Genomic DNA, 69500 nt, shown 5'->3' on the forward strand with positions numbered 1-69500 from the left:
AAGAAGCGATCCCCGCGGATTGTGCAAGAATTGAAAATGGGCGTAAGAGCGGAGGCAGCGAGAAGAGAAGTACACGTACCGCGAGAGGAGAGCGGCACAAAGAAAAACCTGCGTTTACGAACTACCCATGGCTCGTACGCACCAGCTGTAAATTACCACGTGTCCGAGCGTAATGCTCACCTTTACTATTCCTGGGATGACGAAGTGCCCCGGTCTTGGGCACCCTCGCATGGGAACCGACACATGGATGCGTTCGGAAATAGTATAATAACAGTACACGCGAGAGAGCGGTAAATCAGGAAACCGAACGAGACCGTGAATCTCCATTATCCGTTGTGCGATCCGCAATAGAAAAAAAATTCTCGTGCGATTTTTCTGGACTCGTTCGTAGTCGAAACGTTGCTTCCCTTCTTACGCGTGCTCGGCCGGAAGAGAGCGTGCTCGCGCTTGTCCGAGCGTGCTCCGACGTCGCCGATCATTCTTATTCGAAATCAGCGAGCACGTCATCGACGCTTCTATTCGATGCTGCTACCGTTTATTACGGCTTCGTTACTGGCTTTTTCCCTCTCTTTTTCTCTCTTCGTCTCTCAGAGCAGTCATTTGGCTTCGGCACATTACGTACCAGCCGATGACATTAATGATCCTCGCAGAATTACGAGTGTGTGCCTGCGTAGCACACTGTTCTATGTGAAAAGCCGACGCGCGTTCGCGGGATGCTCGGTAAGTGGCTGTTCGCCGAGGATCGCCGACGCTCTTTCTTCGTCCTCGTCTTGCCTTCGCCGCGTTTTCTACGAGTCCGCAGGCCCTTTTACAGCTTCATCGAAATCTCGCTCCGGCGCACACGCTACCTCGTTCTCTGCGAATCCCGCGGTGTGTGCGTAGGGAGAATTCTATTGAGTGCTCACCTACGCGCGTGTCGGATCCCATGAAACAGCGAAGCGAGCAATATTCCGTGCTGCGTGCGGCGTGAATGCCCCTTGTCTGAAACGCATCCCCATGCAATTACCAACCCCCTATTTGGAAAGGAAAGAAAAGCTTCCCGCGCTCAAGGGGGGGATAACGATATCGAGAACCGGCGCACCGTTTTGGAGAACGCAAGAATTGCGAAGAATAATATAATTTGCGCAGAGTTAACGAGCCAACTTGCGCCACGCATCCTGCCACGAATCATGCGTATCCCAGTACATCTTATGCGTTTGGTCACGCATTCGCCGTTTTACTGTTGTCCCTGTGTGTGTCGCGTCCATGGCGCATAATAAAATTGCGGACACCCTCTCGAATATAATTAGCGCGTTGGACCGATGGCGTTTTGCAGCGACGGCGATTTTACGCGGCAACATTTTTTCTGTCAACGTTAAATCGGTCTGAGGCGCTGGAGAAAGGGGGTTGACGACGAAGGGTGGCGAGGAGACGGGAGGCTTCAAGACGAAAACGATCCAGGAGATCGCGAGTTTCGTGAATCCGGATCCGACGGTCGAATTCGATCCTGCATCTCGCGTGTCGGGACACGCTTCGCTCAAGTGTGCTCCTCTTCTCTTTCTTTTTCTCCTTCACCCCTTCATGTTCTTCGTCAGTCTAACGCTTTTTCTCTCTACTCGTATAATTTTTCTCTCTTTCCCTCTCTGGCACTCTCCATTCCTCTCGCGCGCATCTTTCGTCGTTCTTGGCGTCTCGTTCACTCAACGAAAACAAAAGGAACAACTGGACCAGCTCCGAGGGGAGAGAAGGAGGAGGAGAACGAAGGGCAAGCAAGGAGAGGGAGTAAAAAGAGAAACGCATCTCGAGGCGAGGAGATACCGAGCGTAGCCGGAGAAACGAAGACAGAAGCGGAGAAGCAAAGAAGAAACGGAGAGGGAGGAAGGGGGAGGACATAGCAAGAGAAAAAGGAGAAGCAGCGCGAGGAGCAACAAGAGTAGCCGTGACGTTGTGCAAAGCGAACAAACCAAAGCAGGGGCCTGAAGGGGAAAAAGACGAGGAGATCGGCCCTTCGGGGTGATGCAGAAGGGAATCGGGGAGTGCACGAAGAAGAGGCGAGGATGGATGGAGGGAAGAGATGGCAGGGATGTAAGATGAAAGCCATCATGCCTCGCTCACGATTCGTGTTATTAACAAAGCGACAGAACCTCTTGTAAATCGATTAACAAAAAACACGTATAAGGATAAAATATTGCATAACTGTTTATAGAACTGAGAATAACCCCCAAAAAGTTAAACTCAGATTTCGTTTCCAAACATAATTGAGGACAATTGTTACGCGAAATGGACGCACAGAGTGCATATGATAAGAAAAATTTATTAATTTTCTAAAAATTAATACATTTCAAAAACGCCAAGTGAGAGAGAAGTTCGTGAATGACTTTGATGTTGTATCGTCAACCGGTGAATCTTCGTGCCGTTGCAGCACAGTAAACGGGTTCAAACGCGACTTTTGAAAAAGAGAAGACGTGTTTCGCAACGAAGATGTCCCAATCAGAAGTAAAAAGCAGCCGCGTAATTGATCTCACGGTACTCGAATCTGGGTTAAATCCATAAGGCCAAAGAACGGCGTGTTTATCTTGAAGTTTGTATGACAACGACATGAATTTAAAATATCTTTTTTAATCATAATACAGTAATTAATATATTTTACTATCAATTTCTTGTTACTTCCAAATTAAAAACAGTAATGAAAGTATTGTTCTCAATTAATTTTCCTACAATAGAAAATGATTATGTTAGTTCTAATCGATGATTATACATTTCAAGACGCAAATACATTATAATATTAAAATCATCGTTTATTTGCAATTAACGTTTCATCGCTGCAGTAGGTTCATAGACTTTCGAATAACATGAATCATTCGTAAAACTCTTCAAATCTTATTCTTTCTTTCTTTTCTTTTTCTCTCTTTTTTATTAAATTTCAAATATGTATCCCGAATAACAAGAACGCTTCTCCGTTTAACATGTTTTTCATTTAAACCTTTGAATTAATTATTGAATCATAAATACAAAATGATCGACATTATAAATTTCGTTCAAGATAAACGCTTTGTTCTGCTATCGCGTTTAATAGATCCCACGCAATCATTAACACATAATGACACACAGAACGTAACGCAACATGACGAAGGCAGCGGTCGATACGTCCCTGGACCAACGAAGAGCACGAGAGAGGTGAAGAAGAGGGAAGAAGAGAGGAAGAAAAAGGCAGAGCTGGCAAAAGAGGCAAAACTGCGCGCATGCTGTGTTACTCTCCCTTCCTCGCTCTCGCTCTCATCTTATCCATGCGTCCATCCTGTTCTCTCTCTTTCTCTTTCTTCTCGTCGTATACTGTGCTCTCGGCGTCGCCTCTACCGTACGGTGCAGTAATGTACAGTACGGTAAGACATAGTACGAGATAGCGCGCTCGCCGCGCAACACTTTTCCCTTCTCATGCCGTGGTGCGCGAGCACGGTCATAGCAATGGGACGAAGCACTTCGCGGTATCTTTCCGGAACTTGGATCTCCGGGATCTCGCGTGACAATCCACGCTGCAAAATTTACCTCGAACGAAAAACAAAAAGAAAGAAAGAACGGTAGTGTTTCATTCAGTTGCACGCTCAAATATAAGCGCGACATTTAATCCCGCGCATTAAACACGCATTTTATGGCCAGAGTCATCCTTTGTTCTCTTATTCTCCTTGCAGCTACGATTTCTGCTATTCTAATTCGCTGATATTTGAGAGGACATGTCGAGATACGTTAGGATACTGAATAAACGTTCAAGAAAATCCAATATTGGATCCTCTTGAGTCAGATACCAAGTTGCTTCGTGAGTCGTGCCGTTTCCTCGATCAATTCCATTACTATGGTATGTCCTGTGTGTTTCGCTACGGCGACATTCTGCATAGGGCAGGTAGAATGATGCGTCGAGTAAAGCTGATAACCAGCGGATGTCAAGGTCCCTCCACAGCAAGAGCCGAGGCTGCTTTGTCAACGATTCGCGCGCACATTTACTAATCTATGCCAATCTATGTGCCGACACCTGCAGACACGAGACTAATTCTCCATCTGCTAGACGTTCGCGTTAATCAAAGTCCCATTAGGAGCATCGCGAGATACCAGCCGAGAGAACGGGGCAATTTTTTACTTAACCGCCCGCTAAGACTTATTTATCGCGCACGTCACGCTGCTACTTGGGTTAACGATTGCAAGAGCAGAATCGCAAGAGAACAAGCGCTTCGCGGCTGCAACCAGAAGACAGGATCGAGAAAGAGTGAAAATAATTTATAATTTCTGGAACAATTTAGTTTTTGAAAATAATTTCTAGGAGAATCAAGATACCGTCAATTCTCAAAAAGATCCCGCATTCGTGCCACAATTTTGGTCGCGGGGTTTTTCGCGTATCTGACGTATAATCGCCTCATGGTAATTCTTCGTAATCCAGATAATAACAATGACAAATTTATTTTGCGCAACGAGAAATATATGTTTGCAGCGCGTGCGCGCACTGCACCTCCGGAGATTTATTTCATAATCCAAGCGTGGCCCCCGCGCCTCCCTTGATTCTCTCGTCCGTAGGTAATATGAAATATGATAATTGGCGTCACCGTAGGGATCGGAACGGTTGATTTAAATTGCCTAATTGTAAGTTCCTCCCGTTCCACGTCTTCTGGGTAGAGCTGATCAGTAGTTGTGTTCTCCGCGGTAGCAGCCGCACGTAATAGCATTCGGAAGACATGGGCAAAAAGGAAGGAGAGGAGCACGAGAGGTGGAGAACGAGGGAGAAAGATGGACGAGAAAAAAAGGGGGAAGAAGAGAAGGATGCAGAAAAAGAAGATCGAAGAAAAAAAGTCGCACGAGGGAAGAGCGCGAGAAGCTTATGACTTGGAAGGAGCGAGAGCGGGACATCGGGAGAGATTAAAATCGTCGAATCTTCCTCCTGCGCCGTACCCTCGCTCAACGAGACGACACCCTCGCTCCCTGACTGATTGGCAAATTATTCACCTACTGTATTTAGATAAGGGAATTTAGTTAGAAAATGGTTCTTCCCGAAGAATTGCGTTTTTAGTAAATTTTTCCTTAAGCATAAATCAACCGGCTTTATTGTTTCTATGAAATAAAATATTTTGTGTAAATTTTATTTGTATTAAATTTTAAATGTATATCTCCCAAGCATGCTGATTCAACTTAAAAATTAAAGAACTCATAATCCCCGGCCGTAAACTGTAACTTAACGTTTCTGTCCGCGAAACAAAATCTTCTCGAAGCTTATCTGCAACTTTACAGCGCAGTAGCGGATGAAAATATCTTAAAACGTTCTACCAAGACATTACTTAATTCGCTTCACGTTTTAAGCATACGTGGGAGAGATATCCCGCTTTTAAAATAATGTACGATCATAAAGGAGCTTTATGGAGCCGAATCGGGATTAGCTCTAGCTCTTGGAGGAACCTTACATATGAGCACCCTCAGCCACGATCGTGCACAAACTGCGGCGATCGCTGCGCAAATCGTTGCACGGGATGATTTGACGTAATCGCCTTTTACCGCGAAAGGTTTCGAGGCTACCGCAGCACGCTTGTGTCCCGCCACCAATCTCTCTCTTTCTCTCTCTCTCTTGCGGTGTTCTTTTACTTTATTTCCCCATGCTTTCTCTCCCGAGCCCGTCCTCGCATTCGTCCCACCGCTCGCCCCCGAGGTCGCTTGCATTGCTCGCTTTTTCTCGCGCCGTTCGCGCCTTCGTCTATAAAAATATGTTTTGCCGGGCGAAAAAGTATTTCGTGCCTTGGAATATTCCAGTCAGGATTATACCAGGCGTACCCTTTGACGAAGGTCTTTCAACAGAAAGACTAATAATTCTTTAATTCATATAATAGTTTGAATTTTATTTTCATTACTTGCTCTTGGTACGTTTATTATTTTCTTCTGCTTGCATCAGTAATTCGAGTAAAATTACTACAAAAAGAAAACAATACTATATACAATAGCGACAGTAAGAACACGATATTCTTATCAAAATTTTTCTAATATCATATCGCATGAGGGATTGTTTCATACTCGCACTCCTTAATAAAACTGAATAAAACTGCGCGTCCTCGCCGCGCTGCAGCACGTCCGCAGCGTATCCGGACGGCTTCTAAAGTTGAAGAACCACGCTCGTTCGATTCAATTCACCGTATCCTGGAAAGATCCCGCTTCCATCGTAAAACCTTCAGGGACACTTTAACTGCGCGGTCGTATACAAGACGAGGGATCTCTCCAGCGTCTCGGATTCGTGATTTACACGTCGTAAAGGCAAGACGAGCAAGACCTGTGTGGCGTCTCTCTCGCGAGGAGACATTCACGTGCGCGTGTATACGCGTCCAACCGTGAGGCTTCGATAGCAACCCCATGCAAGAACTTCAGACAAACAGTATGCCGGAACAGAGTGACGTCACTTGTGCACACACTCTTGTACAAAAGCTTGCGCAAGTTTGCATTTTCGATCGTATTCAGTGAAGAAGTTGGAAGTTGCCCGAAAAAGTGATTAACATTTAAAGAGGAAATTTATATAACGACCCGTGCAGTAAAGTTACGGAGCCGATTGTACCTTCCGCTGCCAATCAAATCGACCCGTTAAATCGATTATATCGCTTGACAACGCTTGACGTAGGAAATAGCGACGTTTCTGGGCGAAAGAACCCTGACAAATAATGGGGGATTCGAAGTCACACACCGAAGAGAGAAGCAGAGGCAAGGAGAGAAAAAGAGAACACCAGAGAATCTCTTTCTCTCTCTCTCCTCCCTTTTCTCTTCCTATCTCGCTCTGTCTCTCTTTCGCACACTTGCTCGAGCCGTGTACCAGAGATTTATTGGCGTGCGGATTTGCATTTTAAATATGCGAAGTGGCGCGGGATGTTATAAGCTGCCTGAAAAGAATATTCCTCCGCCCTTACCGCCGCCACTATTATCTCTCCCCCGAGTATTTTTTACATCTTAAAGATGGGTGTACCATGCGCCCCCCTACACGAAATAAAAGTCTCAGAATCGTAATGATTTCTTATTGTTCTAAGAAGAGTAGAAGGAATATAACTCTTTCTCCGCGCAGCAACATCATTTTTCGTCGTACGGAATAAATTATCTCGTAGCGTAACGTCAAATGTAACGTCTCTCCGGACGTTCAGATGTACGACATTTTCATTTCTCGTATGATACTTTTTTCCACGGAAATCGCGAGCGATATATCAACGACGTGCAATACATGCTGAAACGTGCGTAAATTATTTTTGGAATGACTCGGATGACTTTTAGTAACGTTGATAATCCTGCCGAGAGTCGACAAGCAGTTGCGGTCCATTAATGCCGTTGGCATTAATTCAAAAATAAAAAGAAACCGATAATCCTGTGCGATGAGGCACATAATGCCCGAGGCATATGCCTCGTGCTCGGACGGGCGCGATTATCCGACATAGCTGAGGCGATTTCTAACTGATCGTTTGATCCATTTTTTGAGAAATCTTCACCGATTAAACTCTTGGATATGTCCGATAAAAAGAAAGAACGAAGCAAAATGCGGCGCGATTATTACAGATTATATCTACAACATAATTATTTCTTCCAAGTTCTTCTTCTCTTCTTATTCTTCATGCATTTCTTTTTTGACAATACGTGCGAAAATATGATTAAGTCTGGCTCCGGAATTACAGCGAGCACTTAAAGATAGCCACATTGTCGCGGCTTTGATTATAAGAAGGATGTAATACGATTCCTTAGCAACAACAGTGTCGTCGAAGGTAAACCTAGAAGTCAGCGTCCTGTACACTTGCAGTGTCGGATAACGAGATACCACGATGACGAAGATTCTTCGGTGGACCTAGCCAGGCTATGAGTGTAAAAATAAATCGGAACGCCTTTTCTTACGCAGAGATACTTCCAAGTGTTTTCCGTATTAATAAAATCACTAGAACTTTTTTATTAGCAATTTAAAAAATAATTCCGAGACGATTACGTTACATATTCTCTACAGGATAATTTATAAAATTTGCAAAATTTATTCTTAGTCTCTTCATGCACATCTTGTCGATTATCGATGGTATCAAACGCGATTACCAATGATGCGAGTAATACGATTGCATATCTACTACTCGAATATGAATTTAAAGATTACTTTGAGGCGATACTCTCTTCCTCCTGGCTTCATGCCAAAGACACGAGATCAAAATTGAATCCCGCGGAATTATCATCCCGTATAATCACACGAATATTCACACATACGCGTGTGTATGTGAGGCTGAAGCGTGCTACGGATGCCACTTACGATCGTTGCAGGTTTAAGGGGAATATCGCTGTAATTTACCTACGTTGTACTGTACGCAAACCAGTTATAAATTATCGTCACGATGCCACGGATAATCTGGTCACTGGTGCAGCGTATATTTTGATGCCATTACCATAGACGCTCACGCGACGTTGACTTAGAATGATCAAAGATTTGCGCGTTACTGCAAGACTCTGGAAACATCGCGGTCTTAATTTCACGGATTTCGCAATTTATTATTAATATTTTCGTTAATTTAATATCAACACGTGTAACTTTGTACGAGCTCAGGACATAACTACGATATTAATTGGCAATGAAGTTGACGTCGTACGAGGCGAATGCGGGCAATTTAATGGAGCGGCATACGAAAATTAGTACTGAAATATTCATGAAATACCAGGGGACGCACGATCTTCCGGAAAAGTACTTCTTTTTTTGTGGAATGATCAACAAAGTTGCACGAACGCAGGGCGGCGCTTCATGCAAATTTTGGGGACGATCGTATCGCGTTTTCGGGAAAATACAATGGCCCTGATCACGCAATCTCGGCGTTTACTGCGTTTGCTGCGCGACTGCTCATTAATCAGGAAGGGCTCTTCGAGCTTGGCGATTATCGTGATTGCCGGTATGAACGGCCCGGTTGAAAAGAAACTGCCGCCTCAAGGCTGATGTACGTGCGTTTAATGCACGTACCAAGACATGGTACGAGGCACGTATCACAGGTACAATGTGTCACGATGAAATACTCTGTTTGACGGTACCACTGGAAAAATCGTGCTAATAAATATACCAAGATGCATACTGCGATCGGCATTAAAATAATTGGAGCGCTTTTGATACTGCTAATACTTTAAAACATTTTTATTTCTTTAATTACACATTTATTTCTTTATAAAGCAAGATTAAGACTCTGGCGCCGATTATATATACTTATATCACGTGAAAAGGCACCAAAGAGTTCTTGAAGTTCCGTCAAAGCGTGAACGCCGCGAAGAATGTGTTTCGAACATCGCTTAATTCTCACGGCGTAAATCACGTGGACGATAAACAAATGATTCGTTGCAGCGGCCAGGTGTCCCGACTGCGCGTACAGCGCAGTCTTCTGTAATGAATTTACTATAGTCTCGATGCGGTTAACCCCCTTGATTATACGTAGGCGCGTGTGTCCGACTCGGAGCTCATAACTTACAATCAGAACCGCAGCTGCGGAGACGAGAATTATAATTGCTTCAATAAACCAGGAAACTCTGATGGAGCGAATCCTTCATTACCGCTTTTATCGCTTCCCGCAGTTCGCCCTTATTCTTTGTGCCACTAACGAAGTTGGCGGCGCCAACTTGGAGCAACATATTAGCCATTAAATAATCATAAGGAGGAAACATTTTACTTGTTTGTGATAACGGATCCGTCTTTGTGACATAAATGCAGAGAAAATTAGATTACAATTTACATATTAAAGATTAGCTTATATGTATGCTGAGTCTCTCTCTCTCTCTCTCTCTCCTCTCTCTCTCTCTCTCTCTCTCTCGTAACGCTATATCATCAGCTTCATAAGATTTTCATAGCTGTCTTAAGATTTTGAAGTGTTCATCGAATCCGGTTTTCGCTCTTCTTGGTACGCGGATTATCGAGATATGTAGATACGATAAATTTGATTTTACTGCAGAAATCTCGCTTATCTCTGACAAAAATAGAAATATAAGGCTCCCATAGCAAGACCATAACGCGTGTCTTTTCTGCGGCGTACATAGTTATCTTTAAAGCCAATCCTGCGGCGGTTTCTTGCTCGAGTTCCGGCGTCTTGTAGGGGCTCGCTTTTCTTGGGCGTGCTGCGGCCGTGACTGCTTAAAGTCAGGTTTCTACATCTCGACGGCGGCAATTTCTACAACTACGTTACTCCTCGGCAATTACGTGTTCTTACCCAAGGCCCCGATATTGCTCTCCTCTTCTCTTCTCTTCTCTCAGGCTCATCGCTAGGAGAGTGGAAAGGCACTTGCCCTCGCGGAGCAAACGCGAGGGATACCTACACAACTGATTGATAAGCAACACGCCGCGCTGTTCATGCCGCTCTACGTCTAAAAATCTCAATAATGCCTATTATTATTATTATCTTCATGGACAACAATTTATCATAATAATATGTAATTAAATACCATAAAAGAGGAAAGTAGATAATTACAGAAAAGATAATTACAGAATAGTAATGTAACATTATTGACAATAACAAATCAGCAAGCATACGATATAATTACATGTGCAAGATATTTTTGCTGAAAAACTATACATCTAAAATATTAAAAAAATGAAGAAACCTGAAAGTAAAGACATTGTTCTTAGACAAAGGGTGCCTTTGTTCCTCGTCATTACGCGCAGTCACGAATTTCCCCGTTGGTACTTGATCGACACCAGCAACATTGTAGACACGAGCAGGTACTAAGAACCAAGCGCGTGATGATGCAGGTCATTTCCCGGTCATTGACCGCTCGTAGGGTTGCATCGGACAAAAACCATTCCCTCCGTAATCCCGACCGTGCCACAAAGTGGCTATTCCTGTTGGACGTGAAAAGTTTTGTCCATGTCGTACACGACTTCCCACCAAACATGTGATTGCCTAGACCAACTTATCGACTCAAAATATTTTATTTTCTCACGTTAAAACTGCTGCTTTTTCAGTTGCTTTTTCTTCACCATATTTAGTCCCATTTTGAAATTGATCTGCATACGGAAATATGTTTCTTCTCACGCGAGAATCTTGAAAAATAAGAAAATTATATTTTAATCTTGCATAATTAAATGTTACGCCGCAACGTGTAAAATATAAGCGCACTACGTGATATATCTCGTCAAGTGACATTATTTAATTTATTTAAAATCACGTTAAAAATGGAGTTCAAGACACATGCAACATTGTGATCTTGAAAATTTCCCGTGGTCAGTAATTCTTCCGGTAGCGATTAGTTCGATTTACGAGCCATGTGGGATGATCGCCGGTGGAAGTTCTTACAGGAATTTCCGTGACGTTCCAAGAACCGTGATGGTGTCGGCTTCTTTAAATCCATGCGTCCACTTCTATGACAAGAAAATTATTCGTCGGTATAAAATCGGGAGCGGTCTCCGAACCGACGCGCCGTCATGCGTAAACCTTTCGGACCGCGTTCCTCATAATTACGCAATTAAAGATGCTTCGATTCACCAATGGAATTCCGCTTGTCACATTGGTGTGGTGACGGAGATGATTCCGCTTTAGAGATCGTCTTATTTTTCCACGTTGTTAAACAGGAATTCCAAGTGAAACCGGTGAAACGATACTAATCGTCCGCCGCGTTAAAAATCGGGCTCGTTCGTTTTGCAATTCACGACTTTAATTTCGTATCGGAGTAAGAGGCATCACGGAGGATCGCAGATACGATCCAGCGACTAGCGGAGCGAATCGAGAGAGGAGGAAACCTTAGCGGGGCCTTGGACCGAAATTACTTCGAGGAATGCAATCTCCTAACCTCGCGCAACTCTCGGAAGAAACTACAATTCAACGTGCGCGCCGCAAGAGAGCCCGGAATTCTTGGGTTAATAAAATCATCGGTGAAGACACGAGGGAAAGAGAAAGAGAGATCAAATATTCAGGGCTTTCTGTTCCGGCACTCTTCTAGTGGTCCTTCTCTTATATTATTTTATTATTTTTACTTGTTCATATATTTTACATTTTCACTTCAAAATCGCTATGGCCTTGATTGAGCAAAAATCGATATTCTCGACGAAAACATCTTCGACTGCTAGTAGAAAGTGGATGTTGTCCGCACTCTTACCAAGCTGGTTGTTTACTATTTTATTTATATTAATTCCTTACTGAAATCACACGGAGAATATCCATCAGCATAATGAAAGACGCAGAAGATTCGAATTGAAATATTGGTAGCTAGTAGAAGGAAACAAAATTAGCGGGCAGATCCTGTAATAAATTTGGAATTGGATAAATCGAATCTTTTAAAGTCCAATGGTTAATTTTTTTGCTCGGTACCATAAACTTCCTGATTTTGTTTTGGCGGAAAACGGATGGCTCATGCTAAGCCGATAAGAGGAAGCTTGATAACGAGTCCGCACGTACATACACGGCCAGATTAAGCCTTATCGATGTTTGTATGAGCACAATGAAGACCAGTAAATGTCGCCTCATCTTATAAAACGTTTATGATAAAAATAGGTGCTTATACATTCAATAACATCTCGCTTTATTCGAAAAAGCTTAATAGTTAACGAAACGCGAAAAGAATCCACATTTGCAAGAACTTTACATTATTCCTGATTTTTTATTGCGTAGAAAATTATGAGGAAAGAACGTTTAAAGCGCGATTATGATGATTATGGTATCTGCGAGCATTCTTCCGGAGAGAGGGAGGAGAACATCCATCGTGGGAGTCTCACAACGACAAAAGTCATCGAACAACGTGCAAATGGCGGGGGAACAACGCAGGCAAGAGGCTCTCCTCCCTTTCGACCAACGCTATTACGGCCGCGAGGAGCAGCAACCCGGGTCAATGTCCCTTTCGTAAACAGATCGCTTACGCTCAAGGCCGGCCAGCGTAGTACGCGATACACACACTTTGGTTTTTCGTATTCGTTCCTGTATGCGTACGGCTAAAACTTGCCTGGCATGGTCCCTGGCCTGATATTCTTCCTCGCATCGCGTAAAGTTAAGGCGTCAAGCACGAGTTTAATGTATCCCAGACTTCAACTGGTATCCAGACGCTTGCGGATGCTGCACGGAAGAGTGGAGTAAGTGGAAAACCAAGGTGCAAGTATAACGCTTAACGTATGGAAACGTTCTTCTCTTGAGAAGACTGAGAGGATGTTAACGCATAATTTATATTTAATTAAAGATCTCGGAAAATTCACTCTCACAGAATTCGACTTATAATGCGGATTAACGCGAGTGACTTTCGTGCGATATCCTTACCGCGATGTCCTGAAATATTTCACTAAATAAAAGGATAAGCAGCGGAGGCGCTGTTGACGTTGTGATTTTACACCTGCTTATACGGTGAACATCGTTCCAATTGCGCGGCAAATAAAATGATCGCGTAACGATAACAAGGGAATTAATATCACGACGCCCGTTAATTAATAGCGCCTGGCTGATTCTGAAAAGACGCTGTGATGCTGCTCTTTGCGTGCTTGAGGCTCTCTCGCGATGCACGCGTGACTTTTCGCGTAGATTACGAAAATGCCGCGTCAGCGGCTTAGCATCGGAAAGCGGCGGATGCACAAGCGCGGCGATTCCAAGCGCGCGTCGGATCTCCATGATAAACGCGCCGTATAAAACGCAGGTCGCTAATGATAACCATTACTTGATTACTTCGCCGGCTGTCAGAGGAGGCCATTTGCGCGTTTAACTCGACGAGGGGGATCCGTGCGAGCGCGAGTTTTATCGCGGCTCGCCGATTACGAAGATACGTGAGCGTCGTGAGTTGTTAACGTCAAGTCGGTCCGACTTGCGTTTACGACGACGTTAACAACAAGGGATTTGGGATAATTGTATGCGAAGCCCGCGGAAGTGCGTTCCTCCGCGTTTCTCCGCCGACTCTTCTTGCGTTGCGAACGAAACGATCATCCGCGCCGGGATCATTGTTCGGCTTCTCAAACAAAATTGAGACTCGTGGAGCTCATCGAGCGGTGTGCAACGTATGCACTGCGGTTCCTGGAAGGTCCGCATCCAAATTGCATTCGCATTCATCTTGCCGGCAATAAATTTCTTCGCGGGGAAAGCGACTGCATATCGTTACAGGCGGCCGCTCGGTATTTCGTATTCATCGTGAGAGACGGAAGTACGTTATTATTAAGGCTGCGCTGCGTCGACAAAGTAATGCCGGGTTGGTAAATCATTTCGACGACGGTCACATGTCGATGTGTTTTAATGAACGTGTCTGTGCAACCGGTCTTGCGCTTGGGTCGCACTGCCGGATAGAAGTACGCGAAGAACTGTCGGTCCTCTTGGTCGAAGAAGTCGTTCTTCGTTCGCCAAAAGCATTTGCCTCGCCGATTATGAGAGCGGAGGGCAAAGCTAATTGTATCGTCGGCTAATGATGTATGTAGACTTTAATGATTGCTATGTTCAAGATTTGCGAGTCCACTCGATCGCCAACGTGGCCCACGAAGCCCGGAGCAATAAGCTCTTATTACTAGTAATGACCGAACGGAATTGTGGTTTAATCGCGTCGATTATATGAATATGGATCCTTCTTCGAGGATATATACCGGACCCTCCGCCTCTTGCAACGCGGGTCATGATGGCATCAGTCGCGTGATTCAGTCAGCGACAGAGGACTCGGCGAAGTATCAATCCGCAGTTTTTCATCTTCGTTATCCGGTATCTCTTCTCCCTCTTCGCCTGGATCGTGCGGAGCATGTTGTTATCCTGCGGTGCTGCGGCTCTACGGCTCCTTTTATTGGCCGCTTATCTCCGACCGATGATGAATCACCGCGGCCAACAACGACGTTGTTGCGCGCACGAGGGAGAGAAAGAGAGGAAGCTGGGGAGGAGGAAGATGGCCGGAAAGCGCAGAGAGGATCGCAGTGACGCGGTGCACGCGCATGCACGTGTGTAAGTGCAGCGTACGTGTGTATGAGCGTACGCTCGTGAAATGGTCGAGCTGCAACGAGAGATAGAGGAGGGAAAGAGGAAGACTGGGGAAGAAGGAGAGAGGAAAAAGAGAAAGAGACGGGAAAGAAGCAGGGAAAGAGAGAAAGCGAGGGAAGAAGAGGAGAAGCAGTGGGAGAGGGACGCGCAAGCATGGTGTTGACCGGGCTTTGAACCCTGGTCCCTCTGGAGTACTACGTCGTAGTACGGAGCTCGTTCGGATTAGTTGGTCCTCTGTCTTTTCTTCTTGCCTTGCTGCACTATGAACTGCCCGCCTCTCCTTTCCTGCATCCTCCGTTTCATATCGCGTCACCAATTTTTTTCCTCTCTCGTTCTCTCTTCGAGAAAACAACGAGGAAATTGATTAAAAATCAGGATTTATTAAATTAATCAAATTGTAAAATATTATCTCATCGTTTGATCAATTTTGATCAGTTTTGGATCCAGTCTATTAAGTTTGAAAACCACGTAATGCCTCTATCACGCATAAACGATTTCATATTACGTGTAGAAGAGAAGGTAGCCTTCTCTCTGCGATTGCAATTCTTCGATATGGTGTGATTCGGCTTCTTGCGAAATTTCCATTTGCTGAAAAATACAAATCTTCGTGTAGGCATAAACTTTTATAGCATGTGCGCAGCTGCGCTCGATCGCGGGAGCACCTTGTATTTCCTCTCATAAACTAGCTCCAGTATCATCCCGAGGAAGACGCATAATGCATCTGCGCCGAGTCTTTCCCGACGATCTCCCGCAGCCTCCGGCGCGATCATTCGCTCGAGCGAGTCGAGTACGTACCCTTCGCCTCCGTCCCGCCGCGCCGTTCGCTCCGCGTTCTCCCGCGGCGGGATAGATCATTCTCCCAGCGTGGAAAGGTACTTCCCCCTCACTTATCTATCGCGGGTACATTGAACCCCCTCTTCTCCCGCGGGCATCCGATGAAAGCGCAAAAAGTGCTTATCGCGCCGATCGGATGGGACTACCACGCTCGTTCGCTCGCTTGCTTGCTTGCTTGCTTGCTTGCTTGCTCGCTCGCTCGCTCGCTCATCCGTTGAAGCAATTTCTGCCGAGTCACGGGCGCACGTCGCGCGATGCACGCACCGCGATGCACCGCAGCACGGCTGTGTGTGCGTGTTTTGCAGCGGTTCGGTCCCAGGCTGGCTCCTCGTCTTCCGCGCATCTACGAGGAGAGAAGGAATGAAAACGAAGGGAAGACAGAGGAGAAGAAAGAGAGGGAGAAAGAGAGCTTGAACCGCAGCAACCAACTACCGCTCTTCTGCTCTTACCTTGAAGAGGCCGACGGTAGGGGATGGGATGCATCTCCCGTGAGCAGGCGTGACGGGGGGACGGTACGTGCAGGGGGGTACACGCGGACGGACAGCGGCAGGGAAGGTGGAGGACCGTTGCACTGACCGGGCTTTGAACCCGCTATGTAGTAAACAACAGGTACGTTGCACCCGTACCGCAATTTGTAAGAGCCCGAGAGCGTGAGGAACACTCCGTTTCTCCTTCTCACCCTTTCTCCCTTTCGATCTTTCTTTCTGCCTCTTTCTCTTTCTCTCTCTTTCTTTCCTCCGGGAAGTCGCGGTCCGAAAATAATGCCGAAAACAACTTGAAGTAACGGCCCGCGAAATCCTCCCAGCTCTCCACCCTCCCCACGTTTCCCGCGCCCCTTCGGTTTCTCGCTTCCTGCCGGATTCGGGCGAATCGAAAATGGGTCCAGATCGCCCGCCGGCGGCTCCCGGATGCGGAGAGTATTGCGGGATCGGTATCGCCGTGCGAAGTGAAGTTCATCGGGTTCTTCATGAGGTCCGGAAAGTCCACGCGCGCGCGTATATGTGTGTGTGTGTCGGAGACTCGCTGAATTAATATTTTCAGATCTGACTCTGACTTCAGCTCGCGGCTACTTCTTTCATTAGTATTCACGAAGTGGAAGTGGAACTGCTTCTTGTTTTGAAAAAAACAGTATTCCTCAGATCTTCATGATTGAAATTTAGATATCGATTTCCGTGAAATGTATAGTTTTGTCACAAGTTTTGTGACTCATTCGCTTTGATGTTTTTCCCGATGTCTCATAGCTTCTGTGCTCATCTACCAGGAAGCGGGCTATCGTTGCTAAACGCGGTCAAACGATATCTACGTGCGACCAGGACAGCAACTTCCGGTCTGTGAGACAATCGAACTTCGGTGATCATGGCTCTCTCTTTTGCGAGATGCGATAATAATATGAAGATATAATTTGAATTGAATCTTCTTTGACTGTTGCGAGACATGTAGTCAATAATGAAGGTAATAATTTTTCGAAATTCATTGAGCACCGCTTTTGAACATTTCGATGAGAGTCCTCTCTGTAGGTGTACGAAACTAGTTCGTGAAGAAACGCTGACATTACGTGCCAAACTAATCAAGGAACTCTGTCGGTCGTTTTATCATGACGACGCAGCGCTGATTTCGATACTGAGAATCCATAGCTTGTGGTTAATTACGTATCCACTAATTAATTTCGTAATTCAATACGTTTCACGATTAAATATCGTCAACTGTTTTAAAAATGTTTCGATCAACAGAAGATTCTGATAATCCAGCTGCAAGAACAAAGCCAGTTACCGACACATTTAGTTCGACCATTCACCACAGTAGGCGCGAATGTTGCTGAAAGACTTCATTTCCCCCCCTCCCTCTCTCTCTGTTTCGTTCACATAATGAGGAAGTTTATTGAATTAATAAAAAGCGAATAAATTTGAAGTACAAATGCGGACAAAAAAATTCATTTTAATTTCTAAAATTCTAAACTGTAATATCTGAAGCTTAGCTTACGATTTATTTTCGAATGTTTTCTCCGTTGAGCTCTTCAGAAGTACCAGTTTTATTCAGAAAATACAGATAATCTATTTATTAACTATTATCAATATAAGTAATCGACGTTGTATCTAAATGCGCATCATCTTGCCTTTCTCCCGTAAAATGCAACAAAATTACCAGTTGGAGCGCCTTTAAGGAAACCGGAAGATCCAAATTACCAGTCAAGGTTCTTTCGAGGACTTTCTAGACCTTAGCAACAGGCAATTGCAGACCAACAATTGCAGCTATGTTCGTTGGACATTGTTGCGATCTGGTTAGACATTTTCAAATCAGCAGGCAATCCGATGATGACTGTCGCTGCGTCATTTGAGCTTTCACCTCGTTTTAATCCCACGTTACACATTTCGCACAATAAATCGGAAGTCCCCTGCAAATGCTGCGTTTATCGAAGATGCGATTCGCTTCAGTGTGACGGACGCGGGTAAATTTAATGTGCTTGTATAATTTGTTTCGTTTCGAGCACGTAAGTCACTGGATGCGGTAATGACGAGTCATCATCGTGGCGACAAGTAAAAAGGATCACTCCGACCACCCATTTATTTCCCCAGGACGGGAGATGCAGCTGAGTGCACGCTGCAATTTCCGCACATTTTTGCGAATGCCCACTGTCGAACCAGTTTACGCATCGATTCCCGCAATGAAGATTCGGCAACGGAATTTCCATTTCCGGTAGAACCTAGCGATTTATAAGCGCGCGCGCGCATGCGTGTACTTATTACATCGATTTGGCGTGCATTTTATACAAATTTCTTACAACTATAATTTTAATGCGAAAAATTAAAAAATACTTTATTAAAATCTGGATAGGAAGAAATATAGTTTTGTACGATTTTTGGCAACGCATGCGGTATATTTCGCGATCTCGGTGCCAATTCTGACGATTGTATTCTCATTGAGAGAAAGTAAATTCAGAGAACCCGTCTGATTCATTCAAGAATCGATGGCGACACGCGAGCGTACCGTCTAAAAATATTGCCAGTGGGCCGAGGTGCGCCTAGCAACAGAGATTGCATAGAAGCATAACTACAGCGTGAACGAGCGTGTTTCTACGTCGCACCGCAACGAGGACACGGGATGCGAAAAGAAGAACCGCAGAGATAGATGCCGCGGTATCCTCAACCACAATTTCGACAATTAACCGTCTTCTGCATTGTCTCTCGACTCTCATTAAAATCTGGTTACATTGAAGTACTGACAATGAGCCTCGAATTCGTTTTTTTTTTTTTCGAGAAATTGCTTAAACTTCAAAATTTAAATTAAATTTACATAGCGGTCGTTCGCAATCCGCACAGGTCTCGATGGCATAATTTGGTATGCAAAAGATAAGTGATATCTTTTTCACGTCTACGAACGTCTAAAACGACAATATCCAAAATACCTGCAATTATTAGTTCAAACTGACTACGAAATCTGCGTGTCGACAAATTATTATTATTATTACCACGATGTTACTATCGAATATAATATAATAATATGTAGTACGATATTGAGCAATGTAACGATATAATAAACCGTCGAAAAATCGCGCGGCAATTCGCCGATTGACATGCAAATGGATCGTCCAATTAGGATGGCGCACGATGGTACCGCGGATATTTCGTATGCAACGTGTCGGAACTTTTCGCACCAACGACCTCCAGTCAGTTCGTGTTAATTTACTTGCAAATTCGGCGGCGCGCGTGGTGCAGCTTTACTTTGCTTGCACCTTACTATACGACGCTCATGCTTAGCGACCTCCGGACGTAGATAAACGGCCGTCCTTTCGTAAATGAAACGTGTTCGAACGTGCTAATTGCACCCATGACACGACTACAATATATCATCGTAATTGATGTAAACGGCGGACAGATAGCCTTCTTATTGTTCGACCTGCGAACCACTCGCGTCAAAAAGCCGCTCCGTGACGTTACGCAAATCGCTTCGAGTCACGTAAAAACGATTCTGCAAATATACTTAGCCCGAGAAATACGATAAACGGCGAACGATAGATGTAAAATTTCGCAACCGGCAGCCTTGGGCGCGAGAAAAGTGACGTGTCGCGTTAACGCACAATCCGTCATTTTTCACGGTTCATGTGATACCATGTTGTGTGTGGATCGGCGTTGTTAGCTCCGGACATCCCGCGCGCCTCGTCCGACGAATTCGACCGTTACAACCGCAAAATTGATCCCCGCCGGTGATTAAAGGGAAAGGGACGTGAAGGTGAAACAAAATCAGTTACCAGGGAAGCTTCGCGAGCACCTGTCCGGACTATCGGGAACAAGTTCTCTTATATACACTTCCAGTGCGAGTATCTTCAGCGTCATACCACGCAACTGCACCTGCCACGATTTTCCTTGATCGCCAGATTCGATGAATTTGTACGAATTTGCGGTGCAGCTGAGGTCGAACGCCATGCCCCTATTGATTTCCACAATTTTTCTGTCGCCAAAATCGAAATGTTCATTTCTGTTGGTTCTTAAAATGCTCGTAACAAGCAGTGGAAGTGAATTGAATGCAGCGAGTGTGTACATATACGCTAATCCGTAACAAAGAATGTAAGGACATTGTAATCTTTAAACGTTTTTGGATGTCAACGGAAAGGATGCGTCAACGGGAAAAAAAAATAAAAACCTTTTATAGATAATCTTTTTTTAATAAACAATAGGGACACAATTTTCACTTACGTTAGTTAGTTAGTTTTTTAGACTCTCTTATATATAGTTACTCTCTTACGGTTTATATAATTATACATAATATATATAATATATATTGTCGTTACACATACAAAATTTTATGTCGCCGAGTATCGAATGAAAATGAGGCATGATTCACTGGGTTCTTTCTTTGCTTCCTTCTTCTCTCATTTCATCTTACATTCTGCAAAACACACGCTCGCATACAGACACACATACACACATCACACGCACACGACGCATCTGGTACTACGAATTGTCGAATTTCATCCGTGATTTCCAATTGTCGCCAAAAATCGAACTAAAATTTCAATTTCAAATTGAAATAATCTTTAATCATACAACCTAATTATCATAGATAAGAAGTACACGCTAAGTTATTTTACTGAGATCATACTAATACATCACAGGGTTACATAGACGTAAGATTTTTCTATTTTTGCTACTTTTTTCCGAGTTTTCTCCACGGCAGGCACCATGCATCGCGACTTTCTCAGATCTCACGAGATTCCAAAATTTCTGGATCTTTTTTTCCGTTTTAATCCGGCAGTGGTACACGAGATCTTTTCGCCATTTTATTCAATTTGAATGTACAATTAAGGCAATGGAGAGAGCAATTGTTTCGTAGACACCGTGAGAGTGGAGAAATGAAACTAACCAGGTTCACCACTACGAAGTATCCTCGCCCATTTTTAGTGATGAAAGCTCATCATATCCTTACAACCGTACAATCGTACCACTGGCGAATTAAATACGCTTTTTTTTCAACGATTGTGCTGCATCGAAATCACGAGGTGCCAGATCTGTCACGAACACGCGATTCGCACGAGCAAACTCAATGATCGTCCAACTAATTCAGTTGTCGCAGAAACTTTATGAAATTTTTCTTTCACACAGAGAAAAATTTTGATATATCTTCAAGCTCTTGATTTCCATCTTTTGATGCAAATCTCTTTCTTATGCTCGATGTTACTAGCAAGCTTGAAAAAATAGCTTGTAACCACCAGTCGTATTTTTGGATTATAATCTCAAAAAGGAAAAATATCAGAGGGAGCAAGTTATGATGGGGTATTTTACGAGGACCACTTCTCAACGAGGTATTAATAAACAGAAAGACATGTATGATAAACAGCTACCATTATAAAACTCGATTAAAAATATACAATTAGATAATATTACGCTAATATTACGCTTTATCGATTTATTCTCGCGACGAAGCAAACACTCGCTTCACAATTTGCACTGAAATCGTCCTGCAAAACGCTCAATTCGCTTAGTCTCGATAGAAAGTCCGTCATAGGAAATCGTTCTCTTTCGTAATCGACGATTACGAAAATGCAACTTCTCTAAAATTAGCAACATAAAATTTTATTTTTGTTATATGTAGTTTTTTTAATTTATATACTATCATGAAAGAAACATTTATTTCTTTGAGGTAGTATATACACATACTGTTGTATTAGGATGACTAACAAAAAGTTAATGCCAATGTAATTAATTTAGCATTCTTGTTGGAGATATCGTCGGGATTTGCAAATGTTTTTTTGTTACCGCAATGTTCAAGGTTTTAAGATTAGAGGAAGTTAAATTCTAAAAAGGTTATTATTTAGTCTGTGTTTAATGAAACTTAATTGTTCAGTCATAAATTTTTATATAGATTATTACGTAATTTTATTCGAATCAAATTATAAAACAATGGATAATTGTTTAAATCAGTTTTCAAGTAAATATCGGAACAATTTATTCGGAAAACATAAGACTTTCAATATTTCCTTCAAGAAAGTTCGGAATCTGGATTCGTACGGTAAAAAAGGGAATAATATGAAAAAGTAGATCAAAGTACGTTTTCTCCGTAAAAGTTGCAGACTTTACGACAATCACGTGTCTCTCACACTATTATCTGCCGGAAACAAACGCGATATGAGATGAAGAAGGGAAAAGGAGAAAGGATATGATGGACTTCTTTTTTTCAAAGGTAAAGAAGAAAAAATCGCGGGATGATTTGGCATCGGCTGTACTTTCTTAAAATCGTACAGGAGATCAATGCTTAAACTTGGGTAACAAACTACAGCTAGATCATCTCTTCTTCCTTGAAGCTGGTCGTATCGGATGGCCACGAAATCGCAACTGTTCTTTCGCGTAAACATTTTCGTAAAACACCGAGTTCCAAACATGAATCTGCGAAATTTTACAATTTTCAAAATTCGAGGCAACTTTGATATCGCGCGCGTTTCAAGGATGCGATGTCGAAACTGGCGCAATATTTATTAGAAAGACTCGATAAAAATTTTAAAACCTCCACGAATAATCGAGCAAGGAAGACTCTCGTCGCCGAGTACTCGGGGAGACTTGAACGTTGCAGTCGCGAGTCCCAAAAATCCGACCAGCTCAAGCATCTCTTCCCGACTAAATCCAATGAATACGCGCGATATACTCTGATCTATAACTTAGAATCTAATTATTTAATCCCTATGAATAGCCTAAACTTACGCGTGTATTTCGTATAGCTCTCTTCCCTTCTTTCCTATCTCTCTTTCTAATAACGTGTTTGTGTAACGACATGATTTAAACATTTTTCTATGAATGCTCCATGAAACAAACAAAGAATATATTACATTAATTAATTTGGACACAAGTCATTATTTTATCTACAATCTAATTTTTATATATATATATATTCTCCTTATAGTCTTACTTATTCTGTCTATCCTAATACAAAAGACGTGACATGTATCATAAAAAAATAGCGACGAGAGTGTCGTACCTTCTCTTCCTCCGCGAAGCATCTTTCCTCTCGCCCTCTTTCTATCTCATCGGTCTCCCTCGCGTCTCGCGTCTTTTCTCGGTTATTGCTATTATTGCCGCTCGCAATCTTCACGATATTGCAGAGCGGTATCACGAACGAAGATATACGTGATGGAGAACGACGCAACTTCCTTCATCTTTCCCATTTTTTTTTTCATTTTTTTTCTTTTTCAATTCATCTGTCTCGATCTGTTTCGCCTGCGCTCGTGGAGGATAAAACTATGTGAATGGCACAGCCAACGCGGACCTCGCGCCTTCCGTCTCGGAGTCCTAGGCCCTCTTCTCTCTTCCCGGCGGTTGCTGCTCTTGACGGTACAGTTTCCCACTTCCGGTACTATCTCATATCGTGCACGAACGAGGTGGAAGAAGACGGCGAGGCCGTCTTGAACAAGAAAGCTGAAGGCTTTAGCTGCGTATTTGACCCGCGTTGCGGGCGATCTTCTCCGGCGGCTCTATCATGCTCTTTGTGGTGCCGTTCAACCCACGTTTACGACTCTTCATGTAGTCTGGAACAGACAATGGGAAAAATACGTCTTTACATAAATCGATGTGACAAGCTCGTTGAAGAGATAGCTAAAAATAGAATGTTAAATCAATCATGAAAAAAAATTCACCACTAATATCAGATCAATTCTCTGCAGCGCGCATGACATTTTAGTCGCACGTAGTGTCAAGAAAATTATTGTTGCAATAAATAATAAAAGAATTAATTTACAATAAATTCGTAATTGAAATAATCTTGTCATGAAGCGTTATCATGCATGTAATTAATAATGTGATTAATGCATAATTTATTGTGATACGATTATTTTTACCAGTACATATTGCACGCAGAATGAGTTAGTGTACTCCGAAAGGCATCTGGCGAATAACGCGAGCACATACAGCGCGACTTATCTTCGATTCCGATTTTTTATAATCGCATGCAATGCCACACTTGACCTCATGCACAATCCGGCTTACTAACGACCGTATGCATGCGAAATCTTTCCTCCGATAACCTTGGGAATATAATATCGACGCACCATACTCGCTAATTATATCAGCGGAAGATAAGAATGCGAGGTCGCGATTTTATGTTATTTTTATTACTCCTTCGAAGGCAGTTGCAATTGCCGAACAGACAAATATTTTCGTTAATCGCGGCACGGAGCAATAAATTACGTTCGTGCATAGAAAATGTTTCGGGGACGATCGGGTGCTTAAAAGATTAATAGATATTTAATTTAAATCTGCAGAATATAAAATTTCACAATTTATACAAAATTATGTAGAAATTCGTATGGATCGTGTATGAAATAAAATAAACGAAAATATGACTTCGTTGAAGCCAGCTTGCTGATCGTGACTCATAAATCGACGCGCTAATCGAACCCCAAAGGCACAAAGGTACCCCCGAACCCCTTTGTAATACCATTTGGCGAAGTTTCCACGAATGAAATTGGGCGCATCTGTCCAATTTTCTAGTCCACCCCTCTCTGTTTTCGTGGGGTCGTTTGCTAAGCCACGTGGCAAAAATTACGAAAATCACACGAACATCTACGTTTTACCCCTATTTTTCCCTTATCGCAAAATCATTCATCGTTTATATGCTACTATCTGCAATATACTTCATTTTTAGTGCATCATACGTGTAGTTTCATCGCGTTCTTTTTGAAAGAACTTTTAGAGAGGGAGAGAAACCTTCTAATTAATAAATAAATTTGGAAAACGCGTTGAATTTTTTACGATTCAGAACTCCCAAAATATGGCCAAATCGACTACCAACGGCCAACGAAAGATTTATCAAAGATATTCTTTCGCACGATGCTTCACCCCTAATTTAAATACTCGGGGCGAGACATGCGGGTGCAGATCCTGATTTTAAATGCCGACCCCTTCAACCGACAACGATTCGTCTGCCGCCCCTGGGGTTCGCAGGGAGACAGGGGCGCGCGATTGCGTGCACAGCTGATGCCCCCACACGTGCAACACTCGACGAACACGCGTCACGCGGGGCATAAAGAACCCGATGCGGGGGTCGCAGCAGAGGAAAGGCATGGGGGTGCACTCGGGGGCCAGCAACCCCATATGGATTACAACAGCTGACCGCGCGGCTCATTAATAAAGTACGTTAGGAATATCGTTCGGCGCCCCCATAACAGTACCCGTAAAGCAAAGTACGTTACACTCGTTACTTCCCCGAGTGGAGAAGGTACAAAAAAGAAGGGTGGGAGAATTGAGCACAGTACAGATAGGAAACTCGATTGGTTTCCCATCCACTCCGCACGTGCGTACAGGGTGTCCCGGAAGTCGCGCACTTCCTTTCGGATAGATAGCAAAAGACGAATCAAGAAAATTGGCGATTGCTTAAACAACAGAAATATTCGCATAAAGAGCTGATTTGTTACTAATTCGGACGAGTTTGGATTCAAATCAAGCTTCACCGACTTTAGATCGATGTTTCATAGAATATCTTTCATAGAAAAAGAAAAGATAAAATAAAACTTGCTCTCGCGTTGCGTTACGGGTGCAACCAGCGAACGACCGCACGTTCTTCTACTTGCAGCAAGTCATGCAGTTTCGTTTTCCACGCGTAGCAGTAAAAATATAAACAAAGGCGTCGCGTGCTACGGCGAATCGTGAAACGTGTTTACACGGGTATACATGCGTGCGCGACATATGACGAGTCACGTCCCGAAATAGTCGCGTCGCGTGGGTAGTGCGTATGGCGACGACCAACAAATAGGAGAGGGGAAAAAAAAGAAAAGAAAAGGAAGAACTAAGCCACGGATTTATAACGTCGACAAGATGGCTGTTGCAACGCGCACGAACGCGAAAACGAGAGACGTCGTCGTCGAGACGATGCTTTGAAAGCACGAAACACGACTCTCATCAATAATTCAGGACGGCTATAAAGTTTTCTATTCACGTGCGCGTCGTCGACGCCGTTATTACGTTTAATAAAGTGATAAAGCTTCAAGGGGACGAACACAGTAATTACACGTAGCAATTACGCACGGCAAGTAATACAATCAGCAATTGCATATATCTGTCGCCGCTCTGCTCTTCCTCTTTTACCAAGACGGCCGGCATCGATGCTTATCTCTTAATTACATTATGTCACTCGACTGACTCAATCTCCTCTCACCTTCGCACAGCCGATTAATCGTTATCGTACAAATTTCCAAACAAAACGCGACGATTAAGTCGAATTCTGCATTACGAATCATTGTTGATACACATCGGGCCGCGCACGAATACAAAGCAAGACATACGAGGCAGACTGATAATTTCTGCGCGCGAAAATAGATAAACACGGTGCAGGAGTGCAACTTCTCTTTTTTTCTCTTCCCCCTTCGAGCAGACTTCCTCGCAAATATTATTGCAGGTGGATCCCTTTATCGCGTCTCTCTCGATAAATCGTCAGGCGAGTGTTTTGTAAGCTACACGCGAGACGAACGTGGATGCATAAAAATTTCCAGCTCGCAGCTCGCGCTAAACTCGGCTGGATCGCAAGATTAGGCTTTGGACCACTGTTAACGTAAACACATTTCGTGCAATGCAATATTATTATTGTATCACCGTCTGTGCGGCACGGATCAACGAGCGATTTCGCTTATCGAGTTGAGGAATATTTGCGGACTGAGGGAAAAAAAAAAGAAGAAAGTGTTTATTGGCAATGGCTCTTTTTGACTCTTTATCACGGTGCGTGATAATGCAGTTTCAATAATCCGCGTCTCGTCTCCTATCAATAAAATAAATTTCTCGTTGGTGCGCGTCACCGAAGGGGGCAAGAAATCATCATATACGCGCCACACAGAGCCACTTACATTCTCAGCATTATATTCGCGTGAAAGTGGCCAGTAGAAAGCGGCGCGTCGATAACATTTCGAAATATGCGGGCGGCAGCTTGCAAAACGCAATTCCTACTATCACGTGCTTACGTAATCGTACGCAAATTGCGGCGACCGTCCGGCAGACGTATTGGATTGACCTAGGCTATGCGCTTCCTGCATAAATACATCGGGCAAATTAACCGCGATAAACCGCGCGACGACTCAAGTCGTCGGTCTTTCAGCGTGGAATCATTATCGTGCAATCGTGTGACACGTTACGACTGAAAAATATCGTCCCTGCCGGAAGCAATTACGCGACTATTTACATTTTTGTGAAATAAGCTACTTTCGTAATGCTGCTCGGTGATACGGTAATTTCCGTGATACGCGATTGTCTTTATTATCATGACCGTCAGAAATCCTAGGGATCCCGAGCTACTTTTATCGAGCAATTTAGATTCTCGTTAATTGGTGGACGAGGCAATCTTCTCTCGAACGCGATTCTCGTACGAGAAAACTGATAAAATAATCTGGCACGATTTTTTACGTTACGATTGAAATAACTTCCATATTTATATCGCGCACGTGTTAAGGTCCAACGCGAGAACAATGCAAATCGCTGATTGGCCAATCGCCCGGCGGATACGCGCCTCTCGTGCATATGCAAGGCAGGTGTAAACAAACTTAGCCGACGACTAACTTCCACGCGGTAGATACGCGCGATGAGTTACGAGCAGATTAGAGGCGCGAAAAACGACACGCCGTGCGATCAGGTGGAACGTGTCGCGCCGTTTTTCGCCGCGACACGCGTGATTCTTTTATAATCTCTATCTCCAATCGGCGATAGCCGATAACGGCAGTCACGAAGTTTCATACACGGCGCGTGCGAGCGAGCAAACAATCCCGAAAACAAACAGTGCTCAGTTACACTCATACAATCTGCAGAAAAACTCGATACAACGCTATCGGAAGTTCCGCCGCGATAGAATAGAAAAACCATAGTATCGAGATCGCGACAAGGAAGAGTTGTAAGGGTACCGCAAACATTGCGTATTCCCGGAAGTCGCCTTCAAAACCAGATGCCATTATCGGAAACCGAGCAGACTTACAACTAAATATTTATAAATCAAGTACTTATTTATAAAAACAAGTACGAGAAACCAAGTAGCGAAAGAAGCGCTCACCAGTGATGGCAGACTGTTTCCTCGCAGCAGGGGGTAGAACGGGGGTGGTGGGCTCCATCGCACACCTCTTCCTCTTGGCGTTTGTGGCCGAGACCTGGCTCGCTGGTGTCATGGCGTTACCAATCTCGGGCACCCTGTGCTCCTGCGGTGGCGTTCTCTCGGCCGTCGGCGTGGCGCCCGTCGTTTCCATTTGCTCGACGATTCGCGTGGCCGCCGCGGTGGCCATCATCGTCGCCAGCGACGTCGTTATCATTGTCGTCGCGGTTATCGTTTTCGACGATGTCGCAGCGACGGCCGTTGTTGCCGTCGTCGTTGTCGACGGGTCGTCGTGACGCGGAAGCTTGCGCGGCGTTCCGGGCGCGTGTTCCCTCAGGTAGGGCATGCCACGGAGGGCGTAGGGCTCCGGCACGACGTCTAACTCGGTCACCAGCTCCCATTCGTAGCGCGAGTTCGCGCGCGGTATCTCCTTGTGAAAGTCGAAGCCCCAACGCTCGGCGTCGATCCGCGATTGGGCGCGCAGCTCGCGCTCCGCGAGTGCCCGCGCCGCCGCGTGGTCCACGGGCCCAAAGAGATCGCGCCGCACGCGTGCGAGTGCGGCCCTGCTCGGGACCGCACGTCCGCCTCCCCCACCGCTGCCTAGGTTCCTGCTTATTTCCGTCATCATCGCCGGGTTCAGCACTCGTGCGCTCATATTTCGTCGCGCTCTATCGCCGCCGCGCTCCACTACGGCAAACGCTCCGTTCCTCTCGCGCGCGCGCACGCACAAACGCGGAAACAAACGGTACAAGAGCCAGGAGCGTAGAATTGATAAAAATGCGTACACTGTCTTTTCTTATTTTCTGCTTTTTTGTCTGTCTCTCTTTCTCTCAATGCTCGTCTCTTTCAGTCTCTCTCACCGCACATTATCGAGAACTCGCGACACGCGCCACGAGATAAGAGATAGTTTCTCCTAGCATTGGCCGTGACGTGAGATGATGATTCCTTCCAAGAATTGCGTTCCCGCCGCCTCCGTCGTCGTCGCGGAACGTTGAAATAATCGCGGCTGAATGCGGGATGTGGCAACGCCGCGATCCGTGGCGCGACCCACCGAATTTCGAATAATGGCCGCGCTGCTGCTGAGCGTCGGCCGAGGATCCTCTTCGCTTCACTGAAATCCGCGTGCTTGCTGACGCGAACACCGCGCAACAGCGCGCCTCGATGACGGTGCTCGTCGATGAGATCAACGAGGGTGCTCGATTCGATTTCCGCCGCAGAAAGCTGGGATATCATAGGGCAACGCGTGTACGGCCGCGCTTGGCAACACGGCGGGCAACGAGCGGTTACTATGTGCCAGACAGAGATAGCGGCGGCGAAAACAAACCTCCCCTCGATCACCCGCGGTTCCGTTGCACCTCACAGACTGTCCGTCAAGGTCACGCGGTGACGCTCGCAAAGGCGCGAAAAATACACGCGCGTGCGATCACTGTATCGATGTGCTGCCTCGATCAATGGTGCTGTCTCTTTCTATCGTCTCTCTCTCCCTCTTCGCAGCACGACGATTCTCTCGGCGTAGCCTCCGGGGAATGACAATCCGGCAACGTCGCGTGACCGCACTTGCGCGTGAGTATCCGAGCGACGGCGAGAGAATGTGTTACGACGTATCCCGCGCGAATTTCGTGGTCCACTGTCCGGATAGTTTCGTGACGCGAGTCGATCTCGCGCTCACATTGTCCTCTCTTCTGTCGTTTTACGTGTCACATCCATGCACGGCGGACACTGACACGCACACTCGAGACGCGATAACACCGTCCGTCGTCTCGACGCGAGAAAATTCCATAGAAAAACGCTATTGCACACGGCCCGCAGCCAATATGCCGATTCGCGGTGGGGGATATCACCGAGCGTCTTTGACACCGCGTAAATAAGCGCGAGGCTACGCGCGCCTCGCGTTTCCCGCCAAACACGCGACTTGTCAGGACACGCGCGTGGGCCCACGGAGATTGGAAGAACGTGCGGGCACGATTGCGCAGTTACGTGACGCCGAATACGGGGAATGCGTGCGTGATCCGCAACACGCCGGGTTGTGCGGAGGCACGTACTAACCACGAAAAGCGCTCTCTAGCGACTGATACACGCTTCTCGTGTTGCGAGCGACCAAGCCTCTCTCGCGCTCGGCACTTTCCGCCGCCGCTCGGCCGCGCGCCTCGGCTCGTCATTCGTCCCTCGCCTCCGCCGCCGCTAGGCCAATCACGCGACGAGCAGAGGAACGAAATAACCGCCATTCGCTACGTATAGTCCCCTCGACACGACTGCGAGCGCACGGCGAGACTCGGCGGATCCGTGTGTGCGGAAACTTGTACAGTTATCGGCCCCTACTGCGGAACACGGTCCAAGTAGAACTTTGATCGCATCCTTTGGCCGTTCTTTGATATTCTAGGTTCCAGTTGCGGTGGATGATGAGACGTCTCGATAGAGATTGATCTCGAAATGAAACCGTGGAAATTATTCTGAGAAATAAATGTTTAGCTCGTAGATTTGTTCCTAAGAGAAAGTACAGTCTATTATATTGAGATTTATTTCTGTGAAATTCTCTGTCTTTCGCTGAATTGCTCAGTCTTGTCAGTTTGCCAATTTTCTGAATGTTCCAGTAATGGAATCCTCGTTTACGCTTCTATTATTGACGTTTATTCCGCGTTTTCGTAATTAACGCACAGAGAGCCGCAATCGAAAACGTCGTCGGATGCTTCAAATTAATTTAATTATGGCCTTAATTCGTCCCTTTAATTGTCCTTTACGCACTCAAGCTCGCGGATGGCAACCGCGAAAGGAGAATGACGCGTCGCGTCCCTCTCGGTTAACGGCGCGAGGCGCGGTGGGGGACGGGAAATAAATAGGTCCAGTCTCTCCAAAACAACGTGCGTAATCTTATCGCGCGCGTATATTCCGTGGATTTTCATGTTTGCACGGCGCGTTACGCACGTTGAACTTATTTGCATACCGTTCGGATTATCGCTGACGTTTTATATGGCACGATAAATATACACGCTACGTGTAGTCCGAGCGTAGAAATGAGATTTCTCCTCTCAGTTTTTTTACATTTTCGATTCGACATAACGGGAAGTACGAAAGGAACTTCCGCTCGAAGTTTATTTGAAGAAGAAGAGAATCATGATCTGAAATATACAGCAAGCATGTAAGTATATTCAAGTCGATCCATCATATTTATATGACGTGAAGTGAGTCGATTTAGTTATTAACGCCGGAATTGATCTCGATCGGTCTAATAATTCCTAATATTTTAAGTTGCCAACGCGTTGACCTTAGAGACTCGAGAGCTGTGAATCTAAAATCGATTTGATGTTCAACGCGTTCGAGTACGCGGCAGTAAATGCATTGACCGACTTTCCGAGGTGACCCTGAATTGCCAAGACCAATCTGGAAGGGAAGACATGTAAGTTTTAATTCATCAAATCGTCCCTGAAGATTCCCGTTTTGCGCAACTGATCGAATCGATGCGCCATGCTGCGAGTCCGTGCGCAAAACCGCAGCGCTCTGCGGCGATCGGGCGCGCGTCGCAGCGCCGAGTGCGACGACACAAAATCAACGGGACGAATCGAGACTTTTCATTGATAATTGTCCATTTACTCGGTTGTGCCTGTCTCTCGCGCGCGTCGCGCGCGCGAGGGGATCTACGGGAAATGGCACGGCGTGGCCGCCGCCGGCGCGCAACTCACGGCGAGCGAAGCGTAGATAAATGATCCCAGAGTCCAATTGGTGAGCGCGTTTGCCACGCGGCATTCGATCGCGTCGGTGTGCGTCGGTTGGTTCGCACGCCACCATGATGTGCCGCGAAGTATTCAAATACTTGAATACGCCAATCGGATCCGTTGGCTCTTTCCACGCGAAGTTCAGTACGATTGAACGCGACTAGAAATATCCGTCGAGTAATTGCTACTGATATTTATATATAATTATATGATAAAATATCTGTTGAGGAATCTCATCCTTGGCAGTGCTTCGAGAGCGCGATCTGTGAAATATAATTGCTTATACTGAAAATAAGGTAAATAATTTTTCTGTCTTATTTAAGAGCGTTATTGATTATGTTAGTCGTGATTCTGAATGGAAAAGACTGTAGTATGTAGAAAGCAATTCGATGCCGGTGCTCTGGGAAATAAAAGTCCCACGCAGCATCCAGGAAGTGGTGAGAGGTGGCACCGGATGCATCTCAATAAGCAGAGACGGGCGAACGAGTTCCTGTAAAACAATTCTTTTTGCGTTTCGCAGAGCGACCACCGTCCCTCATTCATTGTCCACCGCAGGAGTGCATTTCAGTGAGGTGTCTGGTTGCACAGGTTGCGCTTTGTGATCCACAATAAAGAGAAGAGCCTACTATCTACTTCCTGCGATATTTATTACCGAAGCACCGTCGACAGGTACTGGCAAATTTATGTCAAATAATCGAACTTCTTTAGTCTAAGTAAGGACGCGATGCGAATAATTGAGTAACTGCTTTATTTCTTACGCTTTTATTGCTTTGTAATTTTTTTAAACAAGGAACACTTGTTGATACGATATTTAAAACCTTATCTTTGTATTATCGGTTGGCAAAATTAAGTCGTGTGTATATGCACGGCATATGTGGCAATTTTTGCACTTCTGCGATGAGCATTGCGCAAGTAACGAAACAAAAAAGCAAACATGATGACACGCCGCGCACGTATCTATAAGGCGGCAAGATTACTTTCAAAGGATGTTTACTCGCGGGCGAGACGCACGACCGGAAGATGCATGGCCGCATCTGCATCGCGTGTTTATCACCGAAAGAGTCACCTGTTTCATCTTTTCGCTATCAAAGCCAGGCTTACCCGAGGCCGCCGTATGTTATCTCATCGCGTGCTGGCAGCAATGGGGGACAAAGCTGCAGCCGCGATAAATCATCTTTATCGAGCTCAAGGCGATAGATCGAGATCGAGGTTGAGAATAGGTGTATTGTTTCATAGATGCAATGAGGAGACTTCTGAGTCACGTCGATATCTGGTGAAATAAATATTTGCGCCAGAGATAAATCGATCAATTTGCCAGCATATAAGTTCAAGTATTAAAACTACGAAAATTGGTGAGAAACGCGAGAAATATAAGATAAAAAGGTGTACAATTAATATAAATAATATAGATATACAATTACTCATTTAATCGTAAAAAATAGTCACGGAAATGGCCTGTGTTTGATTTTCCGCAGCTGCTTAAGGATATGATAACTCGAAAATACGCAAGCCTTTGAAGACGAGTTTCTTATTTCGATTATTTTATACGTCGAGACATTGTGATCCGTTCGTATTCGCGAAAGATTCTTTATCAGAAGGATCCTCAATGCTTTGATCAGAACAATATGTGTGGTGTACGTCGTGCGGCAGTGTCTTTGTCGTCGTCGCGATTGTGCTCACTTCCGTGGGAATTCGCGGAACGGAAGTGCAATTTCTGGCTGGTACCATCGTGACCAGCTTCCACGATGGAGCAGCGCGAAAAAAGCAATCCTTAAAGAAACGATGCCAGGTGCAACGCGCCCTCGCGCCTTCTCACGACGCATACACACCGGATTAACTCGACGATTTCGTGCGATAGTCGTGATATCCTCGAACGCCTCCTCTACAAACGATAGACGAAAATATGACGCAAAGTCGTTGACGCAATAGATGAGACAGTTTACGGTTACTAGATGCGTCATCGCGATGGTTGTGCGTTTTACGAGTCGTGAATCTCTTGACAAAGAAATGTTTTCAGTAATGATCCTACTATTATTGTTGATTGTTTTAAGTGTGTGATTCCAACATAAGAACGATGGCTTGCGACAAACCTCACAGAATACTCACACCCGTTGCAGGCAGATGTTTCATCTCATCGTAGTATAAATTAGGTCGCGCATACTTTAGGTATAATAAGTCGAAGTAAACACGTCGAGACGTGCACAAATGTTCTCTGTTCCTCGTCGTCCCGTTTGTGAAAGTGAGAGGGTAGGAAAAAAGTGAATGCATCACACAAAATATAGTTTGTTTTTATAAATATTGCAGAAATATATTACTTTATTCGTCTTTATACTGCGTGAACATTACGCTCCAAAGTATCGTAAATATTAGTTAGTATAATTGGAGTATAATTGCGTGTATTGCACGTTCCTTTCATAAATATTAAATTAGTACCACACGCGATGGAATAAAATTAATATGTAAATAATATTAATTGGTCATTACATCTATCATACGCGCGAATATAGTTATAATCTCTTTTTTGAATTTTAATAAGTAAAGCTCTATTGATAATTATATATAGCTAATTTGATTTTGGATTTCTCGGGACATGTCAACATTATTATGTCCGTTTTGACTAGAGCTTAAAATATGTGCGATGAATAATTTAACTTAATTGATAAATTGTTAATCTTCAAATTGGTAATTCAGTCAAATTAAGAAACGTAATTTATCACATTTGCTTATAGAACTTTGGATTCCAATTTTCTTTTCTCATCACTAAAAATCTAATTCGCTATAAAATTCTTTCTCTAGATAAGAAAAAATTTACAAATTTCATTATTCGTAGAGATAAGTTGCGAATTTCACAATTAAAAATTTACGCAGTCTTGTTTTGCACGATCCCATTAAAAGAAAATCTCCGTCGCCATTGATATTCAATCCTGCTAATATTTACTACTTTATACGTCATTATTTGTTTCGTTTCTTGTCATCACATGCTCTGAGTCATTGATTCGTTATTTTCTCAGTCTCGTTGATATCACTTGTTTTACTTTCTACCTCTTCCGACTGTTGTTTCTGCGGATTTTGTACCGTGTCATTTATCATTGTGGAATTAGGAATTTCGTTTCTGTGATCGTCAAGTTTCACCCACTCGTAACGACCAGGCAGCGGTTCTTCCTTTTCGAAATCGAAATTCCATCTCTGTTTACACTGCACATATTAAACAATATTTTCTATGTTTATATTTCTTAAGTTTAAACCATTTGAATCTATGTCTGATTTTTTCGTATAGATTTTATCAAAATATGATTAATCAAGATGAAAAATAGTCATAATGACTATCGTTTAGATCTAATTGTAATGAAAGGATGGTTTTGTTTCTTACAAGTTCCTTTTGTCTTCGATCCTCTTCCAAAAGCCGGTTGACAAAGTTGTCGCCCTCGCCATCGTTATTGTCATCGGTATCTTGAAAAAGTCTTCTACGCACGTTTCGAATTTTGTGCGTATTCCTCTCCTCCATCGTCAGGCGGGCCCTTGCAAAAAAATTAAATTTTATAAGCCGCTCGGGAGCTCTTCAATTATTATTCGCGGAATAGTTGGAAATTCAATCGCTGCATTATGTAAAACTTCATCATATAAAAGAATTGTGTATGCTATTAGGGTCTCGTTTTACGTTTACATCGCGTAAGAGTTTAGAGGTTCCACTTTGAATCGGCACGTGTTATAAGCCAGTGCACAGATGGCTCTTAGGGCTGATAAGGACTGAGCAGATTCTCAGAGTTACACCAGAATCGAAGATAAGATTTTTCTTGTGCGTCCTTAATGATCGTAAACGGAACCCCGCGCTTTTTACGCGCGTTCGTTAACGCGAACTGGTTTGATTGGCCGGCTTTCGCCGAGAGAATATTAACGAATGAATTCCGCGTTATTCGCGTAATTACTACAGTGATGCAGGTGGTACAGTCAGGTGCATTAACTTCGTCGGATACGCGTACACGACAGTGGTACGACGCAGTACAAAGCATCTCTCAGACAGGCGGGTTAATGCACTCGCGCGGCGTACTTTCCTTTCCCGACATTTCGGCCATACTTACGCGTACGCGGTTCGAGAAGATAAATGGACCGCAGCACGGTCCACGAGACGAGGTGCGAGATGATTCGCGAGAGAAAGAGAGACGAGCAAAAAGGAGCGCGCATTGTTGAAATCACTCGAATGGCGTCATGCCGAGCTCGCGATTATTTGATTCGGCATAACGGATCGTCGCGTCGGATTAACTCGGAAATCGCGCAATCGTCCGGGAACAGGCCCTCTTCCCTTTTCCGCGTACTTTTTGCGACAATCCAATTATCGCGGATTTATCGCCGGCATAAATTGCACCCGCCGTTTATTTGGTCGTCTAAAGCTGACAAGGGCGATTTATCTGGAGTACCTGTACGCCTGCCCAGCGGACCAGACCTGAAAGTACTTGCTCGAAATAATACCCCGCGCAATCTCAGCAAGCCATGAAATTACTTATTTGCTTCTACGTAAATTCGATGCGTGGTTTCTTTCAAGTTCTTAGGACGTAGCAGCTCGGCTCTCGTTATTATAGGCTCTGTGATATTACATGAAAATAGCCTTCGGGATCGGGATTCTCATAACGAAGAGAAATTATTCTCTCTCACGTATCCGGCTTATCTGCGTCTGTGGTCTATTAATGAGGTAGTATGGGTTTACACATGGAGGTATGCACGCCTTTCCCTGACCCACTTACTCGTTCAACTAATCCGGGCGGTATCGGATTGCACATTCAGTTTCGCATTCCCGATTGCGATGTCCGTCCGAGAATCTGTCGCACAGATATCACGTTTTGTCCAGTTACACATGTAACAAGATAATTGTCTTACTTCCTCAGGGTACCTCTCATTCCGTCTCTCGAGAGCGTGTACGAACGCGAACAATAAGGTATAGACTTTATCTGCTGATAATTATACAGACGAGTGCACTTAATCGCGATCACTTTTGTTGCACTCCAAGTAATTGCATACACCCGTTTAACTCGTCTTCGCACTCGTACGCCTCGTTTTCGTTTAATTCTGCCTCGGCCATTGCCAGCCCGAGAACTTATAGCCGATCGATACGTTTTCGTCGGGGGTGCGAAGCACGATGGAGGGTAGTTCGCGTGCGCGCGCATGCTATGGCGTGGGTTCAAGGATCAGTTTGCGCGTACAAAGGTTATAAGTTATCCAGTGTCAATGACATAGCAGAACGTCGATTAATTGAAATGCTCAGTGCTCGTACGATTAGTTTTTCTATCGAATCGAACATGAATTAATCCTTTGCGGTAGCAATGTATCCTCGTAGTCGAATATCCTGCTGATCGGAATGATTTTGAACAATGCTATAGTTTGATAATCAAAATTATGATAGAGCAGTGCACTTAGGGAAGCTTGGTTACGTCAATTGGCTCATTTTTTAATCCAAAACCCCAAAATTATTACACAATATTTCCTGTCTGTTCTCCTTTTAACTTGTTTCTCGATAATCCTCGATAATCACAGAAGGTTTTAGCCGCTATCGCGATTTTCTTTGCTTTCGATAAAGGACTCGACTTACTTTAACTGCTAATGTCACCGCCTCTTAGGATATGGGCAACGCACACACTGTTGTATCTACCGATCGTCATGTGAGCACATGAGTTGCGTAAGAAATCGGCAACTAGAATTTCCCAACTGTCACAATTGATCGAGACGGTTCGATTTGGCACGCAGCAACAACTCGACTGCGCTCTTCTCTTTTCTCCGTTGTGTTAGCCGAGAGACTCGGACTGCAACTAACCCCAAGGTGGGACAGTGAATGCATCTCGCTTGGGACTAGCCTAGATTCGCTTAGGTCGTCGCCGAGTTGCAAGTCGACACGTGCGTGCAAGACAACGCATGCGTCGGACAACCCATTAACTGCACGTTTTATTGTGCGGGCATTCATCCGACGCGACGAGGAGGAATGCATATCGACTAATGAGCGATATCTTTCCATGAAAATGCCGCTGGACGTTCCGCGAACCATAACGTGCTCGCGTCGGAAGAACAAGGATTACCGCGAAGTGCCGTGCCAACTTTAAGAAGCGAGTACGGTGGGAATATCATCACGTTGCTTCGCACTTCCGTTCCGGGCTAATGTCTTCTTTCGTGGAAGCTTCTTATGCAATGTAGATCGTATAGTAATTGACGATGCACGTTCGCGCGCGATGGGTCGCGCGATGTCTTAACGATATCGCTTTAATTAATGACATCACGCCGTTATAAATAGTGTCGACGCTCAAGGTTGCGATTTTCCGTCAATTTACTAACAGATAAGGTTGCATTTGTGGTAGGTGCTGAGGAAAATAACGTGATCGCGGCATAATAGGCTCGTAAACTTTAATGAGTATACGTGGATCGAACGCGACATGAGGATTACTTTGACTCATATATCTTCTTCGAACGCATTTAAGCACCCGATAAGCGTTGCTACGCAGTGGCTGCGTAATTGAGAAAGCCATTACTCTTGATTGCCATTGCCCGTGATTGCGGATTTTTCTCCACAACTCGACCAAACCACAATAAGAAATCGCCTGCTGAGTCAGTATATTATTAATTCAATTCGAGATGTTTTCGTGAGGTTCACGAAATATGGTTTAATTTACTTAATTTATTTAATTTTTTAATTTACGGTTGAAATGAAATTATGAAAGCATTATTTGCAACTGTGTGCATCGCGGATCTTACTCAAAGATAGAGATTTACGGACAGTTTTTAATACTTAAAAATGATCGATATTTTTGCGACATGACAATTGTTTAACACACTCTCATATTGATCAAAACATGTTTTGCTAAATATACAGACGATACAATAGTGAAAAATCTGATGACGAGGAATTGTCATTATTCACATTCCTCCTGACAGAAATTTCATGAAGAAAGATGGCGACTAAGAGAGCAAAAGTTCTCGCGAGCACTCTGGTCGACGTCTTCCTCAGGTATGGCACTTTCTACGGATGACGATGACCTCTTTAACGACTCGGAGTAACCGCCATTTTGTACCGTTTCAAAAGCGGTGTTCCGCATCGTGATCGCCATCGAGGAAACACGAGCAACTGAATCGCGCATAAGTTTTCTCCCTCGAGTAAACCCGCACCTGTGGGCGTCGAACGAATGTTTTTCGCACTCGATCCCCGTCGCCAATCCCCGTTCCTCGATTCGGATTTTAACCTGTCAACTCGAGTTTTTCTCCACTCACGCCGTCAATCGAGCGCGTCACCATCGAAGTGCATGTCGCGATTATTTCATTTCACGCGACAAAAACGCGACGCTTCGCTTCGCCGAGCAAAATATTCCCTACAAAATTACCAATCATCGGATGATGTCGTTCACCGGCTCTCAGCCTCTTCCTGTCTCCGCTGATGCAATCACGATCATTCGCACGGCTTGAATTCGTCGTCGCTGGTGATATGCGACGTCACGTTCATCCCTTTTTCTCTCTTTCCCTCCGGCCACGTTTCACAAGAAATCATGTACGAAAAATCATTTAACTCGGATGCAGTCAAGTAAAAAAAGAAAAGGATAAAATGACAGGGATCGAGTTGACACGATCGATCAGCTGGTATCCGCCTGACTTCACGCGCGATTTTGATAGTCATTTCAGTCGACTATACGATATATATATATATATATATATATGTACAATATACAATAAGGTTGACACGTGAGTTGACGTATGCTGTTGCACTTATTGTTTCCTTTTCCGCACGACACTTGGCTTCTACGTGATACACTTGCGAGCACGCTTCGACCGTTGTGCAAGTGGAATTCAGCCGACAATCGATAACAATGCCGAGTATTAATAATATTTACTATTGTTTTAGCACCGTTATTGGTGATGGCGAAACCGTTACGGCATGCATTTCATAAACAGTATACGTGATAAAATGTATCTTTTCTTTTGAAAAGTATAGTTTTTTGATTTGCCGCACTCTGCGAGGAGATGTTGGATTAGATTAGACATGCGTCATTTTCCCATCAAGCTATGCTTCAAATAAAATTAATAGATAACATTAAAATGCTAATGCTACAGAAGGCTCATTAGGAAAAAAGCGTGATCGAGAGACAAGATTCGAGATTGCACCAACTTGTGCAACCGTGCATAACGTGGTTCTTTCGTTCTACGCCTCGACACCTGTGCAAAAGAAGAATCCCCCGAGTAAATTCGCTCACCCTTGCTCGCCGAGGAATCGCCTGAAAAAGCGGTGAGGGCTCGACAGCGGAGTGCTTATGCACTCCGGTAATTATTCCGCTTGAGTTACCGGGCAAACGGGTGGGCCCTTAGCGCCCCGAAGAAATTTCTGTCGGAAGGTCCCCTCGTCATTTGCATCTTCCTCGCCGCGAGAAAAGATTTCTTGATTACAATTTCAGATAGAGAAGTTAATGTAACGCCATAAAACTGCGTGACCTGAGATTACTCTGCCTGGCAACCGCGTTGCCTCGTAAGGCAAACGAAGTTTACACGCATCATTCGGTGATTGTTGAACAATGTGATTCTTGTTTAACGTACGATCTTGACCGACTTCTGAATGGAAAATAATGCATGTATGTATGTACATGTTGGTGATATCAGTTTTCATTTTAATTCAACATTTCTTATTTGAAGCTCTTCGTTCGCGCATGTGAACCATCCTTGAGTAAAAGATAAATCATACTTTATGGCGCGAATATCCTTGACCACGAAGACACCAAGTCGACTTGCTGTCGTAACGCCGCGCCGGCTTCTTCAACGGTTCAGTGTCGCGTGTGACCAGCATAAGTATTTCTAGTTCAACGCACGCCTGATCAATATTAACGTTCGAACGGCGCACCGTTACTAACCGAACGAGATAACACAACGGTCGATGCGTTTCTTGCGTTTTCCTTCGCGTGCCATCAACGAAGTATCGTGCAGCGATCTCGTATCGAAAGGAAACTCGATCTTATCGAGGACGTTGATCTCATTTCCCATATGATAAAGAGAACCTCGCGTGTTTTGCCTCGCCGGAAACAATAATATTCACGGCATTAATGAAAGCCGCTAGTTAATAACGTTATCAAGAACTATTTTACCTTGCGCGCGTTCTTGACTCCGTTTTCTCTTATCGCGGGTCATAAAAATTGCACGCTCGTGGTACTCCAGTGTCGACGTTATTAACCTATCGCTAATGCGCTTGCAATTTGCTCGATAGCGTCCACATTCGTTGCAATAATAATCATAATAATAAACGATATCCGGGTCATTTTTAACTGCAATGGAAAATCGAAGGACCTTTCCATCGTGAATTCATACTTGCAATTCAATGTTTGTAAAATTTTCTTCTCCAAAGTTTTGTGGTTGCTAATTGCGCTCTCTCTGGGTACGTTCGGCGAGCTCGGTTCTTTGTCACATATCTGCATCCGAAATTACGTGCTTTAATGTCGATGTCGGGGGAGTCGACAGGCTTGTCCTCCCTTGCCCGGCAGGCAACGAACCCCGAGCGATTCTTATGAATGGGATGCATATTCATTCATTTCTTCGCGGTAGCGGCGATGCGTGCATTGCCTTCCACAGATCCGACATATGCTAAAAATCTTTCGTGCCAACTGTCGCTTCCTGCATGAATCCACGGACCTTGAAATGTATTCTTTGCGAAAAGAAATCGTCCCGGTCACGCTCTGCCCGACGAGGAAGAGACTCGCCGCGAAAGGACAGATTGCCACAAGAAGGGAGCCGATTCCTCTCTTTCGCCTTCTGTCTGAAAAAATCGTAGCGGATCGTGGATCGTAGCACGTTGTGGAATTGAGTGATAAATCTGTGATTTTCTGCATATCCTAAAAATTCGTCGAGATATTAAATATTCGCAGACAGAAAACGAATAACGATAAGATTAAAAGTGAATTAATGGGTGAATTTGTTTCCCTATCGGGAAGTATATCTGGTATGAAACCCGGAGACACGGGTCTGGCCCTGAAGAGAGTCCTCGACCAGTCATATGGTCTCTTCGCGAAGGGTGCATGCGTTTAACGAATCTCCCCATTAACGTCTGAGACTGCTTAGATTCAAAGTTAGCCTGCGGTGTCACCCCTCGCGCCCGTCGGTGCTTTGTGTTGTGGAAATGTGGTTTAAATCGGTATAAAAAAGCACCCTCCGATCCACCGGGAATATTTCCTGTCGGATGTTTTCATCCGGCGACGTTTTCAGAGTCGGAAAGCTGCACGAGAAAAGTCGGAACGACCTCACGTGCGGTCAATCTGTCTTCGCTACAAGCTGCAGCCATTTATACGCGTACGAAAAGAGATCGTGGAACAGACGAAGAAACGAAGGAATGCTTGGAAAAAGTAAATCACTGCGTATCATCACTATATCAGTTTTTCATACTATGAGATACGATGAGATGCGAGAAAGAGAATTATTAGAAAAAAAATTACAGAGGAATGTTGGAGATAAAAAGATTCGAGACTTAAGTTACAGCTTGAATATTCCATTAACAATTATCCTTACTGCCAGTTAATGCTAATTACTGACACTTGAAGCTGTGCACGTAATTATTTCGACGATTTGTGCTAATTAAGAATTCTATTTCGGATGCTTATACGATGGAAAACACGTATTGTGGAAACGGCGGGTTCCGTAAACAAGGGAATTATTATACTAACGAGTCCTTCACCTCACGGCATTCGCATCCCGTGCAAGAATGCGAAGAAGAAATGATTGTGGGGTCGCGGAGCTTTCCTCGGCGTTTTTTCATTCCGATGTCGACGATTGTTATCGTCCGGTTAATTATCTCGGCAGCCTTTAATAATTAACGCGACGGCATCGCCGCAACACGCAATGCGCTCGCGATTTGCGATGTGTTCGGGTAGTCGTAATTTCTGTATCGCGTGAAACGTCTTTTGAAATACGTTCCTCTTTATCGTTTGGTGCGCGTTACCTTTTCCTTCGTGACTCCTGCGACTTTATGCATTTCAGAGAGACAGGAAATGATCCATCTTGGAAATCGGTTTTTTGGTCTGCTTCTCTGTTCGGTGGAACACGTTTCGCGTCCGAGTCGGACGAAATTTACGGCGGCTGATTCGCTCGTGTCCTCGCGTATTTTTATTTAAGATCTCGGACAATGAATTCTTTCCCTGAAAATGGGACAACCACCCACAGTTCTATTCGCCCCCTTGGATCTTCTGCCACTAGACGGAAATAGATTCACGTGGGTCGCATATGCGGCCGCAAAATTCCGCCTAGTATTTACATCGCGTTCGCACAACGTTTGTTCATTTGTGGCAGGTCAGTGACGCGTGTTCATCCTACGCTCTGAAGAGCTCACGACGATTCTCTTGTGATCCCGATTAAAGAACCGAATACCAATTATTTTTCGAGTTGATGTTCTTCGTTTAATTGAACTTGAAACTCCGAGAATGAATTCTAAACGAATTCTTGTTTGCCAAAATATAAGCAGATAATAGAGTGATATCTTTATGTTTACGAGTTTTGAGACTATTGTAGCTCGGTTATTTATTTACGTTACATTCTTCATTAATAATGTATATTGTATGAAAAATCTTGATTATTTAATTACAACATGATGTACGTTAAGGTAGAAAATTTCTGAAAAGAAGAAGAAATGCCCTCGCAGAGAAAGCACGTCGCGTGCATCGAATGAATTTTACAGACGCGCGAGGCACGAGCGCAGCACTTAACACTTTCAACACATCCTCGTTCAAATTCCCAAATATTTGTCCTCGCGCCGTCTGGAATTCGAAAGATCCGCGCGGACGTTGGACGCTAATGGTGACTCTTTTCGTAAACTCGGTCACAACTGGCGGGTTTGCGATAAAATCATCGATGTACCCGAGACAAAGCCTCATCACGTATCCCCGAATAAAAGGAAAAAATCGATTTCTCCCCATTTTGCATCAAAAAGAGATCTCCGTGTAATATTTGTCATTTTACGTTTCTTATTGCATTCGTGTTTGTGTACGTTTAAGACGTTGCCCCAGGCAAAATGGAGAGATAATTATCATTCCTGTTTCCATCCGAGAATATTTACGTATAGTACTGCGCGGTATATTAAAGCGTATAACGTTTAATTGCTTATAATTGCTTGGATACACATATCCAAGGAATCCCCATTTATATTACGGGTACGTCTGATTCGATCTAGATTACATGATATGCGCTACCTACACGGCATCTTTGAATTAAATTATCGTAGCAACCTTATAACAGTCCGCATCGCCAAATAATTGCCGTAATTTGTAACAATAGAAACATCTCTGGGATGAGTCTTACTTAATGTAAATGAACAGGGATTCTCTCTAGCTAAGTTATTCAAATGGCTTTTTCTGTTGCTGGCCATTAATTATTCCATCAGATTTCGCGTAGAACATCATACCATGGCGCATGGCGTAAAATGTGCTCAATTTCTACTGAACTGATTTCCTTTCAAACAGTATTTTATTGCATTACTTATAAATAACATATAGTTATGTCTGCAGAAGATTAGACAAAATAATTTAATTTTCTTGTAAAAGCGGATTTTCGAGCGCGAGACAACGTCATTCGTCGAGGATGACCCCGTCCAGCTTGCTCTGGAAACGTAAATCCTCCCTTATCATGCCCCTCAGCACAATTTCCGGCCGCGGGTGCTCTCGCTGTGCCGCTATTGCGAGACACCGGACACGCAAGCACTCCGCCGACGACGATGACGTGTTCGTTGGTCGGATACTGTCCTCGATACCGAGGAGAGCCTGTGGGCGCATTCAACCCGGCCCGGAACTTAAAACCGCGGCACAATTACCTTTCCCCGGGCGAGAAATCCAAGACCCACGCCGCAAATACGAGCAGCGCCGGAAAGGCTCGGCCAACGACGTAACGTTACACTGTTAAATCCCGTATGTAACGCTAGTCACGTGTATTCCCCCGTTTTTTCCTTTCGTTCTCCGCTCATTTCTTTTTTCCCTCTCTTTCTCTCCGACTCTGTCTGTCTTCTCCATTATGAGCTACCGGATGCGAGAACGACGCAAGATCACACTATGCACGCGATACATCTCGCGGTACACCCACGGGTCGCGTGGGTACTCCACGCGCATGATGTCTAGCTTCATCACACGCACGGCGAACCCTATGATCTCATTGCAGTCGTGTAATTTTAGCGAGATATTGACCGGATGCGTGTACGTTTGTCACGTTAGTCCAGATACTACGCGAGCGAATGCATACGGAATGCACGCGTTAGGACACGGTTGCAGGTTCGTCGTTGAAGCAGAAGAGGTATCAGGGACTTTACGCGAGCGTGTTTTGGCTCACCTATGCCTTGCCGCCAACATGATGATCGCGATCCTCAAAAGCGTAAAGTCGCGAGAGATGCGTGATTACGTGACCGACAGCCGAGAGATTCGTTGTGCCTTGCCAGGCGATGATTATCGATCACGATCGGCCACGTTATCGTCGGAATCCTCGGCGGAGAGACCGCACGTCGCGAGTTTACCGCGACGACTGACTCTCGCATCGACGAGGTGCGGAACGAGGCGCGAGGCGGCTCCGTTAGTGCGCGGTCGCTCTTCCACGTTTTAAAGCGACTCATGCACCGAACTGCATTCCGCCGCGGTTGATCCATCTACGTACGTCTATTTATAAGTGGAACACGCGCCGCCTTGTGGATTTCGACGGGTTGCAGCATACACGACCGTGCATCGTGGAGAACTTCTCCATAAGCGGCACATCACGCGGAGCCGTCGATTTTATTTATAGAATAACACGGGACGTGGCCGTATGGCTGCAGGACACTGAACGGAGAAAGAGAGAAATGGGGTATGTGTCAGGCAGTAAGGGAGCACATCGTGTGCGGGAAAGGAAGTCTATTTCCGGAAAAAAGAGGGAAACTCGAATTCAAGGCGAGGGCGGCTCGTTATTCGAGAAAAATTGAGAAACATTTAAAGGATTTCGATGCGTCACTATATGCACGCAAGATGTGATCATAACATGAGGATAGGATTATTCGGAAAATTTGATAATTCTGAAAGAGAGAGAGAGAGAGAGAGTGTGTGTGTGTGTGTGTGTGTGTGTGTGTGTGTGTGTGTGTAAGGTATGGTCCTTCTATGAATTTATAGAAATACAGTTAAGCCGTGAAACGTATGGGAATTAATGTTACCGTTATGTTTATACATTTTGAAATGCATTTTGAAAACTTGTTTACTCCCTTCTCAAATTTAAGAGACGATTACGTCAACTGCAACTTTCGAGTACGACTGGCCGCTCTGCGTGACAAAGAATGTTCTTGTAACATTTTTTTTGAGTCGCCAGTAAACCGGATGCGACATATACCGCTCGCTACGAGTCATAAAGGTACGTTAACCCGCTTGGCAACAAATTCCTACCCGTTTCTTTTTCCTTTTTCAAGCACTTCCATCGCCTTTGCGCGATAATTTTAAAACGCCTCGGCTCCTTTCTCTCATTCCGCTCGTTCGCCATGACCGTTATCTCGATGCGCTGCACTTTCGGCGAATAATCGAAGATGCATCCAAAACGAAAACCGACCAGCTGCCGTCCATTTTCATCGGGCAATTAGCTGCGCTCTGAGCGCAACCTTGAAATTTAACTGTAGCTCATTCTGTGCTCGCGCGAATTGCGTCGCCACCATTTTCGAAATACACTCAGCGAATTCTCTGCACAGAATATATATTTTAATAGATTGATAATAGATTTAATAGATTTAATAGATTTAATAATTGTGCTACATTGAATTTTTGATGGAACTTTGAATTGAAAAATGAAAATTGATTGAAATGTTACACTAGATTCGTTGCATCTCGATTAGCGCGTTTGTCGCAACCATCTTCGAGCTCTTAACTGCTGCTAATGGCGAGCCCTTCGAACGCCAAAGAAAGTAATCAAAGCCCTTGATGCATGAAGGGAAGAAGGTTAGCAGGCGCGCGATGATTTCTCTAACGCAGTTGCGGAGGCGGTGGTACGGAACGGCCGAAACACAAACGGACATTCGCTTTTTCGCTCTTTATATTCAGACTGGAAGTGATTTCACGCTTCGAAGGAACTCTCTTCGGCCTCCAGACAGGATCTAGGCGAGGCATCCTGCCACCTCCTTCCTCTTGTTTTTTGCTACTTATTTTCCTCTAAAATTTTCCTTTAAATAAAAGCGAGATTTTTAGGGGATCATTTAGAAAATAAATTATCATTGATCATTGCAATCACCGCAACTATTATTATACAGACTGGAATAGACTTATGACATAACATCCCTCTTTGAATTATGCAACTCGCAAAACGAAGAGCAATTACAAGTCAAGTCGTTGGAACAATTCGACAGCATGTAAGCAGCAATTTATACGAATCGAAACATAAAAATCTTCTAGACATAAACAGAAAATCACATCTGGGTAGTGAGAAGCTAACGATGCGTTGCTGAGCGTAGGGTTAATAACGCGATGTGTCAAGATTGAAAGGAAAGAAGATTCAATGGGACATGAAATTGGATATGGTGTCAATGGTGGTTCAGGGACACGGTTATGCCGGCAGATGAACCATAATTCGCGTCTGCTCGCCCGCTGGAAGGAACCTGAAAGTAGTTCTTCGTCGTTTCCGTTGCGGCTGCGATCAAATTCGCGACGATTCTCACCGGATGCCATGAGAGACAGGACGAAGGACGACGGCACGATGATTCGTAACCCTGGTCGACTCGATACGGTCAGTTTTTGCGGTGTCTTGGTCCACCGGCCAAGAGAATCGGAGGTCTCTCTTTCTCTCTGCGTTCCCCAAGGGAACCGCATGCGCTGCAAGCGCACTTACTTCGTGTAACCGTAATCCATCGGCGAAGATCGGATCGAACTTCGCTGCGAGGGGTAAGCTGCTCCGACTGAAATTTCATCGCTGAACAGAGGAGAAGGTTGCATCGAAAAATTTTTTTTTTATTTTCCTCTACTTTGCGCTCACTTTGCATCGTCAGTTCAATTTTGTTTCGTTCAAATTAATCGTTTCTGCGTGCAACTGTAACTCATTGAAAATTTCCGCCCTTAAATGCAGTTTTTTATTTTGTCATATTGTGCAACATAAAAGATTTGATATGTAAAACGAATCTAGAAGTGGAAAAAGTTAAAACTGTTAACATTCTTTTTAAAGTTCTCATTTCAAGATGTCGATGAGGCTCTGAGCAGACAGTTACCGAATATGGGTGCGAGATCTGGAATTTAAAAAAATGCCAAATCGTATGCGGGGAACGAGACAAATGGTACTCGCGTAGTGGGCTGGATCAAACGGACACCCGAACCAGTTTTCGCGAAAGCCGAAAGTGAAAGGGGTCGAAAACGCGGGTTCTCGATGAATGTCCTTTAATTAGAGTGGCCGGCTGGGCCCTTTTCGGACGCGTGTTTACAGGACATTAGTTAATATACGGAGGGCACGCGGAGGGCTCCGATGATGCAGACGGGCGCGTGCTACCGTTGGAAAGTAAAATGCCACTGGACGGGTTCGTTTCGGCTATTGTGGACATCATTTGCTGGTCCTCGATCGGACGTTTACCCTTCTCATTTAGGACCGTCTCGATCCACCGGGAAGATCGTAATTTATCGCCGCTGCCGACACGCGCTTTCTTGTCACCCGTTTCTCCGTACACGAGTGACAGTTGCAGTTTTTGATGACAAAGAACGAACCGTTAAAGTCTTCAGTCGAGTGAAGCGAATACAATTCGCGGAAGACCAGAGCAATGTACGAAGCATTGGTAGTTTATTACGATGTTCATACGCGATTATTATAATATAATAGCATCATTTATGATAGATGTGAGAATGAAAAAAGGTTTTGCGATTTTAATAGCTTTTTTATTATTGTGAATTATTGTGAACGTCAACGAAATGTCTCATCTCCCAGTTCCCAGACGATTCCCCTCAAAATTTTTAAAGCAGTAAAAAATATCAAGGGGATCTATCGGTGATGGATATAATAAAACATCCGTTCGATAATCAACCTAATGAAAGTATAAATATAAGTGATGATCGATAGAACTTTGTATATAAAAAAAGAAATCATTTGATAGATCGTGTGACATTGATCGCAAGCAATCCGTCAAAATCGATCAGTCCGTTACGATCAGGTGTTGTTCCGATGTAAACTGGTTCTACAGCTAACTCAATCAATTAAGCATACGGAGGGGCACGTTACACGTGTACCGTTGATAGATACCCATTAAGTGTACCTTTAATAGCACACCTGGATGTATCTCTCTATCGGTTAAACTGAATTTTCGAATTTCGAGATCCTAAAGGACCTAAAACCTTTATTGCAAGGGACTTGATACTCGATACATAATTCGGACTCATATTTTAACCATAATTTTAGTTTATTACTTTATTTAATTTTAGTATTATTACAATTATATATTACTGTAATCATTGAGTTATGAATTAAAATCTAGAAAAATGTCAAGATGTCACTTAGATTGTTAAATCAAAAAATAATATAAGCTTCTTGGAAAATATATATGTACACGTCAATTGTAATTCACACTTTCAGTGATTCACTGTTAATGATCCGATCTATGGCTAATTAAAGATCCGTTACAACATGCAACGGTCAAAAATCCATTTCCTATGTAATATTACGTCGATATTCGATTTAACGCCGATATGGTTCCACGCTCGAGCTATATTAGTTACCATTATTGAAATGACCAGCTAGGATGACAGCCATTAGAACTGTAAACCAGCTGCTTCCTTCCGCGGGGTTCCCCCATGGGTTGGAAAACCCTGCGATGCGCATCATGCATTATAATTAACCATATAGCGAGCACGCCGAGTCACCCCCATGGTTTCGTTATCGCAGTACAGATAAATAAACCACTCATACATGGGGTATACATGGAGTGAAAGAACATTGTTTTACAGATTCCCTTCCTATTATAAATTATACGTTCAAAAATATTTCTTTTTTTTTCTTTTCATTAGTATAAACGTACATATTAAAAAATGAAACATTTTTATTATTGATTTATACTTTGCACATAACGGGAAATATGTTATCTTGAAACTGATGTAAGTTAAAATTTCAAGATCTACAAATTTTCAGATAACTTTATTGTTCAGCTATCCTTGTTTTATTTATACTTTTATGATAATCAAGTTTTGGATAAATATGTACTATGTTGATCATTCACATGCACGGACAATAATTCTCGTATCACCGTTGTGAATTACCCCCATGTGCGTATCGAGACCATCATGGCACGCGTCCAGGTGGATGTTACAAAATGTTCGTTACAAAACGCGATTCGTGTTGCTCAGCTGGCTAATTTTCGACGATTTCGATCGGGTTTTCACGTGTCGATTGCCCCGGAACGTCGATGGAATATCAGATAATGTCGATTCGCCTGCCGCTATTTAACGTTCGCGCAACATATTATTAATTTAAAGAGGCAGTAATGCGGTAAGCCACGCGAAACAAATTTCACAGCAGTTGTATGGTGCGAAATAGCTGTCGGTCTCGACCGATTAGTCTGTAGATCTCTGCTCGTTGAATTAATGTTACAATAGACTGAATTAATCAATTCGAGAGAAAATATATGCAAAATATTGCGCGAAAGACTGGTAATTTTTACATTCATATCATTATGAAATCTTAAGTAAATATAGCAATAAAGAAAGTAAGCTAGATTACATAATAAATTATTTTTTCTTAATAAATGATCGAAGAGAGATAAATGTGTATCTTAAATATGCGACGAGGATAAGAAATAAGAATAACAAGTACGAATAAAAACATGATAGTTTTATTAATTAGTTAAACAACTAGATGACTAGAAGAGTTTTCTAATTCTAAAAATGACATGTACATAGGACTCTCTCCTGCACTTGCTCTCTATGCGCGATGAGAGTGCGGAGCTGCAAGTTGACATTTGTAATCGCTTAGTCTTTGGAGGTGCTGCATTGTTGCTTCATCGAAGAACCAACGGGCTTCAGGCTTTCGATGGACCGCCGTCGCCACGCGAAGAATCTTTTATGCGCAAAATGCTCGTTAAAAATGACGTCAACGTCAGTAAATCGTAGATCTATACTAGATCACGAGCAAGATTCTTGATTGGCTCGTCAAAGTTAAGACAATGATTCATCGATCGTACAAATTCGGCATTCTAACCGAGGAAGTGGCGACAGCGTGTCCAACCAAACCTCCATAAATCATCTCGGTGAATTATTTACAGAAATTAATTAATAATTGATGGCGCAGTTAACTATAAAGCAGATTACTTTGATAATTAGTTGATGATAAGGACGCTCGAAAAATGACGGAATATACAAATTTCAACGGCGCAGATGAAATCTGACCTACGCGAAACAATCGTTAGGATCGCGTGCACAAGTTGGTTCCATCGTGGTTATTTTGCCACGGCGGCGGAAAAATCGCCAAGTCGATGGAATACGCACTGCTGTACATGGAGGTGCTCGCAACTGTGTTTATTTTACCGTGGATGCTTTAAAAACGTAACCCGTTCTATTTTTTCGGTGCCGAGCATATGAAACGCACGTGCTTATATGTGACTGCGCACGAACGGCGAAGCGACTGCTTCGAAAATCCAGCCGAGAGAAATCGTATTACAACGAAGTGGCCTCAATGAGCAATTGGGTACGAATGTAAATTACTTGAAACAGAAAGCGAAAGCGACGAGTTTCTGTTCCACGTAGTTTACGCTGAAATTTTCACTGGATGGTCACTTCGCACGTTTCCTCCGTTTTTTTAAATAATTTTAAATAATAGTTATATAATCTGAATAACTTAATAAGTTTACGAGTAGCTCTTTCACCGTTCGTGTGCAAATTTAAGTTAACGTAGCGGTTTTTTCGCCGCCCCTGCAAGAACACCGCACATTATGCACCAGTCTATAGGATATACGATCGTCTCAATTCGATGTCATCTTCTGTGTTGTTTTCGTCGCCGTCGTTGTCATCGCCGTCGTCGTGGTGCTCGTTTTCGTTGTTTTCGACGACTCCACGTTCTGATGCTTCGACACGTCCGTCGAGGCTGTCAGAGGCTTCTTGTTCACCTCACACATTTTTCGTGCTCGCCAGTAATCTGCAACAAAAATATTGAAGCATCGTGAACGACAGGTTATTTAAGCGCAACATGGAGAGAAGCGACGATGGGGTCGGTCTTACGTTCTACAAGAACAAGTGAAATGGCGCGCGATACAATAAAAGTGTGATACAATAAGCTATTCATTTCTATTCATTCGATACGTTCGTCGCGGTGTGAATAGGTGTATTCGTAGGGGACACATGAGGCTTCCCGTAATAAGTATATCTTCAAGGTTCCGTGGCGAGGTTTTTGTGGATCAACGGGGTCATCTCGTTACGGAGTGGCGTAACCTGTATGGAGGTAGCGCGCGGGAGGGGCACAAAATTTCCACAACAAAGACTACACACGTACAAAACATCTTAGGGATACCCTACTATCGATCAGGTAGCCACCTGAGCGCCCTACCCTCTTTCCTTTCTTTCATACGAATTTTCCCTCTTTCTCTGACTGATTGTCTGGCAGGTGCGATTTGATGTTAACGGTCCGCCAAAATCACTTTGTCTATCCAAATGCGATAACACGAAGAATAAAAAACTTGCACGCACGTTTTGTTGCAAAAATCTATGAAAAAAATTATGAAACGAGATAATAGTTACTTCACTATCACGTAGCTCAGCATTAGTTATTAAAAAGTTAGATTAAAAAATGTTTCTCCTCTTCTATGAGAACTTCCTATAAGAACTTCTTCAAGCGAGATGAAGACGATCCTCGGCGTCCAAGTAACGGGCATAAACGCGGATTAAACGAAAATCTTCATTGATGCATAAGTTTCGTAGCTTCCAAGGGGATATTAGCGTTCGTCACTTACGTGTACCACTCAAGGGACTATCAGCGCTCGCGAATCGTGCAATAAACCGCGTAGCCTGATTCGATGAATCGATGAAAGAAGTGCAGAAAAATCGCCGCAACGACCATATGTCGAGGACATGATCCTTTCTCTGTGTCTTCGCTCTTTTTGGCATTGGTTCGCCATATGGCGCACGAAACAGAGTTCTCTTCCTCAACCTCAAAATTTCTCCCTTTCTTGTTATCTTCCTTCATGTCTGCCTTTCTTCAGCGTGCAGAGTCGTGCTCACATGATTTCGCTTGTCAGCATCTGTTTCCACGCCTCAGCGTGTCGCAAAGTAGATCTTAGATGTGCTCGATGCTTACCTGTCCATATGTCTGAGTAAGATTCTGAGAATATCCTTTTGTTCACGCATCCAAAAAGGACCCTTCCAAAAAGGACGTCTTTTCGTTCTTCGCCCGAGCGAAGTTTTTCTTCCGAGTCGCTCCAAGGCGTCTCCCACTTGGCGGGAAAACCATGCAACAGACTGCATTATAGTTTTCTTTAAATCGTGATCGAAAGAACTTCTTTGTCGACTTGCCATGTGTCGCAGGATCGTGAATCTCGAAGACATTTCCTATTATTCCACAATGTAAAAAATAATACTTGATCATCCTCGCGTTTTCGCGATGCGATCCATATTTATCTTTTTCTATAGTTAACTGTAGAAGACGTGTGGAACATTCTTCTTCCGTTCTCCATAAAAGATCCAGTTAGGCAGGTAGAAAGATAGAGAAAATATGAAAATTAAAATGATAGTGTCTTTAGACTTTTTTTATTTTGTTCAAATAAACTATGTAATTCTATTATAAACTATGTAATTAAATTTGCTTTCCCTAAAAATTAATATAATCTCTTTACACAAGCACTCAATGGCTACCATGATATGAAAATACAGAAAATGAGAAACTTGAGCAACATTATATTATAATAAGAAATAAATTCAGAATAAACAAAATGTAATTGTATCTTTTAAAAGTTATGATATGAGTATGTATAATGTAAGTAGTATGTGCAATGTAATTTTCCTTGATTTCTTACTTAATTTCCATGGTTGAGTAACTTATGAAGTGTCGCAATTAATGCATACAACTCATTGCACTTATACAAAAGCGCAACTTGTCGCAGCAGGTGGCGTGCGACCTTCGGAAGGTCTCGTATCGCGTGTTCGCGAGTTTGATTTAATCGTGAGAAAAGACCTTCCAGTCGTCATGGGCCTGTAGGAAGGGTTAACAGGTGTTGGTGGAAAAGAGTTGGTTGCGTCGTCCCGGTCCGATGAAGTTTCGAGGATCTTGTGCTGTCTTTGTTCCAGCCCAAAGAATACCGTGTAGAAGATTATCAGTACAAATTAGCAATAGATCTTGATATGAAATTCGAAAAATAAACTTTTCTTCTGTTCGTATAAATATTGCAACATACGTGTTAAGAGGCGATATGAAGCTCAATGAGTGTCAGCTCTTAGCGTCGCGCGTACAGTTCCCTATATGGTAAAAGCGTTATTATTAGGTGTTTTACAAATTAATTCAGTGCTTTTTTCTCAAGAAAATAAGCCTTTATTTACTTTCTATGTCTCGAGAGCGGATTTGCCAGCTGCCTGATAGATGGAGAAAATATTAGAAAATGGTGGCGAATATTTCGAAGATTGACATGCTTATTATTTTTTTCTAATAAAAGTTTAATTTCTTTAATAAAAGCACCGAATTAATTAATACACCTAATAGATATTGTGCGATGTTATTTAATTTACAAATGAAAGGTTTTTTAAAACGATTCCCCCTTGTAATAGTGTGGAAAACAAGAAAAATTTGCAAATCATGCGATATGATATTCTTATGTGTATCCGGTACATCTTCAATTTCTCCCATGCAGAGACATGCAAAATTTTGCACTTGGTCGAAAAGATACGATGTCCATTGTGCGTAAAGTGATCATGCGATATGATGGAGGATCAAGATATAATTACATCAGGCCTTAGGAATCCAAGGAATGCGATCGCAAGTTTTTTATACTCCTTGGAAATGCGGGCCCTAAGTGATTCATGATGAAACCCTTCGAGTGCTTGACGTCCTTTTGCCTTAGATGCGTAATGACTCACGGATGTGATTCACTCCCAATCAGCAGATTCCTTTTACCCTGACTATGTCTTTAGACCCCATCTTTACTTTACAAAGACGACCAACGTTTCTCACCGTCACGCACAATGCATATCCACTTATCTCTTCGCGATAACGCGGGCATTTTTTCGTAGATATTCGGTTGTTGTGTACAAGTAAGCGAATGCTTTTCCAAGTACTGTGGAGTTATATAAAAAGATCAGCTTTTGAATATATTATGAGTTAAACTTAAAAACATTTATATTTATATTTACTGCAGGTTAAATTTTACGAATAAATAACAATCTACTGACGTTTTCCTATTTACAGAAAAATGTTACATTCATATATTTTTCTATAATATTTAATCACTTTGTCGAATAAATAATTTTTATGGAATCATAGTAAAACTTTTATATGAAATCATAGAAATAATTCAGCTATACATTTTTCAAGGTAGTCTAGAAGAAAGCAATAGATCCCTTAGGTTCCAAGCCTGGGTCATTTAGATTATCGCTGCAATGGGTCTCGTTTACGACGTGTGCTTCTGGTATCGTAAGAAATGATAGCCCGCCAAGGTAGAAGATCCTCGAAGAGACGCGTAAGACTAGTAGCCGGGAATACTCGGGCGAGAGATGGCTACAGAAAAGGGGAGGGAGGAGAAGGCGGAAGAGACGACGGGTTTAGAATAAGAAAACAGGTCGGAGCCACGCGACCAGTCCGCGCCTGCGCGTTAGACTTCCTTGCGACACGGGTTTCCCGCCAAAAAGGAGAGAGCGTTCTCACCACGTCACGATATCCACGAACGATTATTTTATCGCTATTTGCACTGGCATTTCAACTGTTTTCATTTAATAACATTAATTTCATTTGTTAGAAATGAGTTTTTGTTAGAACCCGATTCTCTCCATTAATTTCACCTCATAGCGGGATTATCGTACCATAAGTGTCGTTGCATAATTCGATTCCCGCCTTAACGAACGTTACTACAGTAGTATGCCATATTGAATTATGTGTAAGGCACATTTTAGCCCGGTCATGCACATTCAATGCCAGACCAGAGAGTCCAGTCGAAAAAAGCGCGGGAAAATCTGAAGAAGTCCCCCTTTTTTCGCGTGCGTACATTCCGCGAGATTTTTGCCTATTGTCCACCTACGGAAATAACCCGAACGCGTCGAATGATTCATGCCGTCTCATGCATATTCTGCGGCCATATGCGTTTCGGATATGTTTGCGCGCCTTAATCGCCGATCAAATAGCTCGTCAGTAAATGCCACGGTGATATTTCGTAGGGAAAATGCTGCTTACCGTGAATGCTGGTCTGCCTTGAATACGGATTACTCCGTTTTTTGCTGGGCGAGTGATCGTTCTTCTCGTTGTTCCTCCTCTGGTAATTATTCTCCTTGTCCTCGGAAGATGGATCCACTCCCCATCTGCTCCTGAATCTACTCCTTTCTAGATCCAATGCTTCGTGAAGCATCTCTATCGTTTCGCGCGAATTCGGCTTGCCGAAAAGGCAACGTGGAACTTGCGAAGTCATATTCTTGCTGGGCAACATCGTGTAATAGACTTTGCAACAGAATGAAGCTGCCAGCATCTCGAAGTCTCTATCTCGATTTGCGTGTCTAGCCGAGTGAACGGATCTCCAGGTATCTCCGTTTACCTTTAGACTTGTGCACTTATCCAGTGCTTGACGCGCTCCGCGATTTGCGTCGGATATGATGGTGTCGACTGTCAGTTTTCTTCGTGCTTCTGCTCCAACGTTCTCCGTGAGAACTGAAGAATCTTCGATTACGTCAGTTTCATCAATCTGCGAAACTTTTCTGTCAAGTTTTTCTCCGAACATCCGGCGGCCGCTCCGATCTCGACGACGCGTGATCTCAACTGCGTCTGAAACGAATCACTCGATCGATTGCAGATCCTCACCGTCCCGCGGTCTCACTTCTTCTGATGAGCACGGCAACCAGCTCCGTTCGAGCCACGAGGTCTACCAGTCCCTTCCACCGACTATTCAAATTCAAATCTGATTGGTGCGCCGCCAAGCTGCGCAGTAAAAATGGCGCGAGTTTTCTTTAACGACGTTCTTGTCGCACTCGTGCCGCATCCGCTCGCGTTATCTCTCTCGGGAGCGTGTACGCTCCACGTGTACCCTCACCAATGCGACCTCTCGTACGAAACCGTCCAACGGATTATGCTAAGCGATCTCTTCGGCCTTGTGGAGGGGAAGAGCGCGCGCCATAAAGTGTACTTCTTGCTTTTTTTCTAAGTAGCGCGACGTATAGAGCGATCACGATCGCGGTTCGAGCGACGCGATTTCAGACAAACTTACTTTCAGCTTTCTTCCAAATGGGCTTGCCCGATCGATCGCGCTAGTGTATACAAGAAGTCTTCGTATTACTGTAGATTATACGTCGTTTTTATTCACAGCTCTCTTCTGGATAATGTTATATATGTACGAAATAATGTGTACTTATATATGTATTTGTTTCTTGCAAAATTTCTTATCGTTTTATTTAATTTTTTCTAGATCAGAATGACACATTTCGATAAAATACTGCATCCAACTTGATGCGCTATTGGATTGATGTAAAGAACGTTTGTCTTCTTTCTTTCGGATTGTACTTTAAGAATTCAATGAAGTTTAGGCATTGAACGATATTCTATATAAAAGTTTGAAGGATCGACGGTTCTCCGATCGTGAAAGCGCGCGCACCAATGAGACTGCAGGACAGTTCGTTCAATTGTCGTGGGCACGGTCGCCTCGAGCATTTTTGCGGCAAGTCGGGCGTTCTGCAGCAAGAAGAAAAAACGGTCGTCCGAGCAGGTGGAACAGCCGGAGAACGAGAGGGAGAGACCAAGTGGAGGCAAGTCTCAGGCAGAAAATCGCCCTTCGAGTCGCCGTAATCGCCTCTCTCGAGCGCATAGGACTTTCGGTGAACGTGACTTATGAACAAGCCGTCGTAACCATAATCATGTGGTTTTCATATGATTAGTTCTATAACATACAGGTTGCATCGCGTTATGACGTCTGCTTAGCATTTTCTCATAAAAGATCAGGCCTCCTCGTCGCCTACTTTCATGATGCTGAGTCTCTTTGTTGTCTCGTCATTGGATTGGCTGCATTAACGCTGGTTAGTCCTAATCGCGATGTTTCTCTTGCGTTCTATACGAATACCAGGTATTGCACAATGGATGACTCAATGATAAAAAGCAGGACTGCACTCCAGGATGCGAACGAATATAAGAAGGAACCAAGATTATATAGATTTTAACTCAAACAAGATCTGACTGTTCAGCCTCATGATTCGCTTGAAATCTTCCTTTATCAAAAACTGATGCGATCGCGATTTATTGAATTTAAAAGAAATTAAAGAAAAAAAATCCGACGTTGCCAACACAGTTGATCAACAATGAATTGCAAGATAATTACCTGCTTGAAACCAGTTTTTCTTGCGCTTTCTGAAGACGACGGAAAGTTTCAAGATAGATTATTTATATCTGAAATCGTTTTATTCATATTTGAATTCTCATCCCGAAAACGGCACGTTGATCGTTAATGGGATAAATTTATAAAGTTCTGCTGGAGTGACGCGTACATAATTTCACACGAGTCCGCGTAGGCGAGACGGAGACGATATGCAAATAGGACGCCTGCGGGCGACAGAAATATGAATGCGCCACTGTGTGCACGTACGTGAAATAAAGCGTGACGCGTGTCGAGACGTGCAATTATGAGCTTCTCGCACGGATACCGGGCGGATTGTAACGCGGCTTGGCCGAGTCATGGCTCGCCGTATCACGGCACGGCCAGGCGATGGGGGTAAATTCGACCGTTACAGAAAAGCACGGTCGCACATTGCAGCGTAATGTGCCGAGCGTGGACATGCGTGTGCGTGCACACGCGCATCGAGCACGGTCCTCCTCTTGTACGCTCACCACGGACAGGTGAACATCATGACCGCCATGGCCGGCGTCCGTAACGACCACTGAGTCTGTGATTGCAGCCTGGGATTTTTCTGTGAGACGCTCGTCCGGTTAATATACTGATTGTTATGCGCTTGGCTGGTAATTGCTCACGATCTTGTAGTGAATGCAGTCCTCAGCAATCATTTATCGATATGACGCTCATTCATAGAATGCTCTTCAGCTATCAGTCCGAAGATTTAAGATGTAAATTCGTCGGCCAATTTGTCCCTTAAATCTTCGTAGTGTGCAGATATCAATGCATTAATCTCAGTATTATTCTTCAACGTGTTTCATATTGTTCAACTCGCTTTATTGACCCAGCCGTTGGATCTGCGAGGAAATGCCGACTTCCTCTTCGTTTAAACGCGGGAACATCGATATCCGTGGGGGATTTTGAGTTTCGTGTCCCTCCCCATCGGGCTGCCGTTTCCGGTCCTAGTCAAGCAGACCGGAACACGCGGGGTCCTCGGGTGCAGCGTGACGTCAGAGCATCGTCGAAAATTAGGGAGAAACTGATCTGCAGGGGTCCCACTAGCCAGGATGTGGCTAATACCGCAACTTTAACTCGTACCGAGGACAATTACCGGCTCGATCATTTTTCACGGTTATGAGCGGTCTAATGGTGAACACGTTCACCAAACACGCGAAACAATTTTGGAGAAATCGTTTTTGCTACCGTTGTATTGTCGAGTTCGTTTCTTACCTTTGATATTCTCCAAAACTGTCGAGACAGAGTTTTAAAAGAAAACAAGTGAGATAATTCATGAATTACATTGTATTGTACGTTTTAAGAAAATATTAAATTAATGAGTACTTTTGCAATGTTTAAATCCTAAAAAGTAATCTAACTCTTGCTTTCTCAGGGTGTCAGTTTGCCATGCATTCTGTAACGTTCGCGTGTTTTCGCTTACGGACGCGATGGGTTCTTTGCTACGACGGAAAGCGTCTCGTGAAAAGATGATCGACAGCTGACACCGACAGCGAGAAGGCAGAAGAGTGAGAGACATCGAACGAGTCGAGCAAAGAAGTCGCGAAGAATAAGGTAAGAAAATTCGAAATTCTACCCTTTGGCCATCAGCGCGAGCACCTGGCAGCATATGTGCCAAATATAAAAGGACGAACATCTCTCTGCGGGCTGTTCTCTCCCCCTCTTGTCGCGAATTTTGTACCTCGCTCGATTCCCGCTCAGGAGAACCCGAAAATTCTGCGCGACCACCGGTGCGTCTCGCCTGGCTTTCTTCGAGCGTCGAAATTAACGGAAGCGCACCGCGTGTCGACCGATGGTCGATCAGCTGTTGACCGTGATTGTTGCCAACTCTGCATTTATCTTTATAGTAACTCTAATCATTGTAACTATTGATTGATTAAATTATTGATAAATATTCGAACAGGTTTATCGCAATTTTACATTAAACTTGTCATCAACATCAGAAAATTGTAGTAAATACACAAGATGTCTCATAATTCTTTTTAATAAGTAATAAAATAATTTCTTTGACGAATTTGAAATGGACTTTGACTTAAAGGAGATGCGTGAAGAGAATTTTTTGACATGAATTTAACTTGTCCTTGCCTAGCATTGACAGAACAAATATTTTCACAAATCCTGTATTTTATGGTAGGTTAGAGTCTTACGACGTTACACTGTGCACTGCAGGTAGGGCACTTAGGGCGGAAAATCGTATAAGGAACAGCATGGTGAGGGGTGGTAGCTGGACAATGGGACTCGTGTTTGCGACCACCTGTATTCACAGGTATCCGAGATTGTAAGGAAGCAGTACCGCTTTTTCCATGTGTACGCGTGGCATCCAGGTTTCATGGCGAAAACAAACAGAAGCGGTTGCGTGGGCTCCTCGTGGCTGCACTTTTGCACGGAAACTCGATATATTCGGCTTGGGTTCCGTCATCTGCTCGCTGCAAGATGCTGCTCCGTGCGCGCATCGCTTATTTCGCGGTCCCTTTGAAGCTTCGTACATACACATACGCGTTTGTTGCAACATGCAGCAATTTCTTCTAATAAGTTCCTTGGAGAGCCTGGAGTATCTCCATTATTCGAGGATCGTAATGATGAGGATGTCTCTGGACGTTACAGGCGGAAGTAGGATAAGGTCCGCGCATCATCCGCGTGTCGTGCTTGTCATAGGTGACGGGTATAAGTGGCGAAGGGAGTGCGAGCAAACAGCTGCCGTTGCGAGGGATGCAGATGCTCTGGAAACTTTGAGATTCCAGCCACGTCGTAAACGGCACACGCCTACGCGGTGTAGCGACTGGATCTGCGTCCTTTGTGCGTGAGAAGTCACCATTTCCAGACGCTTTGCTTGTAACTCATAAATTTAAAAAATTCATAAATACGATATTAGATTAAATTGGACTAATGTGTTCGTAAGTAACACTTTAGACTCGCCTTCGAAATACTTCGGAATAAATTAGCACTTGCAAATAATTTATGGCCTCGAGGCTATCTTTTATAACGTTTGCCCCGTATTGCTGAGGGGCTTTCACTTATCGTTGATTACTTAAATCGCACCGATAACGCCTGGCAGATCGTTTACGAATGCCGATACGACATTCCCTCGCGCGAGGGAACTAATAAAACCAAACGGTCTCATCTTGCGTCCGCGCAGACCCAATTAACTCGACGTTTAAATTTACGTTTTATGTATGAAAGCACACGTCTCTTGCCCGTTATGCCTAACGCGACCAATCCAGCCCGGCTACGGTATATATCAGTCTAAAACGGTCGCGGGTAATTGAGCCAGTTTACCTACGGTGCAAAAATCACGCGCTCACCAGAGCGGAGGAAACGTTTAACGCAGGATGTTGCTCTACACTTTGTGCTCTCTCCGCTGTGCGTGTGGCTCGCCGGTGTGCCGTGCTCGTTTATTTTTTCCTTTGCCGACGTCGACGTAGACACCGGCTATTCGCACGATGCAGAAAAGGACGAGGAGGAAAAATTGCCCGACGACCGGAGATCGGCCGCTTTCCAGAACACGCGGCGGATGCAGTGACACCGTTTCTCGAGCACGACGACGCTCAAGGTCGGCGCCGCAATTTTAGTCAATTTAGATCTTTTACGGTACAGGGACCGCATGTATTTACATCGCCACGGACCGCAATTTGCACGCTTTTTATGGACGTCGGATTAATAGTAATTGGCGTCTTTTCTCGATGATGACGCGAGCGTTCCTCCAGTCTTCCCTGCGTGAGAGACGTGAATGAAAACTGTTTACGTCTCGTTTCTCAACTCGTACTGATCTGTTCTGCGAACCGCTGAAAATAATTGGAGGTTCTCAGTTTGTCAAGTGCGCGAATTACTTGGCAGTGACAGCAGGAATTTCATTATTGCTGTACCATTGTAATGCAATTGTCTAATCTGTCGTTTAGAACGAGAAAGTTAGGATAAAAAATTTTGATAAATGATGTCTTGAAAGATGTTAGCGATGAAATGTGAGATCCTGTTACAACTTTTTTTACGCTGTTTTGTCTTTTTTTCTGTAAATGCACGTGTATGATAATTGCTTGGTTTTCACGAGTCTCATTTGATTCAAAGACATCGTGGGGAGCTTCGGGAAGTTAGGCATCAGTTGTGGTGGAGAAAGCAAAAACGTGCAGGCCGAGTCGAACAATGCGGGAGGAAGGCGTGACGGTGAGCTTTACGAATCTCCGTCGATCCAGCTGCTCTATGTGCATTTACCGTCGACCTCTCGAAGCCTCCACCTCCACGCGATAGTTCGTTCAGATAGTCTGAATGCCGGTAAATCTGCCGACGAGCTGTCCCCCATCGGAGAGGGTGGAACAGCTGTTTCGTTCAGAAAGAGGAGAACCTCCAATCGTAAATATTTAAAGTTCTAAGATGCTCTACGTTATTTTACATCCCGTGTCGAAAAATTAATAGGGTCTTAAAAAGTCCCGATTAATTTCCTCAATATTAATATGGCCCTAAAATGGCAAGTAACAAATATTTTTTCGGGACCTTATAAGGAAATAATAAAAAATATTGTTTTAATCATCTGTCCTATCGGGCCACGATGTGGCAATGATAGGGCATCCCTTTTTAGGACATCCCTATTTATTCCTTATAGGGACCTTTACTTTCTTATTAGGCCCTAACAATTTTCTGCACGGGATGCTTCTCAATGAGTGACAGTGACTGAAACAATTAAAATAACAAACAACATTGAACGTAAATTACTTTGAACGTAAATGCGTAATTAAATAATTTTAGAAATTATTATCTTTTGTTGCTTTAAGTAAGATTAACTAAGTAGAATATACTTAATATTTTCGATAGATTTCATAATTATTACAATATCAAATTTTTGCTTACTTATATAAAAAAGTTATTGTTGGGTTTAATCTAAAAGGCAGTTGGATTCTCCTAGCCAAAATTCGTAGGTGAAAAAAAAGAGATCCTGCCAGGCAGCGCAGTTAGGATAGCCAGATGCTGAAGCTAATTAAATCGCCGCAAACAGAAGCAGGACGTTTCACACGGCTTGACGGATTGCAGGCCTCAGGGCAGGCCAACCATTCTTAAAAGCCAGAACTGCATCGTAGAGTACACAGGGAGCAATCTGAAAATAGGTTTTGCGGTTTTCTCAACAAAAACACAAATTCTAGGATACAATACTAAAATAGAATAATGTGCAATCGAATATCTTACTCTTTAATCATTTCTCGCGTGAAGAAAGATGTGGGATCGAAAGAGTCATCGTTAGATTGACGTTCTGAGCGCGCCAGATGTCGGGAATAATTAAATCGCTGTCACGCAAGATCCCTGTCCTTTCCATATAGTCGTGAGCTCTCGTATTTCTACGGTCGAAGCAGGAACAGGAAGGACTCAGGTCCCCCGCGAAAGAAAAAAAGCCGTGGCTTAATCCAAGGGCAACTATTTTATCGTGTGGGTACAAAGTAATCCGATCTTCTGCAGCTTCTATCGATATTAATTGTAAAGTTATTTTGGCGCGCAAGGTACAAGAAAAAGGACAAGTCGGAAATAAAATTTAAGATAGATACCTTGCAAGTGTTGCGAGCCTACGAATATTCGTTAAGTAATGATCTGACGAATCGTTTTCGAGTCTTTGATGATAGCTTTTCACATGCGGTATTGAGAAGACGACGTGACACAAATCCTTCGACTGCCTTGAATCACATGCCCGCATGAACTGCAGCGTGACACACAATCGCAACATCGCGCACATATTTTAATGATAGGCCTCAAAGAGGAGAGGAGATTCGAAATAGCCGTTGTCAGATAGTCTCGCAGGCTCCTGGGAACGTGGTTCCCGCCAATTCCTTGACGGGTGCTCCGGGCGGTGTAACGGCCGTTGGTCCGAGATGCCTCGAAAGTGGCAGGTGCAACTCGGGCCAAACTTCATTAAACACAATCCCATCTGCGCCCTCATACTTCCAAGACGTCTTGCGGCCGTAGCTCCTTAAGAAGAAGAAGAAGAGGAGGATAGAAAGAAAGAGAGAAGAGAGGAAAGTAGCCCTAGCAACTCCGGAACCTCCGGTTGGCGTAGCTGTTCTTCTTTTTCTTCCTCTTTATCTTTGCTCGCGAGAGACGGGCAGATTGACTCGTCCGACAAAGTTGCCCGAAACGCTCTGCGTGACAACGATTGACCTGTGACAGGTGTCCGTCATCGCATGTGATACAGGAGAACATATCATGGGGAAAGGATCTACTTCTGTGAATCTATTATATAGAGCATGTTAAGAATTTAAATATTCTGCGCTACGATCGAGTACTCGTTCAGATTCTTGCATTTAGCAAAAGTGATCTGCGAAATATGGAACCTTGCGATTTTGGGTGATTTTGGAGAACGTGTTCTCTGCATTAAGAATAAAAATCGTTTCGAGAGATGATGGTGCGAGTCAAGCCGCCGGTTAAACACAAATTGTTTCTCGGAAGAAACAGGCAGCCACGTGGCTAGTCCTTCTGGTACGCGTGGCTGGTCCTTCAGACCCTCGAAATTTATTGATTTTAAGATACCTTCTAGTCAGCCTGAAGGAAGGAATCGGTCGGAGTTCAGAGACAAACGATGCTCATCAAGTACCCGCATAACTCTCGCATCGATTGCGGGTTAATTGTGCGTACAATAATTATCAATTGATCAAGCGTTACATACAAAATTGAAATAAAATTACGAAGACTTAAATTTCTTATAATTTGGCCTCTTAACTATAATTTTGTAAACGCATTTCTGGTTTCCAAGGCAAACAGTTATAACAGAATTTGTCGGTTTTATGCAAAAACTCATTATGAGTATCTTCAAGATTGTTTCTCGTAATGTTTTCTTCATTTAAACATCGCTATAGTACATTTATCGATGACAATATACATCTTGTCAATTTCGCGATAATAAAATACTATTCACTGGTATAATAAAGTAAAGGTAACATTTGTTATTTTGTGAAAAATTCTCAGACCTCTTATTTGCTTAAACTTCCATGCTTTTTCAACGTAATGTTTATTTACGAAATATATGATTAGGATACTTTTTAGCCACCGTTTGTGAAGTATCGTAAAAGAAGCTCAATTTAAGGTGGAACATAATAGACAGGATCTTTAAACTTTAAAGGGACGGCGCCCGAACAGCTGACGTTTCCTAAGGTGCCCAGGTATCCTTCCCAATAAAATCCGTATACTTTGAAAAGACGTAAGTTGTTTGGTGCCAGAGAGTTCTGACTGGAAAAGCATGAAAATTTGGCGAGAAATTATTAGATCTTGTTGCCAGGTATAAAGTACAAAAATTGATTTAAATCGCGTCTTAACATTACGATCAAATATAAATAAAATATAAAAAGAAATTTATTGATCATATCACATATACATATATTCCTACGTAACCATTTTTTGTGGTGGTTTATTTCCAATATTTCCTAGAGTTCTCACGGTGATAGAAACGATTGTGCCATTCAACACGATAATGAACATTCCCGCTAACCAATTAACACGAATAATCGTGAATTCCGCTGGGGCATCTGCTACAAGCGATATGATATCCAGGTGCTAAACGAAGGGTGTGCCTAGCGTTTGATACTTTTTCTGCCGGAATCGCTATGAAATACAATCTTCTTCCGGTCTCGTACGTGTTGCCGAGCAAACATGTCGTGTATAATAAACAATTTTTATCGTTAAGAATATATAAAAAATAGATATATGAAATATTGGAGTATAATGTGGTATCAGCGATACATTACATTAATTTTTCGCTCTGGCTGAATTAAAATCAATATACACGACTGGCCATGCTTCGTAGCATGCGTCCCGGCTGATCAACGTTCACACGATTATGCAGATGGTGCCGTAAATGTTACAATTTACCAAGTAACGAGGTAATTGGGGTGGGCGTCACCGTGACGGATGCAGGGGCGATCGAAACCTCGAACTATTTGTTAAACTTGGCTAATTAAAGAACATTATTTCCCAGCGTCACATACAACCTCACTGGCTCATCACGCAAGAATCGATTACCGCCGATACGCAGATACAGAATCGCGATGCAAATGCAGATGATAGAAACATTCTAAAAAATTAACTAACGTATTAAATTTCTATAAAATTAAATATATATGTAAAATATAAATATATTTTTATTGTATTGTCAGTGACTATTTACATAAGATATAGAGGCAATACATAACTTAATTTTTTTCTACAACGTCACTGAGGTATCGTTAGGATTCTCTATGATTTTTATCAAGATAAAGCCATTTTCTTAAAACTATTGTTTGAGAGAAAGAATAGTCAGTGAAAGTTTTAAAGCTTACGAAATTAGTTTTTCTTTTGCGCCACACTAAATAGAAAATGATGAAAATCAAAAGAATACCAATTATTCCTGCACCGACGATTGCACTAACATTAACACTTGTCTTGGAGATGCAATTATCCACTGAAATAGTATTGTTTCATGATTTAAGAAATCTAACTAAAAGTAGCTAATGAAAAAGGATTGCGTAATTGTTTGATCGTTATAATTCTAATAATTAATTTATAATATCTTACCCGTTTTCCAGCAACTCTTGCTGCAATTGTTAAATACAATTAAACGTACATCAGAGGTAACGGCGGTTATTTGGTTCTCGATATTTATTACAGTGTCCATTGTGCATACAAATATTCCATCCTTTACTGGAGCATGAAATAATTGCAGATCCTTTCCGCCTCCACTAATTCTGTTCTCTGTAAAATATTGAAGAAACACTTTTACAAAATGTCTGAATAAAATAATGAGAGAGCAAGACCGAGGCAGTTAAGTGACGAAATGTGTTCTTTCACGTGATAATTTCCGTTCGCTCATGCAGAATTTTTAAGTACACTGCAACATACGTCGCGCACGTGGGAAATTGTTGCTATCCAAATGTATGTCGACGAAAACAGAGTCGAGGAAGAACGTGACGTCATTATGGGCGTAATGAAAACTGATTCTATTTTCCTTATCGTCGTTCTTATCTGTTCGAGTCTCGGTAGGTTCGTCCCAACTCAGAGTTATCTTGGCCCTTTTCTCATCGCAGTCACCCGTAGTCCTCACCTTCGTCGGAACCATCAACCTAGCCTTGCCTATCTAAAAATATAATTTTTATTATCTGATAAACAACAATCGTTATGTGCCATTGCATTGATCGAAGAAAAGCGAGAATTTTTTGAACCATTTCTACGAATTGTTTCTTTGTGATTAATGCGCGACGCGGTGAATTTCTTTTAATGGTGTTAATTTAATAGTGTTACCTGGGAATCTTCCATCGTGTATTGCAAATTTATCCACATTTTCATATTGATTAGGATGCAAGCTACGTTGGTCGTAGCATGTCTAACGATGTAATTAAAGTTGATGACGGCAAATTCGATGCAGTCCCTTGTATCTTCATCAATCGCTGTCGTCATTCCGGTTGTACTAACACTCGTGCCTTCGGTTGTAGTGTTTGGATTAAACGTTGTAATTTCTGTAGTTGATAAAATCGATGTTGGAGGAAATATTGTAGAACTTGAGTCTGTTGAAACTTGTGAAGGCGTTGTGGCTGTCGTCGTATCTTTAATCGTTCTTGCATTCGTTGTTGATGTGTCTGTCGTTTCTATTGTGCTCGTTACCTTTGAGGGAACCTGTGATGAAGTCTCTAACGATGTTTCGGGCGCAGCCGTCGTGCTTGTTGCCTCCTCCGTCGTTATATCTGTCGTTAAAATCATTATTGTAGTCGCAAATGACGTGATACTTAACGTTGTTTTCATAGTGGTTGTTGCAGAGGTTGTTGTTTTAAGTGATGTTGATTGCCTAGTCGTAGATTGCGTTGGCGATAATGACGTAAATGATGGAATATCAGAATACGTCGATGATATTTCAGATTGTGTCGAAGACATCGTACTGGTCTCTTCAGAGATAACGGTTTCAAACGTCGGAGTCGATTCTGTGGACAGGCTCGGTGTAGTTGTTAGTAGTTTGGTTACTGATGTCAGTGTTGTTTCTAGTTTTGTGGAAAATGTGTATTCTGGAGTCGAAGTTGTATAGTTCGTCTCATTTCTTATACATATGTATGTATCTTTGTACTTAAATTTATCATTCTTCTTTGTCTTGACCGTACATGCAACTGTTAAAGAATAAATATTTTATCAATATCTACTAGTCTCGAAGCACATAAAAATGTTGTGCTTTGCAATTATGCACAAAATGTTTCCAATAAATGATAATATAATAAATTTACCAGATAGACATTCTGTACTTTATCAAAAGAAAAATCGATCGAGACTATTAATCATTATCAAATCTGGTAAAGGCAGAAGCTATTTCGATGAAAAAGATAAAAATGGTGTTACCTAACTGTAGATTAACAAAATTTCACATACGATTAGAATAACCACCACGAGTGCCATAAATATTCGTCTCATTTTTTAAAATTTATTTTATTTTTATTATACTTTCGAATACTTTTTAAGTATTGATTGTAGAATCCACACACACACACTGCTACTTCGTCGCGTTTGTCACGATCAATCACAACTGATACACACACGATTTAATGACAAACAAAACTAATGCATCATTGTTATTGATCACGTGAAGAAAACAATGATGAATCTATTTTCTCATAGAAGGAGAGAATTATCCAGTCAAATGCATGACGGTGGTTAATATAGAAAGACCTATGTATTTACCCTACCTCTCGCTTTTGGCGTTCATATTATCGTTTGATTTTACCCAGACGACGAGATAGGATATCTAATATAATTCTGTTTTTTCTCGCTGATCAATTCCCTAATTCACGTAGCACTCTCGACGCTATTCAATAAGTAGATAATTTATGAAACGTTTAAATTTCTGGTGTCTTGCACATTTTTATCGTTTATTTCGTGATATTGGAGATTTAAAGTTATCGAAATAAAGTTTTTAATTAATAATTGTACATTAATATCCAGAATAGCACAATCGTATAATTATTATAATTATTATGGTTATCGTATGCTGTAATTATGATACACTCGTATCGAATTTAACGCAATTAACGAATCGCGCACGAATGCACTCCTTTCCGCCGTATCGCCGCACGACCGGACATTATTGTCCGG

General features: G+C 43.4%; 4 protein-coding genes and 1 long non-coding RNA gene across 8 annotated transcripts; 1 reads left to right on the plus strand and 4 right to left on the minus strand.

The window, feature by feature from the left end:
• Positions 1-20367: 20367 nt before the first annotated feature.
• Positions 20368-28959, minus strand: LOC105283582. Its single transcript, XM_011346446.2, has 2 exons — positions 28236-28959; positions 20368-23739 (listed from the first exon to the last, which is right to left on the minus strand). Exons 1-2 carry the CDS (start codon positions 28924-28926, stop codon positions 23639-23641), a joined length of 792 nt encoding a protein of 263 aa, XP_011344748.1. The 5' UTR covers positions 28927-28959; the 3' UTR covers positions 20368-23638.
• A 1546-nt stretch (positions 28960-30505) lies between these two features.
• Positions 30506-60324, plus strand: LOC105283587. Its single transcript, XR_003406403.1, has 4 exons — positions 30506-31407; positions 31518-31665; positions 32502-32650; positions 59806-60324. It is a non-coding gene; the product is annotated as an uncharacterized LOC105283587 (long non-coding RNA).
• LOC105283585 (cyclin-dependent kinase inhibitor 1) lies at positions 34261-45432 on the minus strand. 4 transcript variants are annotated; one of them, XM_011346449.3, is made up of 3 exons: positions 45290-45432; positions 35352-35499; positions 34261-35176 (listed from the first exon to the last, which is right to left on the minus strand). In XM_011346449.3, exons 1-3 carry the CDS (start codon positions 45307-45309, stop codon positions 34970-34972), a joined length of 375 nt encoding a protein of 124 aa, XP_011344751.1. In that variant the 5' UTR covers positions 45310-45432; the 3' UTR covers positions 34261-34969. The 4 variants fall into 4 exon arrangements, with proteins under 4 accessions (XP_011344751.1, XP_011344753.1, XP_011344752.1 ...); XM_011346451.3 differs by lacking the exon at positions 45290-45432 and adding an exon at positions 37563-37782; XM_011346450.3 differs by lacking the exon at positions 45290-45432 and adding an exon at positions 36721-37089.
• Positions 50735-56922, minus strand: LOC105283584. Its single transcript, XM_011346448.3, has 2 exons — positions 56285-56922; positions 50735-52054 (listed from the first exon to the last, which is right to left on the minus strand). Exons 1-2 carry the CDS (start codon positions 56820-56822, stop codon positions 51882-51884), a joined length of 711 nt encoding a protein of 236 aa, XP_011344750.1. The 5' UTR covers positions 56823-56922; the 3' UTR covers positions 50735-51881.
• Positions 60325-66517: 6193 nt separating the features above from the next.
• Positions 66518-68594, minus strand: LOC105283583 (integumentary mucin A.1). Its single transcript, XM_020033063.2, has 4 exons — positions 67671-68594; positions 67272-67506; positions 66948-67124; positions 66518-66834 (listed from the first exon to the last, which is right to left on the minus strand). The coding sequence occupies exons 1-4, from the start codon at positions 68295-68297 to the stop codon at positions 66620-66622; spliced, it is 1254 nt and encodes a 417-aa protein (XP_019888622.2). The 5' UTR covers positions 68298-68594; the 3' UTR covers positions 66518-66619.
• Between the last annotated feature and the right edge of the window lie 906 nt (positions 68595-69500).

This window comes from Ooceraea biroi, chromosome 4, assembly GCF_003672135.1.
Source record: "Ooceraea biroi isolate clonal line C1 chromosome 4, Obir_v5.4, whole genome shotgun sequence".
Lineage (NCBI taxonomy): Eukaryota > Metazoa > Arthropoda > Insecta > Hymenoptera > Formicidae > Ooceraea > Ooceraea biroi.

What these genes read in the sequence shown, in the direction of transcription:
- LOC105283583 (XM_020033063.2), bottom strand. Translation starts at nt 68,297, where the DNA reads ATGTCTTCGACACAATCTGAAATATCATCGACGTATTCTGATATTCCA. An exon ending in ACACGATGGAAGATTCCCAG is followed by an intron (nt 67,507 to 67,670) that starts GTAACACTATTA and finishes TTATATTTTTAG; the next exon opens with ATAGGCAAGGCTAGGTTGAT. An exon ending in CAATTTCCCACGTGCGCGAC is followed by an intron (nt 67,125 to 67,271) that starts GTATGTTGCAGT and finishes AATATTTTACAG; the next exon opens with AGAACAGAATTAGTGGAGGC.
- LOC105283582 (XM_011346446.2), bottom strand. Translation starts at nt 28,926, where the DNA reads ATGAGCGCACGAGTGCTGAACCCGGCGATGATGACGGAAATAAGCAGG. An exon ending in GAAACAGTCTGCCATCACTG is followed by an intron (nt 23,740 to 28,235) that starts GTGAGCGCTTCT and finishes TGTCTGTTCCAG; the next exon opens with ACTACATGAAGAGTCGTAAA.
- LOC105283584 (XM_011346448.3), bottom strand. Translation starts at nt 56,822, where the DNA reads ATGTTCGGAGAAAAACTTGACAGAAAAGTTTCGCAGATTGATGAAACT. An exon ending in AAGGCAGACCAGCATTCACG is followed by an intron (nt 52,055 to 56,284) that starts GTAAGCAGCATT and finishes TTTTTGTTGCAG; the next exon opens with ATTACTGGCGAGCACGAAAA.
- LOC105283585 (XM_011346449.3), bottom strand. Translation starts at nt 45,309, where the DNA reads ATGTTGGCGGCAAGGCATAG. An exon ending in ATGTTGGCGGCAAGGCATAG is followed by an intron (nt 35,500 to 45,289) that starts GTGAGCCAAAAC and finishes TTTTTTTGCAAG; the next exon opens with GGCCCGCCTGACGATGGAGG. An exon ending in ATCGAAGACAAAAGGAACTT is followed by an intron (nt 35,177 to 35,351) that starts GTAAGAAACAAA and finishes TAATATGTGCAG; the next exon opens with TGTAAACAGAGATGGAATTT.